Source organism: Leopardus geoffroyi, chromosome C3, assembly GCF_018350155.1.
Source record: "Leopardus geoffroyi isolate Oge1 chromosome C3, O.geoffroyi_Oge1_pat1.0, whole genome shotgun sequence".
NCBI classification, from domain to species: domain Eukaryota; kingdom Metazoa; phylum Chordata; class Mammalia; order Carnivora; family Felidae; genus Leopardus; species Leopardus geoffroyi.
The window spans coordinates 58535403-58596710 of NC_059338.1; the positions used below are offsets into that span (position 1 = coordinate 58535403).

Here is a 61308-nt window from a genome sequence, read left to right on the forward strand (position 1 = left end):
GCAAGGAGGTGCTATAAAATCTCCTGGGTGGCTCAGTCGGTTACGCGTCCGACTTCAGCTCAGGTCATATCTCATGGTTCACGAGTTCAAGCCCTGCGTCGAGCTCTGTGCTGACAGCTCAGAGCCTGGAGTCTGCTTCGGATTCTGTGTGTTCCTCTCTCTCTGCCCTACCCCCGTTCTCACTCTCTCTCTTTCTCTCTCTCTCTCTCTCTCTCTCTCTCAAAAATAATAAACATTTTTAAATATTTATTTTTAAAAAAAGCTCCAAAGTTAGTCTAGGACATCAGAGACTCCATCAGTCATTAAATGACTTAGGCAATCAAGGGTTGTTCTCCCAGGCAGAAATTAGCCCCGAACTATCTGGAGAAAACACCAGAAAGCATATTGTTCTGGCTGCATGGCCCACACCATGCAAATAGAGACCCTCGATGCAGAACCAGCTGTCATTTCGTGTGTTTAAAAAGCATCACAGGTTTGGGGCGCCTGGGTGGACCAATCGGCTAATTGTCTGACCTCAGCTCGGGTCACGTTCTCGGGGTTGTGTGAGTTTGAGCCCCGCGTCGGGCTCTGTGCTGACAGCTCAGAGCCTGGAGCCTGCTTCGGATTCTGTGTCTCCTTCTCTCTCTGCCCCTCCCCCGCTCACGCTTTGTCTCACTCTGTTTCTCAAAACTAAATCAATGTAAAAAAAAAAAAAATTAAAAAAGAAAAAAAGGAAACTCTTATCTGAAACCAGGTTCCTGTAGTACCTATCCCTCGATTTCTCTGGTCTGGGCAAGTAGGTTCCAAACTTGGCTCTGTAGGATCTGTTTGGAAAGGCAGATTCCTGGACTCCAGCCCTAACGATGCTGATCTGGTAGGTACGGAATGTGCCCAGGAACGTGTGTTTCTTTTTTTTTTTTTTTTTTTTAATGTTTATTTATTTATTTTTGAGAGAGAGAGAGAGAGAGAGCGAGCACGAGCAGGGGAGGAGCAGAGAGAGAGGGAGACACAGAATCCAAAACGGGCTCCAGGCTCGAGCCGTCAGCCCAGAGCCCGACGCGGGGCTCGAGCCCACGGACCGCGAGATCGTGACCTGAGCCGAAGCCGGACGCTCAACCCAGGCGCCCCTGGAATGCGTGTTTCTAACAGGTGCCCGTGGTGATCCCGGCACGGGGGGCTCCAAGGACCCGTATTTGGAAGCAACGGCTCTGCCCACACCTTCTCCAGCTCCTCAGTCACTGCCCGTGGGCTGTGCCTCAGACGAGGAGCCCTGGGTAACACAGCGTGTTCCTGGGCTCCCCACGCTGACACGCTACCCCGACCTGGACACGTGTCTCCGAGCTCTGCCGTCCCGCGAGCTCCACGGCTGTCCTCCTAGCACGCACGCACTGCACACCAAGTTGCATTAGGCCAGTGTTTATTGGGCACCTACAATAGGCAAGGCACCGGGTGCTGTGGGGTACAAAGACAAGAAGGCTAGTCCTCACCCTCAAGGGGTTCACAGTCTAGGGGGAGAGAGACACATTCACAGGTGACAAAAACACAAGGCAGGATGGGGCGAGCTCCACAAAACGGAGGCAAAAACCGACGGGGCAGGATCACTCGTGCCCAGGCACCTCAGGGGTATGATGTGGTCAGTGACGCCTCAGCCGGCCCCCGGGGGGGAGGGGCGGGAGTCCCAGAGGCGGGACGGAACCGAGAAGGACAGCTGAGGCGCCGAGAAGGCACAGAGGTGGCAAAGTCCACGGAACGTTGAGACAACAGGCAGAACGTCGACCTCGACAGAAATGGAGGACGCTAATGGGGTCACACAGGGAAGCTTGACGCTCGACAGTCGACGGTGTCCTTCCGGCCAGGAGGTAGGACTTCGTGCTGTAGGCAACGGGGAGCCATGGACGGTTTCTGAGCAAGGGAAGGTCACGGTCTCATCTCCTCCATCCCAGGCACAGAGCTGTGAGTAAACCGTGACTAGCTCTCTGCGCGTTCACGTCACTCTGTGGCCTTATGCCCTCCCTTGGCCTCAGAGCAGAAGCCCGGTGGCCACAGATGCTTCGCAGGGCGGCACGAGGCTGGAAAGCCTCAGGCCAGGTGAGCTCAGACAGAACAGGAAGTGGGGCCTTCTGGAACCATTTGGAAGTGAGGGGCAGGGCCGAGGGAGCTGCTCAGTGAGCTTTGGTTACCTAAGCGGGTCGCAGATGAGCTGCAGAGAGAAACGGGAGCGCAAAGAGACAGCAGGGAGCCTCATCAGACTAAATCATCTCCCGTAAGCCACCCACCCCCCCTCCAGCTCACTGGGCGAGGCGACCCCACAGTCTAACTTCCTGGGGTCCGCAGGTGGGGTTTCTAAAAGCTCTACGCATAGAGGGTTCTCCGCCGACACCCTCCCTAGGATCCTGCCTAACCATCCAGTGAAGAGGGAGAATGGCGCCCTCCCCCACCCGGGCCACCCCAGCCCGAGAAGGGATGCGAGGCCACCGCCGTCCAGGTGGACACGGCGATGCTGGTCAGCGAAGGCTCCCCCAGAACCTCCACGCCGGCTGAAGCGGGTGCCTGGGCAGAGAGGGGCGAAGTCACAGCCGGGCTCCCCAGGAGAAACGTCCCCGGGGAGCTGGCGTGCACGTCTGGGCCCGGCCCGGCGGGGCCCCCGCCGCTGTTACTGATGGTCCACAGGCACGGGTAGGGGCTGCAGAGACAGAGACACAGACGCTTGCTGAGGGCCCGGGCCTCGGGACCGAGCACCCGGCCACGGCTTTCCTTCCAGCTCTGACCCAGAGGGCCCAGCCTGTGAGTGAGACCCCTCCCTGGAAGAGAGGGGACGTGACGGACACAACGATCGGGACACCAGGGGTCGGAAAACCCGGGTTCGCGTCCCAGTCTCCCGCTTACTGCCCCCGAGACCCTGGTCCAGGCGATACCTCTGAGCCTCGGCTTCCTCACCTTCAAGATCTGGAGTGATGACGATGCACACGTTACAGACGCTATCACGAGGGTTAGACAACAACGAGGATACGAGGCCTCGCACGGGGCGCTCACCCAACGGTGGGCGTTATAATGAACTCCTCCATTGCTGGCTCCCAAACCCAATTGCTTGCTGGAACCACTTAGCAAGCTCTGACGCCTGGGTCCCGCCGCCAGAGAGCCTCAGGTTTTTACTAATCTGGCGTGCCGCTTGGGGATCAGGACTTTTTAAAAGCTTTCCGGTCGACAGTAACGCGCAGCAAATTTTGCGCCCGAACGTAGATGAAATGACTGCGGTCGGGACAGGCCGGGTAAATGCCAGCGCCCTAAGCCTTCGGCCATCGCAATGTCCTGACATTTTAGAGCCTCTGTTATCGCCTGATACTGAGCTACGGGAGAACGGGCTCGTTGCGCAGTGACGGGACTGGACGCGTTTGCTGTTCTCCAGCAAAATCGCGACGGGAGTCTGTAACGGGTTAAAGATGCTGCTGGGGAAACTAGAAACAGAAACTAGAAACAGAAACTCCGTGCCATGGTCCAGATACTATAGACCTGGCTGGGCCACACGAAACCTGCCAAAGCCCATGCTCTGGCTGTGTGCTTGTTGTCTGTCTGTTCGTTAGCTCGCTCGGCCTGCTGTGATTTGGGGTCTGACCTCTAGAAGAGGTCTCTTCTACGGCATCGCCCGCGGCAGGGCCCCTTCCTGATGCCTCATGGGCCAGTGGGAGAACCAAGCACTTGGTGACACCACCTACTGGATGACCTTCAGGACGTCTTTAATGTGTCTGAGCTACGGTTTCTCCAACAGTAAAATAGGGACTTTAACGGCAGCCTCGTGGATGTCGCTGAATACCGTAAACAACTAACAAAATATCTAGGACGGAACCTGCCACGTGATCGTTTACCATCTTCAAGGACTCGCTTTCTCACTTCCTGCCACCACAACCCAAACCCGCGCTTTTCCTTTAGGTAATCCAGCCGCGTACCGACCGATAGGAACAAAACGTGAGCCATCACCGCCAGGCTTCGTTTGCTAGCAGCCACACATTTTAAAAAAGAAAAAAGAAGAAAAAAATGCACTTATTGGTAATAATATCTTACGGAACCAAAAACGTGCAAAATATTATTTCAACATGCATTCAAGGTAAAAAAAAAAAAAAAAAAAAAAAAAAAAGAAGAGTTGAGATGTTTAATTCTTTGTTTCCTGCCCAGTCTTCAGACTTCCGTGTACCCACAGTACACGTCCATGGGGACCTGCTGCATTTCAAGGGTTCAGTCTCCGCAGGCGACTGCTGGCTGCTGCATGGGGTAGCCCAGTGCTAGACCCTGATCACCACAGCCACATCAGTATCAAAACCATCAAGATCCTAGCAACCCCAGCAACACCCACGCAAGCTTGTTAAATGCAGAATCTCAGGCTCCAACCCAGACCTGTTCATCAGACTGTGCATTTTTTTAGAGTTCTTACTTATGTTGAGAGAGAGACTCGGTGAGCAGGGGAGGGGCAGAGAGAGGGGGAGATAGAGAGAATCCCAAGCCGGCTCCGCACTGTCGACACAGAGCCCGATGGGCTCAGTCTCACGCACCGTGAGATCATGACCTGAGCCGAAATCAAGAGTCAGACGCTTAACCAACTGAGCCGCCCAGGCATCCAGATTGTGCATTTTAACAGCATCCCAGGTGATTTTTTTTTTTAATGTTTACTTATTTTTGAGAGAGAGAGAGAGACAGAGAGAGAGAGAGAGACAGAGTGCAAGCAGGAAAGGGTCAGAGAGAGAGGGAGACACAGAATCCAAAGCAGGCTCCAGGCTCTGAACTGTCAGCACAGAGCCCGACACGGGGCTTGAACCCACAAACCAGGAGACCACGACCCAAGCAGAAGTCAGACACTTAACTGACCGAGCCCCCGCCTCCCAGGTGAGACTAACACCCATTCAAGTGTGAGCAGCCCTGCTGTAGACCAAAGCACTACGTTCCCCTAACATTTTCTAGACCAGCAAATCACAAGTTATCAGACATCTCCCAAGACCCACCTTTTCATTTTGGGTCCCTTTTAGGACCTTCTCAAAACTCTGCACACGGAACTGAACGCAACAGCGGACATTTACGTGGAACGCTCCTGCTTACAACGCATTTTAATGCGTGTTCTCCTCGTGAGCTCACCATAACCTACCGAGCTGCTCATATCATTTCCATCTTAGCGATAAGAAAGCGGACGCTCGGTGAGGCTCAGGAAACCGCCTGGAGCCACAAAGCCCATACCAGGTAGAACCAGGACTAAAGCCAGTGTCCGTCAAACTCCAAGGTCCCTTCCTGTCCCTTTCCCCACACCGATCTCCAGAAGTTCGAACGACATGCAGGTCTCTGGTGTGTGAGTTCCGCCTCGGGTCCGGCATGCTACATTCTGCCCTATTACCTGGATTGCGGGCCAGGCACCCACCGTCTGTTCCCCTGTTCGGATGGGTGGCTTAGGAGAACAGCGACAATCCAGGGTCTCGGCATACAGTTGAGCAGGTGCTCTCCCCCTCCCTTCTCTCTGAAAGTGAAAAGCCCATCCTGTTTTCATGTTCCCTTCCTAGTGGCTTAGGAGTCAGGACAATGGCTTAGGCCAAGGCACCCGAGGAAGAAGAATGAACTTGAGTCTCCAGTGCTAATGTCAAGACCTCGAGACCACCAATGAGCACGTTGCTGGTGTTGGTCTTACCTAGGCCCTGGATTGATCGGCCCGCTGGTGTGGGGTACAGACAGGATGCTGGCGTGGGGTGTGGAAGATAAGGAAGTCCAGCTGTCGGCTCCGGAGAAGACTTGCAGGTTATTGCTGGAGCTTTCTATCAAATTCACTTTGGGGAAATAACAATAGTTCAGTTGATGGGGTGTGTAGAACACGCAAAGATGGCGGCCAATGATATTATTCGAGGGCGAAACGTGACCGTGGCTCGTGCCACAGGGGCCAATAGTTTGTTAGTGCTTTCCGAGGGAAATGGCAAAGAAGGAAGCCCTCAGGTATACGGAACGTCAACCACATGGCACGTTCCGGTTCTATTTTACTCTGCACAACAGCGACCTGTCCTCTCCCCTTTGTCCATGAGGCTCAGAGAGGAGAGGTGATCCGCGCTTCATGACACAGACCCGTCTGACTCATCACCATGCTCACTCCCCCTGAAGAACGGATCATGTCAGCATCCCCTCAACACAGGCCGAAGGGCCCGCCAGTGCCCCAGACGAGAATTCTAAGGACCCACACCTTATTCTTCTCAGCAACCCCAAGTACATTTAAACACCTCAAGAACAGTGTCTTCTACGTCTTTGGCTCTCCGTGTGCACAAATGGTGTGCATAAATAAGAGAGAGGAGGGAGGCAGGCCGAGGAGAGCGAGGAAGAACATTCCAGTGTGCACACCTGGCTGGCCCAGTCGCTCCTCGTCAGGATGGGGCACCTGCAACTTCTTCAGCCCCAGCTCTGTTTCCTCCACCTTTCCCTCCACGCTCTGTTCCAAATCCGTTCCCGGACACCCTGGGTCCCCTCCCCGCCCCCGGGCCTTTGCTCACCCCACTCCTACCTCAGGGCCCTTCGCCTCTCCTGGGCCCCCTGCCTTCCGCCTTCCGCCTCTGCTCACCCCCACCTCTGTCCACTTCTATTCACCCTGCGAATCTCAACTTAAGGGTTAACCCCTCCGGGGCAGTTACGGCTCCTCGTTTCCCTCCGTTCCCATAGCACCTGGGCTTAAGTGTGTTCTAGAATGTCTCTCAGACTGTAACGTGCAGGAGAATCACCTAGGGATCTCATTAAAATGTAGACTCGTCCAGAAGGAGAGCCCGAGAGTCTACCTTTCTAACGAGTTCCCAGGTGATGCTGTAGGTCCGAGGGCCACACGAGAGCTCTCACTGCCTGGTGTTACGATTCGGTATTCATGTATCCGCATGGGCCTCAGTTTCCTCAGGGAAGAAACTATCCCTTCATCACCTTCCCATCCACTGTCTGGACGAGGGCCTGGCGTGTAGCAGGGGCTCAGAAGCTGTGTTTTACGTGCTGACTGTGGGAAAGGACCGGGAAGCAGAGCGAGAATGCTGCCCACTTTCTGGTGTCATTAAGCTACATTCTATTCCTTCCCAGAAGCAGCTCTCAAGGCTGCTGGGAGTGGCACACGAAGGGACACAGAGACAGGCAGCCGGTGACCCAGAAAGCCCTCTGCAGACAGAGCTCAGGGTGGGATCTTAACCCTCTCCTCCGACTCCCATGCCATGAATCTCACTTATTTCTTTAGACAAAAACAACAAAAAATGTTTAATGTTTCCTCATCTTTATTTCGAATCAGAGAGACAGAGAGAGAGAGAGAATCCCCAGCAGCCTCCGCACCATCACCGCAGACCTCGAGCTCACGAATCGTGAGATCAGGACCTGAGCCAACATCAGGAACAACCCAGAGTCTGGGTCTTTAGGAAGACCCAGACGTCTTCCTAAAAGCTCCCCAGTTCTGGGCCCCGCATCCCCCGGACGTAATACACGTGAAGAAAAGAGCCCCGCGGAGGCCCTTCACCCCCATGAGAAACCAGGAGACGGAGCGTCTTACGAAACAATTATAAAACACGAATAATGTTATAACTACATAACCAACTATTAGTATACAAAATAAAACATTAAAATGATAGGGCGCCTGGGTGGCCCAGTCGGTTAAGCGTCCGACTTTGGCTCGGGTCACGATCTCACAGGTCGCGGGTTCGAGCCCCACGTCGGGCTCTGGGCTGCCAGCTCGGAGCCTGGAGCCTGCTTCGGACTCTGTGTCCCGCTCCCTCCCTGCCCCTCCCCTGCTAACGCTCTCTCTCTCTCTCTCTCTCTCTCTCTGTCTCTCAAAAATAAAGAAACATGAAAAGTTTTTTAAAAAACCATCACAATGATACTACCCAATACTATTACCTATATTCGGATGCTTCTTTTTACTACCCGCTGTGTACCCATTTCTAGGCACCACCGCCCCCCTTACCCACACCCCCAAGGGCTTAATTCGCAAAATCACACACCTGAGGGAGAATGGTTTCTATGCATGTAGGCAGAAGGATAGGGAGCCTGCCGGTGACCGCGGAGGCTGGGATAGTGCTCATAGCCATGGTGGGTGTGGGTTGCGGACAGAGGCAAGGGTGTCGCATACTGGTAACTGGCGTTTCCTGCTGCACACGCTCCGTCAGGATTGGAAAAGATCCAGCCTCCCACTAGAATAGACAAGAGGAAGACACAGAGACCGACTCTGAACTTCCACACCAAAAGGCAGCCGACCAGCCAGTGCACATACTGCGTCTCTGTGCGAACGACGCTGAACATCCACCCGGGGTAGTGACGGGGACCGCGGCCGCCGCCACCCCCCTTCCACAGCAGCACCGAAGCTGGCTTCTTTGGAGAAGGATGACGGTTCCTATCAAAGTTCGGAAAGCCTCTGGAGGAACGCTGGGCCCGAGCGACATAAAAGACCGTTTGAGTGAAAAGTTACAGAAATGCAAAAGTGAAGTTGCTTCTGACTTCACTGAATTAAATTAAAAGTCAGTCTGAGAAGCAATAACCTGTTGAGGTTAGACGCATATGTAATGTCCAGCTGGGGGGGGAATGTTTCATGTGGTTACACAGGCGTGAAGGCCTCTTTCTGCCCAGCGGGAAAGGTGTCTGTGGTTCTCACTCCAAGCAAGACGAGCCAGGATGGCTCACAGAAAGAAACTTGGTTTTCAATGGAAAACAAAAAACATGAAAGAAAGAAAAGGCATCGGAAGAAAGAAAGAGAGAAAGAAAGAGAGAGAGAGGAAGGAAGGAAGGAAGGAAGGAAGGAAGGAGGAAAAAAGAGAAAGAAAGAAAGAAAGAAAGAAAGAAAGAAAGAAAGAAAGAAAGAAAGAAAGAAAGAAAGAAAAGAAAAGAAAAGAAAAGAAAGAAAAGAAAGGAGGGAGGGAGGGAGGAAGGAAGGAAGGAAGAAAAAAGAGAAAGAAAGAAAGAAAGAAAGAAAGAAAGAAAAAAGAAAGAAAGAAAGGAAGAAAGAAAGGAAGGAGGGAGGAAGAAAGAAAGAAAGAGAAAAGAAGGAAGGAAGGAGGGAAGGAAGGAAGGAAGAAAAAAGAGAAAGAAAGAAAGAAAGAAAGAAAATAAAGAAGGGAGAAAGAAAAAAAGAAAAGAAAGAAGGGAGGGAGGAAGGAAGGAAGGAAGGAAGAAAAAAGAGAAAGAAAGAAAGAAAGAAAGAAAAGAAAGAAAGAAAGGAGGGAGGAAGAAAGAAAGAAAGAGAAAAGAAGGAAGGAAGGAGGGAAGGAAGGAAGGAAAAGAAAGAAAGAAAGAAAGAAAGAAAGAGAAGAGAAGAGAAGAGAAGAGAAGAGAAGGAAAGGAAAGGAAAGGAAAGGAAAGGAAAGGAAAGGAAAGGAAAGGAAAGGAAAGGAAAGGAATGGAAAGAAAAGAAAAGTTTGTCTGATGCAGGTGTCCAGTGGGCAAAGCCAGGCATGTGGTCACCCTGAACTGGACTCCTGCCCCTTGGTTTGCCACATTAAGGGACACACCTGAAGAAGCTCGCTGAGAAGACCATAACGTGTGAGCTTGGAAAAGATGCGGTTTAACAAGCAGGTACTATACACAAGGCCTGTTATTCCAGCTCCCTTTAAAAAGTGTTTTTCTGAGAGCTCCTCCCTTTGATGCACGATATTGCTGCTCCACAGTGCGCATGTGCAGAGGCGCAGGGGACGAGCAAGTAGAAGGCCCCCCACCCCAGCTGGACCCGAGCAAACCCCCACAATTCACATTAGAGCGTCTCCGACAGCAGGGTTAACTTTCTGCTCTGACATCACTCACCTGGGATGCTGCTGCAGCTTTAGGGGGCTTCCTCCCCTCCTCCCGTGCCATCCAGACATGGGGAGGCCAGTGCCCTGTTAGGGACGCCCAGCCCCCAGTGGCATATCACTCACCTCGCCCTATGGCTTTCCTGTCAGCCTCCCCAGTCTCCCCCACATATGCAAGGGAAACGCTGCAGTGGTGACCAACACAAAAATGGGCAAACATTAAGAACAGGGGCAATCCAGGCCAGACTGACAAGGGTGTGGGGTGCAGAGTGGAGACGGAGGAGACAGTCCTGAGCCTCTGGGAGGTGAAAACTTGAGTCTGAGAAATCCATCATCCCATGCCTATCTCCTGCCTGAGTTTCAGTCCAGTCCCCCAGGAACACCAGTTCTCTCTGGGAATTCTCGAAAGGGCATACACATGTCTTGAGTGGAAGAAATAACCTGTGGAGTCTTGAAAGAAGCTTTGGAACACAACAGGTAGGGTCCGAGTGCAGTCTGGGTGGGGTGGCTCCAGTGTTCCCCCCCCACCACCCCAGGCATGTCCCACCCACTGTCCACCCAACTCACAGTGAGAATACGCCACGTGCTGGCTCTCAGAGACAGCTTCCGGAATGTCTTTTAGGTGATTCCTGAAAGAGAGGAAAGTACACCATGGCCATCCAGCATATTCTACAAGTCCTGCGGAAAATCTACCCCATATTCTCTCTGCAAAGCACTCTATATCTTTCATCTCGAATCTCTCCCCCCCTTTCTTCCTCCAGGATACTTTATCTAATGTGCAATTCCTCTTTGAATTTCAAGTTCATGTGACTCCAGCTTGCCATATTTATAGCTATCCCTATTTAGTCTGATCTCACTGATTTGGGGTCACTGCTCCCGCCTGGCGAAATTCAAGCAATAGCAACAGCTAGGATTTGCGTAGGACTTCGGGGCACAAACACATCTGTGATATGCTAGAACCACCGATAATCCCGGGGGGGAAATATTCCTATGCCAATTTTACAGATTTAAAAAGTGGACGTCAGCGAGGTAAAGTGACTTATGTAAGGTCACACAGCCAGGAAACGGCAAAGCTAGGACTCCAAGTCAGGACCGCATATTCAAAGTTCTGTTATCTCACACATCAGATTTTTTTTTATTTTTTTAGGCCTTTGGTTTTCTGAAATTGCATTAAATCAAATATTGACAGGACGGACAAAGTCCTTTGATAGAAGTCAATGATAAACACTATTTTTTTTTCTTTTTTTCCCTAGAATGGAAAGGAAAAACACAAAGATGTACGTACAGCCACTGGCCTAAAGTAACCATTCACGATCCCAGAAGTCTCTGAACGTTCTTCTCTCAAAAGCTCTCTCCTTTATGAGCTACCTGTATGAATCACTCACCTCTCCTAGGCTCCATGCAGTTTAAAAAAAAAAAAAATTGAAACCATACTACTCAGAGATAATCGGAGGAGGGGAGGAGTGAATTATTAAAAATCTGAATCACTTAATTATGTTTTCTTAAACGTGCCTGTGCTACTTTCGAGAACTAGTAGTAAAACAGAGCTGACAAAACATTGCCAGTTATGAGGTTCCCCTGGAGCCCTGCTTAAGGGACAGATAATTAGGAACTTTGTTGAATCGTGATGATTTTGTTGAAGATCGAATTGAATGTTGCAAACCTCTTTCTATCAAAGGGAGTGTGTGTCCTTTCAAGATCACCCTGTCATCAATCTCACATTTGCAGAAGCCAACCCACAAGATTTCGCTGCAATTTCTCTACTCACCTTTCCTTGGCATCCAAGAAGGCTTTGGCAAAAGGATTGTACTTGATTTTGAGAGCTGTTATCTTGCGTTTACAAAGACAAGAAGCGTTAGTGAAAGCGAAACACGTTACGAACAGACAGAACCCTGTATCTCCACCTGTGAATTTCTGTCCAATCGGAAGAATTCCCCCTCTCTTCCCTTTTCTCCCTGTCCGCGTTTCTTTGCTTCCTTCTGCACGAAATTACTAGTACACCGTTCCTGACAAAGGATGCTGTATTGTGGCTGCAGCGAAAAAGGCAAACGCAGCAAAAGCGAGCAAGGGAAGGACAAAATTAGAAAGGAGCAAAGCCTGATGTGCTAAACCTGCCATGTCTTCTTTTATTTATTCATCCTTTTTTTTTTTTTATTGAACACCCCCCCCCCAAAAAAAAACATCCCCATGTCAGTTTTCTAGTCCCTGGGAACACAGTCGGAGTGATTCCCCCTCACCCAGAGAGTACAGCCCAATGTCACTCCATAAGTCTTCGGGGATCACTTACTCCTTGGGCCACGTTCATGTTCACACAAACACAGATTCTCACGCCCACCCGTCTTTGCGCCAACCCGCTGGCCTTCGCGGGCGTCCTTTTTCTTCAGAGCCCCCAGACGTACATATACGTGTGTATGACGCATGTGTGCTCTTGTGACCTGAGTGTAAGTGATTTGAGGGCGGTAAACACATCTGTGATGCCCATCACAGTAGTCCCAGCAGGTACTAAGACTCAACAAATATTTTGCTGAATGAATAAGCGTTGGAAAGAATGTTCGCTGCAGCAAGGGCCTGGGGGAAGGAAGAAAAGTGAAATAAAAGCACGCCTCTTTCTGGCCCCGGGAATGCGGAAGCAATCAGAAGAGGGAGGAAAGCCACAGAGTCTGATGCGAGTGACCTGGTCTTTCTCCTGGCCTAAACCCGGGGGGGGGGGGGGGGGGGGGCGTGGGGAGAGAAGGGGGGGTGTTCGGGTGCATAGGGAGACCTAGCATGCACCCCCAGGTGCACGCTCCCCTCTCAGGGTGCATCTACACCCATTTGGCTGGAAAGTGTTGGCGGTAGAGGCAGGCTCTAAGGTGGGGTTTCCTGGGCTTGATTCCCAGGGGGGAAAATCAAGGTTGAAACACAGCATGAGGCTGGGGAGCTTGCCCGAGGGGTGGCCTTAGCCAGGCTGGTGGTCCGGAGGGGACTCTCTAGCACCCACCCAGCAGGCAGCCTGACTAAGGGAGCAGGTGGGAGTAAGTGGGCAGGGGCATCGCCGTGGAGACGGAAGTGGCTTAGTCCCCAACACCCCCTCCCCACTCTCTAGAGTCGCAAAAGCCACACCCTCCCCTCAAAGACCCAGACTCCACGATAGGGAGAGAAGCAGGGCAGGGAAGGCCGTCTAGAACACAAGCCTGTTTTAGCCTACGGTCAGCACCACCGGAGGGCCTGTTTAAATGATCTAATATTTAAATGATCTAGTATTTAACTGCTTGGAGGCACTCGGCCAAGAGGCCAGACGACTTACAGAAACGAAATTACATTTTCTCTGCACGTCTGTGATGGGAGTTAGACCTACAATTCAATTTCACCTCGAGGCGCACTAAGGTAGCCGTTTCCAAATCCGAACGCTCATCCTCAGAATCCTTTAGGGAGACTTTAAAAACTACAGATTCGGGGCACCATCCCTGAAGATTCTGACTCTATTGGCTGGGCGGGGGTCGGGGAGGGGGGAGCTCCAAATCTTTTAAAGCTTCCAAATAAAGATCTACAGCTTAAAGCAGCAATAAGATACTTTGGGGTTGTTCTGTTTTGTTTTGTTTCACCTACCAGATTATCAAAACTGAAAAGGGCGGATCATCACCCGTGTTGGGAACCGTGGGAGGGTGGCAGAGGCGTGGGCTCTCTGGGGGAGGTAATTGGGTGATGTCCCACGATTCTCAACCCACCCCCTCCTTGACAGAGAATTCCATTTCTAGATGTTCATCCATGCAAGCAAACAGCGGGGGCGGAGGTACTGGGATATTCTCTGCAGCATCACGGGTCAGAGCAAATAAAACACCTGTAAACAACCTAATAGCCACCCTGGGGAGCTGATTGCCCGAAAGACCATATATCCTCTGCAGGCACTTCAGAAAAAGAGATATGTCTGAACCTAATCACATAGAAAGATATCCATAATATACGGCTAAATGGGAAATAAAAAGAAATTTTCAAACCAATATTGTACTTCATTAGCCAACTTATGTAAGTCTATATTCTCATATATATTTATATATACAGAGAATACGTGTGGGGGGAAGACACACACTTTAAGCTGTTATTTGTGGCGGCCTTGGGGAGTTGGATTCAAAAGGCAGGAGGGAAAGAATACATTTTTACCTTTTGTTTGTAATTTTCACTGAAGGTAGTTCTGCACTATGTATTTATTGTGGGAAGTTTCTGTAATGAACCTGTATTACTTAAAAAAATGTGCGTTTTTTTTTAAGTTTAGTCAGAAAGGATCTAACCCGCCCCCAGCGCCTCCGATGACACACAGACCTGGAAAGCCCTAGAAGGTGCACACGGACCCAAATGTCCTGCGCCCAAACTAATCCACAGAGGCCAGGTTCTGCCTCCTCGGCTCAAAGCTCCAGCGGCTCCCGTGGGGCAGGAAAGACCTGTGTGCTCAGCACGAGCCAACAGGACAGTGAGCCTAACCCAAGCCGGAGGCGGGCGTGCAGGGATAGGCTCTCACAGACCCGCTCCTGGAGCAGGAGACCACCCAGCTCTGAGCACCAACTCTGGGCCGAACGCCCACCGGGCCCGGAACACAAAGACTCCTGGGTCTGTTGGTTTTAACGCAGTGCACAACCGTGCACCAGGAGAGCAAGGATGGCAGGCCTTTGGCCAACAGGCAAGAGGGAGTGGAGAGTGGCTTCCTCCTGCTTAACTTCATCTCCGCTGGGGTGTTCCGGACTCTAGCTCTGCTAGATTCACCGGTGAATCCCAGAAACCCACCTCTCACCCACGCTTGGTCCCCATCCCCCACCTCCTTCCAGGGGACAGCCGCCCAGGCACGCGCCTGTGCACGCTCACCTCCTCGTTCTGATAGGCGGTCACGGCTATGAACTGGGTTTCTGGGAAGGAGCAGTTCATCACCATTCGATGGGCACCTCCGACGCGCACTATGTGAACCTGAGGTTCGTATTTATGCAGAGAATTCAACATTATCTGTTGAGGGGGGAGAGGAAGAGAAGGAGAAGCCATGCAGAGCCTGGTGTAGCACAGGCAATAGTGACCCCTTTGGTTGGTCCCAGGCTGGGCACCCAAGGCCGGTCAGGGCCACATGTTTCGAATCCGGGTCACCAGAGCTGCCACCACACGATTCCCTTATCTGAAAACTGAATGGCGGGGGGGGGGGGGGGGGGCGCGGGGGGGGGTAGTTATTCAGAAGTTCCCAGGGAGCATGAAATGAGAGCTTATGCTAGGATTGCCAGAAAATTCTAAAGCGTTCAGTTCTCTGCCAACATCATGCCTTCCTTTTCTCTCTCTCTCGCTCTCTCTCGCTCTCTCCCTATTTTCAGAACAACAGTGTAGATTTCGATCCATTAAAACATACTGTTTTTCTCCATATGAGGAATCCTGACATCTCAAAATGCTGACGTGGCTGCCTTTTGCGAGCGACTAGCTAAAGAGTAAGGATGACGGTTACCTAGCACCCACTCTGCGATTCACACAGAAGCCTTCTTAAAAGTCTTAAGTCGTGGGGGCGCCGGGGCGGCTCAGTCGGTTAACCTTCTGACTCACGTTTTTTGGGTTCAGGTCATGATCTCAGGGTTCGTGAGTTCGAGCCCCACTGCGCTGACAGTGCAGAGCCTGTGTGAGATTCCTTCTTCCTTTCTCTCTCTCTCTCTGCCTCTCTCTCAAAATAAACAAAGTTAAAAGAAAAAGAAAGAAAAAGTCTTCGGTTGTGACATGTGGGAGGCAAAATCAGTTCGCTTTTCAATTTCCCGTTTTAATAAAGAACTGAAACCTTCTGACTATTGCCCAGGCTTGGGTGGGTCACCTCCTACTCCTAAAACGTCAACTCCCGTGTCCCGGCTGGTTAAACATGGGGATCAGAGGAGGCCACAGAGATGGAGGGCTGAGAGGCCAACAACAGGAAATAGGGGCGAGGGCCTCGCCTCCCAGCTCCGGCTCTGAACAGTCTACTGAGTTCCCCCACGCTGCCCCCCCAAACGGTCTACATTTTATAACATAAATCACAACCTTACACATTACGCTAGTATCCGCCGTCCTGCCAGAGAAAACAAAGGAGGAAAAAGCCCCAAATTCGTGTTTACTCTAATTGGAGACCTTAAATAAAACCTTCCTTCTTTAAGGGGTGTTTGTTGTTCTGAAAACCCAAAGCGGATTCAATATTCTATTGACAATTATCATCATGCCCGAGCGGAGGTAGCAATTATTTCATTTGGGAGCCGCTTTTTATTAAGGCATTTGTCTATTGCCAACATGCCACTTATACCAAAACAGAGGGGAGAGAACAACAAAACCCTGGTACCCACAACCATCTCCTTCTCCGGGGGGCTGGGTAAAAAGCCCCACACAAGACAAAACTCTGAAAGGGCCCTCGATGATTAAGTAAAGTACCGCGCTCTCTCCCTCTCTCTTAACATCAGGAAGTCCATTAAAAACCGAAAGCACCAATTAAGAGCTGTTTATTCCTGTTCACATTTGGACTCCGGGGAATAATTGGCTTCCATGGGAGAAGAGGCCGGTGAGGACCCCTCTAATTGCCTAAATGCACCCTTGATATTTCTTGATTGGTGGTGTGGGGCGGTCGGGAGGCCAGGCGATCAGGCGACCCGATCTTACCTGCCCTCCTCCATTGAGCTTGTTTGTCAGTTTCACTTTGCTGAAGGAGATGGGAGCTTTCATCCAGTGGGCCCCAAAGTTGGGGGAGTCCGGGTGGATGTAGACGCAGCTGTGGCTGGAGACCTCTGGCTTGCCCGCGGGCACCCATTCCCCGTTGACATACTTCCAGCGGTGACTGTCCGTTGGGACGAAGTCCAGCAGGAGGGAGTACATGGCATTGGGGTCCAGGCCCGTGACACTGATCTTTAGGACGGGGAACATCCGTCTAAAAGAAGAGGCAGAAACTGAGTCACAGGGGGGATGCTGGCGGGGTCGGGCCACCCTTCGCCTGGTCCAGCCGTCTCTCCACTGCGCGGAGACCTTCCGTGGAGAGCCTCGGGGTACAGAGAGTGCCCCAGGACAGCAGCCCCCCATTCCAGAGCCTCTTTTTTTACAAATGCATTTTAGACTGGGGTTTTAGGGGCGCGCCTGGGGAGCTCAGTTCAGTGTTGGACTCTCGATTTTGGCTCAGGTTACGTGATATCGAACCCCGTGTTGGGCTCTATGCTAACAACGGGGAGCCTACTTGGGATTCTCTCTCTCCCTCTCTCTCTGCCCCTTCCCCCATGCATTCTTGCTCTCAAAATAAATAAAGTTAAATGTGTCTATATCTACATAGATATATGGGTTTTACTGAAAACCACTGTGCTCCGTTTTAAAATCTGAAAACCATTAATCTAGTCATTTGACAGAGGACCCTGAAGCCCAAAGCATATCATCACATGCCACGTTCTCATGGAGTCCTTTCTTCAAAGACTTCCTCCGGGCACACATCAGTTCTTCCATTAAGGCCACAAACCAGTCCTTCCCCTGTCACAGAGAACACTAGCTCTGAATGACAGCAATAGCATTTAATGGCAAAAACGTGGTTTCATGGTAAAAATAAGTGAGGGAACGCTTGGCTCTACAGAGCTAGACCAGTTCCTTCCCTGCGTGACTTCTCAGAGCCTTTAATATACGAATGTGCACGATAAACCTCCGAGCAGATGAGGACTATGCACACACGGAACTTATAGGACAGCGGAACCATCCTTTCACTGAGCATTTTGTGCGAATTTGTGTTCAAGGGATGTACTCGGAGACGCACCGATCTGGAGTCCTCGGTCCTTCTTCCACCCTCTAGAACGATGCCAGCAAATGTGCTCTCACATGTGTGGAGAGGCTACCTCGCTTGGCTTCTCCCTCTCTCTGGTTTGTTTTTCCTTCACCGAATGTCCTAAGTCGCTCTAATCTATCCTCAAAAGACCTGGTTTCCGGACATGCCCCCTCCACCACCTGATGGCCCCGGACGTCATCGTATTGTGAACACGTCTTTTGAAATCCGAATCTCCACATTGAGAAGCTAATAACCGAGAGTCTGTACACTTGCTACCCAAAGCGGTCCCCGACCCAGCAGCACCAGGATCACCTGGAAGCTCATCAGAAACGCGGAACCTCCGACCTCACTCCAGACCCACTTTTCCCAAAGCCCCGGATGCGTCACAGAAACATCAATGTTTCATTAACATTAAGCGGTACTTAGCTTCAAAGCATCTTTGGCTTTGAAGACAACAACGAAGGAGGGGCGCCTGGCTGGCCCAGTCAGTTAAGCGTCTGACTCTTAATTTCGGCCCAGGTCATGATCTCACGGTTCGTGAGTTCGAGCCCCGCGTCGGGCCCTGCTTGGGATTCTCTCTCCCTCTCTCTTTGCCCCTCCTCTACTCTCTCTCTCTCTCTCTCTCGAAATAAATAAATAAACTTTAAAAGAAAAGAAAAGAAAAGGGACCTGACAGGCAGATGACAAGGGACGGACCCAGAGACGGACTCAAGCCGTGCAGGCTCCCTGTCTCCTGAGCTGACATTACGAGGGCTTCCTGAGCAATCTGGACATAGATCAGAATTATCTTCCCTCGGCACATCCCACCTCATTGGCATTTCCTTTCCTGGCCCCTCTTTCAACTTGGTCTTCCAGCTGGCGGTGGTGGGGTGTGCTTTCAGACCCCTGCCTCAGAGACCAGTTCCCATCTCCTCGCGGCGGAACACAGAGCCTGGTCCGTGTCTCTGGTCCGGGACTCGGTAAGGATTCGGCAGTCCCTCCAAGAGGCCGGACGGAAGAGCGATCTTGGTTCCGTCTCCCGCCCTTCCTGAAGTTGTTCTCCAAGCACACTCACCCCAGCCTTGTCCACGGGGGGCAAGAACGCCACGAGCTAATTCACCAAAGTGCTCATTCTAAGGCCTGGCGCCTAGTGAGTGCTTTGCAAGCATCGGATGTTCTGTCATTACGTCCAAGCCCTTCAGCTGGCCCAGCTCTGCTTCTGTTCCAGAATCCTTCCCCGGGGCAGTGACTTTGGAAGTTGGAAACGCGGGACACCAAGCTCCACCTCCCTTCTGCCTGGCTGACAGGTGCCAGTTCCCCCCGCCTTTCTCTCTGGAGAGAAGAAGTCTGGGCAGAACAGAGGAGTGACCGCTGATGGCTTTAGGTTCCTTTTTACGGGTGAGAACAATGTTCTGGAATTAGATAGCGGTGATGGCGGACTATTCTAAAAACTATTGAATTGTATACTCTACAAAGGATGAATTCGATAGCAAAGGAATTCTTTCTCCAAAACAACAAAAAAAGAGCAAACTAATAACTTACACCACCAGTTTTTATTCTCCAGCAGGATCACAGTTATTTGCCCAGAGACCCTGGCCTTGGCATCACGAGTGGGAAATGCTAAAGGTTTCCTCCTTCCCCCGGCTCCCAGCAGAACTGTTTCTCCCTTCCCTCTGTCTTGGTGGGCACAAGGAGACAAAATCTAAATAGGAGGTTATGACAAGTATGTGAGTTAAAAGAAGTTTCTAGGAAAAAAATGCATCAGATGATGCACCTCGAATTCAGATCCTGCCTGAACACAGCGTTACTCACCTGTCTCTCCTCTCCATTAATGATGAGACTTTCATGATAAGGAAAATGAGGATTCTCCCCTCGGGAGGCTCCCTGTGTCATCTAAATTCTTCCATTTGCACATTCTTTTCCTTTTTTTTTTTTTTAATGTTTCATTTATATTTTTGAGAGAGAGACAGAGCATGAGAGGAGGAGGGGCAGAGAGAGGGGGAGACAGAATCCGAAGCAGGCTCCAGGTTCTGAGCTGTCAGCACAGAGCCCAACACGGGGCACGAACCCACGAACTGTGATATCATGACCTGAGCCGAAGTGGGCTGCTTAACCGACTGAGCCACCCGGGCGCCCTCCCTTTTGCTTTTTCTCCGACAGAAGGATTTCATCTATTCTCTTCTCTCATATCAGACTGAACTATTCCCTTTCGCAATATATTTTAATGTTTTCCGTTATTTTAATAATCCTGGCCACATATAGAAAACGAAGCCCCGGGGCACCTGGGTGGCTCAGTTGGTTAAGCGTCTAACTCTTGTTTTCACCTCAGGCCACGATCTCGTGGTTTGTGAGTTTGAGCCCCGTGTCAGGCTCTGTGCTGCTGGTACAGAGCCTGCTTGGGATTCTGTCTCTCTCCCTCTCTCTCTGCCCCTCCTGTGCTCACGGTTTGTCTCTCTCTCAAAATAAATGAAAAAGAAAGAAAGAAAGAAAGAAAGAAAGAAAGAAAGAAAGAAAGAAAAAAGAAAGAGAGAGAAAGCAGAAACCTCCTGAAAACACAAATGTCATTTGCAAAGAATCACAAAAGTGGGCATCAGAAATGATCATAGGGGTCAGATTGGGTCACGTTGACAGCCAGGAGCCTGGCTTGTTTGCACGACGTACACAGAGAAGAGATGGTCTGGTTCCTGGTCCTTTGCTTTCTCTGAAATGCTGAAGTTTGGGTTTGGGTTTGGGTTTTTCAAGAAAACTCAGGAATTAAATGTGGATCACTGTCGTTTCACACACAAAGTTAGAAAGCACCGGAAGTTTTCTCAGTAAGGATACGCGGTACGTGTGAAAGCAATAAAAAGAAAAGAAAGCTCACGTAACACATCTTCTCACACTAAAGTGCGAGGAAGGACACGGCTGCTCCAGCACGTGGCCGGGCTGTTCTCTCCATGGTGTGATCGTATAACTCTGCCTTAAGATTTACGAGACGACTTAACGAAAGACAGTTTTTCCAGCGGCAGCAGCTAAACACGGAATTTTACGGCACCCGGGACTTAACGTATGCGCGTCTCACTCACGTCTCATTTTGCCCCACGGAAGTAAATGTTGCCATGCCCATTTCACAGATTGGGCACTTGGGGTTCAGGAGGTACATGTCCATGCTCCTCTGACTCTGCCCCACTGCCTCCTCCTCTGGCACGTTCACCACACCTTTTCTCTCTCCTTTTCTTTTCTTCAATTGAAGTATAGTTTACGCCTATAACGCTAGTTTCAGGTGCACAACAGAGTGTCGTTCCTTTTATTATTTTTTTTTTAATGTTTTCTTTAGATTTTGAGAGAGAGACAGACAGAGGGTGAGCAGGGGAGGGGCAGAGAGAGAGAGGGAGACACAGAATCCGAAGCAGGCTCCAGGCTCCCAGCTGTCAGCACAGAGCCCGACGCGGGGCTCGAGCCCACGCACCGCGAGATCATGACCTGAGCTGAAGTCGGACGCTTAACGGACTGAGCCACCCAGGCGCCCGGGATGAACTGCACTTCTAATCTGGTTGATTTTCCTCCTTCTGTTTCCAAGGTATGGCTCACCACAGAGGAGCCCCAGAGTTGGTGAGGAGCTGAGAAATATGTAAGTCGGTCCCTAATTCGGGAGTTGGGGGGGAAGGAGAGAGACAGAAAGAAGGGGGAAGACAGGGAGAAAGACAGAGGGAAGGAGGGAGAGGGAGAGAGGGAGGGAGGGAGAGAGAGACAGAGAGAGAGAGGAATAGAGAAGCAAACGCAGGAGAGTGAAAAAGCATTCCCCAAAACCATGCTTGAGGGACCACAGGTGGTTGGGCCTTGCCCGTGAACTCTGCTTTGCTAGGAGGTCGGTTCCTCCCTCTGTCTTCTCCTAACGGATCTTGAGGGCCAGTGCTGCGAAGGAGGCTACGAGGAGTGACGTTGGCAGGAAGACAGGGGGCAGCTGTTGGAGGTGGGGAACAGCAGAGATGGTTAAAGGTAATATTCACCTTCCGCTCTCACCGCAGAACTATGATATTCGTCAACTACCCGTCAGGATGTGTGTGTGCGCGCGCGTGCCGAGGCTTGTGCGACAGTAAGCAGCCTTAAGAGCAGCAGGAGGAACCTGGTTAGCAGAAGGCAGCTGGCACCAATACCCACGATCCCCACGAATCCTAACTGTGAACTCTGGGGGGAAACGGTGTGTGAGCTACGGGGCAGGGAAGTGGCTTCGCCTGATGCACAGCCTCCGTTTCCCCGCCTCTCGCACGGTCAGCTCGCTGCCCTTAATCACTGGCAAATTCAACTTAATGATTCCCCACGCTTGTTTGTTTATAACACATGGGCACACCAATTACATCTGAGATGCTTCCAGTTTCTGAAAACGTGTGCAAGGCAAACCGAATCAGAACTGAGTCGAAATGATTTGACTGCGTGGAAATACATGGGAAATACGGCCTTTTCCGCTCAGGTGAAGACAGTATAGTAAAGACAATAAGAGGCGCAGGCGATTTCATATATTTGCCCCGGAAGCCTGGAATAAGGGTGTTGTTGTTGTTGTTGTTGTTTTCTCCGACCTAAAATTGAAGTTCCTGGCTCCAAGGATTGAGATGAAAGAGAATACTCGTCAAGCTGCACACCCTACAGATGATTCAAAGGAGCTCTAGGGGGATGTTATAATTGTTGCTGTTGTAGCTGAAAGACGACTGAAGAGGGAAAACTGAAAGTTGTATTTAGAAAGGGGGAAGGGGGAAAGGGAGGAGGGGAAGAAAAGGAAGGACAGGGAGTGAGGCAGGAGAGACAGAGGGAGGAATGAAACCCATCAGGGTCCCGGTTTCTGGGGATAATCCAGGGGGAAGTCCTTTCTTTCCTACCTCTGATCAATGTCAGAGAGAAGCCTCCTCTGTGTGTGTGTGTGTGTGTGTGTGTGTGTGTGTGTGTGTGTGTGTGTGTACACACACACACACACACACACACATATATATATGCTGAATTCTTTCATCAGCCCACCCTATGTTATTTCAAAATTTGCTATTAACACAGAACAAGGAGACATCAAGTGGACAGGAGCTATCTGATTACCCCCACTGAAGCTTCTAGACCCCCCAAAAGTCTGCCCACGGGGGCAGGCGGGTTATGTGAATGGAAAGGGCTACAGCTGGGTGTTAAATACCAGAAACAGTCTTCCGCACAGAGAAGGGCCACGGGGGCATGCGCCCCGGGCTCAGGAGTTGGTCTGGAAGCAGGGATGAAGCATCTGGAGACAGCGGGTCTGCAGGCAGAGGCCGGGGGTACAGAGGAGATACGCAGGGACAGACGGTTAAGGGAAGACAAGGGGACAGGAACAAGAACGATCTTTTGGTATCGAGAACGTTAAGATGTGGCTAACAATCTAACCTGTGAAAATACGAGACAGGGAGTAATTCCAGGCCACGCTCACTCACGATCCACTGCGTCAGTTTCTTAGACATGTGTCTTCCCTTCTTTATCTGAAGTATAAGGGGAACGGTCTCCTGGAAGAATCTCGATCCTAAGGGGTTCAGAGACCTTTAAGAGAACCTGAGAAATGACTCAGTTCACTGGAGGAAGGAAAAGGACAGCAGGACCTCCACAGATAAGACTAACCGAGTTGGCTGACATGAGACTTTTCTACAAAGGCTATTTTTTCACATAGCTAACATTAAAGGACTTTAAACTTGGGAAGATTTTCCGATTTTACATATGCAGAAAAAGTATTTAGGTGAACAGAGGCACGTGGAAGCCATTCCCAAATTGTAAAATTACGGGGCACCCGCGTGGCAGTGTCGTAATTCTCCCAGGTAGACAAGGAATGGTGCATTTCATTCAAAAAGAGGAAAGCAAGACATCAGGGACGGAGGCATTTTGCACGAGGGCAGAAGCCTGCCAGAGGTCCTGCTGGCCCCAACTTTTCTCTCTTACCAGCATTTCTCCGAAGGGCCACAATTGGAGCTCTGCTGAAACTGAGCATACCGAAAATGCTTTCTGACTTTTGTACTTGGTGACCTTGTGAACCAAGGGTTCTGTGAGCATCGTCTGACTCTCAGGAGCCAGTCTGGCCAAGCTGGGAGCAGAGAGATTTTCTTTCAAAATATTTGCATCTCCTCTGCTTAAGTGAAACCTCCCACTATTACCCTAACAGCCACTTAGCAGGGCTGGATTTAATAGAATCCAAGAAATGCCACCGGAGATCAGTTTCTGTTAATCTCTCATTTGTGGCGATGGGAAAAAAGCGGGTCTCTTCTCTTTTCTCAGACAGTATGTTATGGCTTCAGCAACTATTCCTGCGTTGGTTCTCCTGTCACCACAAACATACACAATCTCAGAGGAACCCTCGCCACAAACACACACGAGGAAGCAGATGTCGCGACAGGCAGCGAGATGAAATTTGCCCTTTGGCTCCCGATCTTCAGCTAAGTCCACAATTCCCTGGCAAGCTTGTTACCCTTAAGATGAAACATCCAGCTTCCAAATAAAGTTGACTTTCACCTTATCCGAACGGAGGTGGAGCTCAGGTCGGCTCCAAGGTACGCAGTCAGTCAAAACATAGTATCACCTCCCGACTAACTTCCCTAAGCCCCCACTTATGGTAATTTCCCAGGATTTCTCCATGGAGAATGCATGCAAGGTGACTTCATCCTCTGCTTCTCTGACCTCGGGAAATTAATCAAGCTGGCTGGGGGAAAGCCGTCTGAGATTGTTCTTCTCGTGAGCATTTTAATCCGACTCGGCTGCCTCTGAGTGAAGAGCGGCAGCCTCTTCCATTTTCGGGGGGTCTCACCTCCCTCGCCAAGCCCCCCCCGCAGCCCAGGCCGGGCCGCAGATCCACTCACCTGCCATTCTTGGTCACGATCATTTCGTTAGTGACTTCCTTGAATCTCTGCCAGAGAGGCGCGTCCTCCAGGATGATCTGAAGCTGCTTCTCCGTAGGGTCACCTTTTTCCCTCCCTGCCTGAAGCTCACTTTCTACCACGTTGAGCAGCCGAGAAACAGTGCCATCACTGGTCTTCTGGGCGCCCAGCTTGCTCATGGCCATAGGCCCCTCTCAAACTTGGCCGCGGAGCGTCGTGACCTACCTCGAGCCTGCTTCCAGCTCCTTCCTCCTCTCACCTCCCTGCTTTTCAAACCCCAGCCCGGCAATGCCTGGGGAGCTGGGGCGAAGATGCTTTGGCTCTCGCCTAAGCTCCTAGCATGACACCCCTTAAGGTCTCCAAATTATACCACCAACCTGTTAAGCTTCAGTGGGGAGGGGGAGGGGGAGGGCGGGGAGAGGTAGGAAGAAAAAGCCCTCTCTTAATTACTCATTGGATCAGGTGGGAGAGAGCCTGGCTTTCCCATTGGCTGCTGTGCATAGAATAGACATTTAAGAAGAGTACTCCATCCAAATTATCAGGCTTTTATCTTGTTGTACCTGAAGAGGTCTAATCACTGTTTTGAGGACCATTTTCCCATTAATTAAAACTGTTCCAGGCCCAGACTGCGACAATCAGGCAAATCATGTTTGTGTATAAATCGTGGCATGTGGTACCTATAGGAAAAGAGCTCCTGGGGAGAATCGCCAAACTTGAGGCCAAAGCAGGCTGTCCTGCCACAGTCAGGAACCCAAATCCCTCCGATATCTACCAGCCCCGGATGGAACAGCAAACACGAAAGGCCAAAGGCACCACGCCAGGGAATATGGCAGCCGTACCCAAGAGTGAGTGAAGATGTTCTGTGTGCCACCCACTCAATGGTCAGAGATCTAGAGAAAGGGGAAAGAGCCAGGGCCGCCTTCCTCCCAGAGCACCCCCTACTGCTCCTCTCCCTCCTCTGGGACCCTGTGCACACACAGGACCCCAGCACCTCCCGCAATCAGATCTCCAAACCTCCGTCCTTCCTCCCTAGAAGTCAAAGCCCCAGTTTTGTTGAGTCCAGCCCCCGCCAGAGGGAGGAAAAAAAACTCACTCAGCATCATATTACCCTCTCCAAGGAAGCACTGCCCTCAGTGAGTGAAAATAAGCTGTTGACATTACTAGGCAGAGCCAACTTGGACCCAGAAGGATCCAGAAGGATCCAGAAGGGCTCCACAAGGGCTCTCGGGCTTTCCTCTTAGACGGCCCATGACCTATCCGGCATTCTGGGGTGAAGCCCCATTTTCCCTGGGAAGATACCGCCAATAGATGCTTCTTTTATCCATGACACACAGTACAAGCCGGGGAGGCGGGGGCAAGGACAGAGCTGGCCAGGGGTAGATCCCGGGGGTTAGGAGTTTCTCTCTCATTACAACCCAAAGAGGATTAAAGGGAAAATAAAAGCAAAAAAAGAGGAGAGAAAGTCAGGGTAAAGATGATACTCAAAATGCATTCAGTGCCTAGTAAGTGCCAAATACTGGTGACACGTCACATCCAGCGACAAATGAGGCCGAGTAGCCTGCGCCTTCGTGGAATTAACAACCTGATGCGGAAAATGAAAAATGCTCAGCGGTGACGAGTCTATGCAGACTGCGTCACGGGTGGGGTAGTGGCACCCAGCAAGGCGGGGAAGATCCTAACTAGAGAGGGTTGTATGGAAAACCTCGGAGGAGCAGACAGTCTTGCCGAAACCAACGAGATGCCAAGGACACAGTCGGGGAAGAGTCGGGGAAGAGTTCCAGGCAGAGGAACCCCAAGCGGTTCCTGGCACGGGTGGGCCAGTCGAAGAACTGTGGGGGGCGGGGCCGGAAGGGGGCTGCAGAGAGAGTAGAGTAAGATTTGCTCCCTCCGAGAGGGGCCTCGTAAACTATGGCAAGGAACCGGATGGTATCCAACGTGAGACAGGAAACCCGCGGACAGAATGAAGCAGGAAGGCAGCATGATTTGCTTTGTACTTTTCAAAGTCTGATTTGTACCGAACAGACTAGTCAAAGGCAAGGGTTGAAGTAAAGAGATTAGGAGGCTGTTAACAGTGGTTCAGGCAAGAGGCAGTGGTGGTTCAGCCTGAGTGGCGGCAGTGGCCGCAAAGATGTGAACGGACTCCAGATACATCTTAGAAGCAGATATGACAGGGGCGCCAGGGTGGCTCAGTCGGTTAAGCGTCTGACTTCAGCTCAGGTCACAATCTCGCGGTCCGTGGGTTTGAGCCCCGCATTGGGCTCTGTGCTGATGGCTCGGAGCCCGGAGCCTGCTTTGGATTCTGTGTCTCCCTCTCTCTCTCTGTTCCTCCCCTGCTCGCACGCACTCTCTCTCTCTCTCTCTCAAAAATAAAGATTAAAAAAAAAAAAAAAAGAAGCAGATAGGACAGAACTCTAGGGACTCCGTGAGGGGCAGAGGGGGAGTGAGGAACCATGTACGTGATGAATAATTAGTAGACGGCACGGCCGTGTGCTGAGATGGGGAAGGCTGGGGGCAGAGGTACAGCTTTGGATAGTGAAATCAAAATGTCATTTTTCTGCGCAACACTGAGACGACTGAGAGACGCATTAATGGCCCTCCCAAAGATGTCCGTGCCCTACACCCTGGCACCTGTGAGTATTATCTCACGGGGTAAAAAGGGATTCTGATGCTCCACGTCATATGACATCAGGGAACGGCAGATGAAACCAACAATGAGATACCACTCCACACCTGTTAGAATGGCCCAAATCCCAAACACTAACAGCACCAAATGCCGCCGAGGACGTGAGATGACAGGAGCTCTCATTCGTTGCTGGCGGGAATCCAAAATGGCACAGCCGCTTGGGAAGACAGTCCGGTGGTTTCTCACAAAACTAAACACCGTACGGTCTGGCAATCTCTTTCCTTGGTATTTACCCAAAGTTGTTGAAAATTTATGTCCACACAAAAAACTTGCACGCAGATTTTTAGCAGCTTTATTCATAATGGCCCAAGGTTGGAAGCAACCCAGATGTCCTTTAGTGGGTGAATGGATACATAGACCGTGGTCCATCCAGACCGTGGGATCCTACTCACCACCAAAAAGAGATGGCCTGTCCACGATGAAAAGACATGGGAGAATGAACCGAAGTGCATTTTGCACAGTGAAAGACGCCCATTTGAAAAGGCTACCTACTGTATGATTCCAACCATAGGACGTTTTAGAAATGGCAAAACTATGCAAAAGCGAAAAGGTCGATGGTTGCCAGGGGTTGGGGAGAAAGAGGAAGAGGGGTGAACAGGACTTTTAGGGCAGTGAAAATACTCCGTAAATTACCGTAATGACGGATACCTGTCATTACACATTTGTCCAAACCCACAGAATGTACAACAGTAAGAAGGAGCCCTCATGAAAAGTATGGAATTGGGGCGCCTGGGTGGCTCGGTCGGTTGGGCGTCCGACTTCGGCTCAGGTCACGATCTCACGGTCCGTGGGTTCGAGCCCCGCGTCGGACTCTGGGCTGACGGCTCAGAGCCTGGAGCCTGCTTCCGATTCTCTGTCTCCCTCTCTCTCTGCTCCTCCCCTGTTCATGCTCTGTCTCTCTCTGTCTCAAAGATAAATAAATGTTCAAAAAAAAAATTAAAAACAGGGGCGCCTGGGTGGCGCAGTCGGTTAAGCGTCCGACTTCAGCCAGGTCATGATCTCGCGGTCCGTGAGTTTGAGCCCCGCGTCGGGCTCTGGGCTGATGGCTCAGAGCCTGGAGCCTGTTTCCGATTCTGTGTCTCCCTCTCTCTCTGCCCCTCCCCCGTTCATGCTCTGTCTCTCTCTGTCCCAAAAATAAATAAACGTTGAAAAAAAAAATTAAAAACAAAAAAAAAGTATGGAATTGGGGTAATGATGGTGTATCGATGCAGTCCATCGACTAACCAATTTACCATTCTGGTGCTGGATGTTGAAGGCAGGGGAGGCTGCGGGTGGGAGGGGGAGGGGCAGAAGGCATATGGGAAATCTGTATACTTTCAGCTCAATATTACTGTAAACTTAAAACTGCTCTAAAAACTAAAACCTATTAAGGGAAGGGGGTGGGGGGCCCTCTAGATGTGACTAAATTAAAGATCCGGAGATGGAGAAAATATCCAGAATTACGGAGGGAGCTCAGTGTAATCGCAAAGGTCTTTATATGAAGGAGCAAACGGATCTGGAGGCCAATAGAGAAGGTAAAATGGACAGAAGCAGAGGTCAGAGAGGAGAGAAGATGCTATATTCCGCTGGCTTTGAAAATGGAGGAGGGAGTCCCAAGCCAAGGAATCTAAGCAGCCTCCAGGGGATACAAAGGCAAGGAAATGGATTCCGCCCCTAGAGCTTCCAGAAGGAGCATCTGCCATCATCCGGATTTTAGCCCAGTGAAACTGATTGGACTTTGGACCTCCAGAACTAGAAGATAAATATGTGCTGTTTTAAAGAAACTGAGTTTGTGGCATTGTGTTACAGCAACAATAAGAGACTAACACGAAGACCATAAGACATGCCCCCAAGTAGAGATTTCTAAAAGGCACTGCTTAGAATCGTGGCACGAGTGTGGCTCTGAGCTTCCTAGCAGCCAATGCAAAAAAAGGGGGGGATGCAATCCGGCATACATTACACCGTGTTCCTAAAATAAAAACGACCCATTTGCCCATGAGAAAATGTTCCCACGAATCTAAAGAATCCTAAAGAAAACAGAGGGCAATATAGTCAACAATGTTTCCTCCAAAGAGTCCATAACACTAGTAAGAAGAGGACTCTTGTTTTCAAGGAATTTAACAAGCTACGAGGGAGAAAAAGACATATGCTCTGGGAACTCTAATACAGAGTGTGCAAGGTGTTTTGGAAGTACCAAAAAAGGGAGAAAAGTAGGAAATAATGATAGAGTTCTTTTCTTGTCAGTTATATCCCAAACCATGTGCTCCTGAAAACTAGGTTAGCTCATGAGTTTCTTCAACCAGCGGGCCCCTGAGAGGATGGCTCTTAGGGAACAGCACACGCAGTGGCCATGGGGCAGCCCCAAGACAGGGTCCCCAAACAATAAAAAACGGTTTACGCTCTCTTGGCTTTATGTCTGGCCTCTTTCCAGCCTATGCCACCTCTGAAATCTGTCTTATATTAGGCATTTTTTAAAATGTTTTTATTTATTTTTGAGACAAAGAGAGACAGAGCATGAGCAGGGGAGGGGCAGAGAGAGAGGGAGACACAGAATCCAAAGCAGGCTCCAGGCTCTGAGCTGTCATCGCAGAGCCCGGTGTGGGGCTCGAACTCATGACCCATGAGATCATGACCTGAGCTGAAGTCAGACGCTTAATGGACTGAGCCACCCAGGCACCCCAATTTTTTAATTTTTTTAATGTTTATTTATTTGTGAGAGAGAAGGAAAGAGAGTGAGAGCACACATGGGGGAGGGGCAGAGAGAGAGGGAGACACAGAATCCGAAGCAGCCTCCAGGCTCTGAGCCATCAGCACAGGGCCCAACGCAGGGCTCGAACTCACAGACTGTGAGATCATGACCTGAGCTGAAGTCGGATGCTTAACCGACTGAGCCACCCAGGTGCCCTGATATATTAGACATTTTAGATGGAACCACACGGAACCGCATGAAACGGCTAATACTCAACATATGTTTTACCTGGAAACAACGGCAATTTCATATGGCTCAATCTAATTATTGGATTTAAGCTAATATAAAATGCCTTGACTATATACTAATACCATCTATATAATAATACCATTTTATTTGGATAATTGGTTTCTAGTTACTAAGTATCTTATTAAAGATGACTTTGAGAAGTATAAGGGAGAAAATAAAAACTTTCCATCATCTCAACACCCAGAGACGCCTGTTAACAAGTCTGCCGTAGATACTTTTTACTTACAAATATATGCACACCTTCTCCTTTAAAAAATAGGATTTGAAAACCACGTGGCAGATTGAACACATGTGTTCGTTCATATCTGCTCCCCACCAAGCCCCCCTAAAATGGCACTAAGGAAATACACAGTGTAAACCCACACAGTTGAAAAGTACAGAAGAGGAAATGGGGGCAGATAAGAGCCGTCAACAAATGCTGGAAACTGACGAAACAAATGGATGCTCAAGGGCTGATGTAGCAGATCAGAGAAAAGTGGAGATCCAGGCTTTCCAGGCAGAAGCCAGTAAGAAGCAAGCCAGCGTGTGCCCGAGAACTCCGAAATACCTCAGGGATCGGATGCATCGCATACCTGTGACACCCAGGGGGGGTGGGTGCTTCTGGCTAGGACCAAACAGGAGGAGGTCTTGAAACTTTATATAAGACACCGGGTGTGTATAGAAACCGATTTGACAATAAATTTCATATTAAAAAAAAGAAAGAAAAGAAAAATAATAAATAAATAAATAGTGCTATACTGAGGTTTGTTTTTGAAATACTGATTATTTTTTTTTTTTAATGTTTATTTATTTTTGAGACAGAGAGAGACAGAGCATGAACGGGGGAGGGTCAGAGAGAGAGAGGGAGACACAGAATCTGAAGCAGGCTCCAGGCTCTGAGCTGTCAGCACAGAGCCCGATGCAGGGCTCGAACCCATGAACCGTGAGATCATGACCTGAGCCGAAGTTGGACGCCCAACCGACTGAGCCACCCAGGCGCCCCTGAAATACTGATGATTAATGGCACGGTGACAAATGGACAGAGACAGGGAGGCTAGCCAGGAGCCTGTTACAAGAGTTCAGGGGAGGGATGGCAAGGTCATGAACCAGTCAATAGCAGTAAGTCATGTGAGGAAAGCGGGGACACTGGCGCATTAGCAGATAAAGTCCACATAACTCTGGCATCAATTAGATGTGGGGATTAAGAGAGAGGAAGGAGTCAGGAAGCCTCAACAACTTTGAGTCTTGAGTGACCGGTCGACACCAATACCATGAATGGCCATAAGGAACACGGGAGAATCGGGGTTGAAAAGACAATGTTGGGAAATGTTTGAGATGACTCTTGGACAACCCACTGGAAATGTTGGAGGGAATTGAAAACAGGAGGCTCAGCAGCGCCTAGGTGGCTGAGTCGGTTAAGCGTCCGACTTCGGCTCCGGTCGTCATCTCGTGGTTTGTGAGTTCAAGCCTGCGCTGGGCTCTGTGCCATCAGCTCGGAGCCCGGAGCCTGCTTCGGATTCTGTGTGTTCCTCTCTCTGCCCCTCCCCTGCTCGCGCTCTGCCTCTCTCTCTCTCTCTCTCTCAAAAGTAAATACAGGTTTAAAAGAAAAAAAAAGAAACTTTGTATAAGAAACAAGTTAACCTTTAGATCCCCGCCCCCGCCCCCCCCCCCCCCCCCCCCCCCAGCCAGGCAATTCTCCTTCCCCTATTGCAACAGAAAACAAGAGACTTGACTTTCAGGAGAGAGAGGGTTTTGAGAGGATTTGTACTCAGAGACAGCAGTCACTGATGGGGGCAGGGGTGAGGACCATACTGAAAACAGAGGATTAAGACACGCTCCTTGCATAATAGATTTGATGAGTCCTCAGTGAGACGACACATCCCCAATCACCACTGACCGTAATCAAATAGGGGAAGCCAACATTTGTAAAGCCCTGCCCATGCGCACTGGCATTCCATAGGGATTGATGTGCCTCGCCCTTAAATACAACCACACAGATCGTCGGGTTTCAGGCACAGAAGTCAGACCAAAGGGGGAAAAAAGGAATTAAAAAAGGAATTCTGAAGACACAGAGACAACTTTGCAATCTCATCGAAGACTTGGGAGTCTTTTTCCAACCTCATTCAGGTCGTTGTCAGAATTCTGTTCCTTCGGCTCAGTCAGTGAACTTCTGACTCTGGCTCAGGTCATGACCTCACAGCTCATGCGTTTTGAGGGTTTTCAGTCAAATGTTACGTGGTTCTTCCTAGATGTGGGGAATGCTGCACTTTCCACAAAGTGGCAAACCCCCCGCTCCCCCCACACACACACACCACAAAGACCCACTACACAACCAAAAAAAGTCAACACAATTAAAAATATATATACGATTCCGATCTATGAAGAAGCTTTGCCCCGGTGACTGAATATTACAAGGGAGAGAAGGAACTGAGATGTCAGGCAAACCCCAAGCACCGAACATCCTGGCCGCTTGCTCCCCCCGCGGAGACCAGAACCACGGCGGTCAGCTCAGCCACACATCAGGTCGCGTCCGCAAATCCACTAGATCAACTGAGGCTCCGCCTTTTCACCAAAGCTTCCCCACGGGCAGGAGTGGGATACAGGTGCTGCCCACGCCCCTCGTGAGGGAGCACTACGTAACTACCCCACCGATGAGCCCAACTCCTCTTCACCTCGCATTTTACGTGTAACGAGGAAATCCGCTATGTAAGCAAACCCATCGTGAATTCTAGAACAAAGCAAAGACCTTGCGCTGTAGAAATCCCCAGCTCGTAAGAATCTTGTGTAGATGTGGACGTTCACTTACGGGCCTGCTTCAAAGAGGGCTGGGTGCTCAGTGTGTGCTCGGCACCACGTCCAACCTCAGGGAACTCAGGGTGCGAGGAGACCGACAAGTTACCTGCCGTGGAAGTTCGGCAGGAAGGTCACCGGAGGAGGCCCAGGAAAGGGAAAGCCAGGGACACCTGCACAGAGCAGAGGACACCTAAGCTGAGTCTTGGTAGTCTTACCTTGGGCTCGGGAGGAGCTGCGTTCCAGGAAGAGAGAATGAATAGTCCCCTAAAAAAGCCAGCGGAAGCAAAACACCGAGCATGTAAATAACACCAAGGAGAGTTGAGCCTGTGGAACGTTAGACTAGACAGGACAGGGCAGCCGGGCTTTGGATGTTCAGTGCTTCCCACGAGTCAACAATTTGAGGTGGCACGAGGGCTAACGCTGGTTATCGTAACAGAGAAGTGTAACCAGCATGTGAAACCCATGCCTTTAAGGACACGATTTCTTAGGACCAAAAAAAGTAAAACTAGGGGCACCTGGGAGGCATCCAACTTCAGCTCAGGGCATGATCTCACAGTTCGTGAGTTCGAGCCCTGCATCGGGGTCTCTGCTGTCGGCCTGGAGCCCACTTCAGATCTTCTATAACCTTCTCTCTCTGCCTCTCCCTCCCTTCCTTTCTCTCTCTCAAAAGTACTTTTTTTTTTTTTAAGTAAAACTAGAAAAGAGATGTGGTTTACATTAAAATGTTAATAAGGCAATGGCGAAGGTAGACCTTGAACCTCACAAAGGCAGGGAGATGACTAGCATTTAGCAAAGTTGCCATGCGTGATGAGTCCTGGGGCGAGCAAGCGGACAAGCCGATGGGAGCAGCATTTTCGGGAGAGTGTTATTTAGGAGGCGTGGAAGCTGGGTGGGAAAGCAACGAGAGGCAGACAGGCAGGGAGCAGCTGCAGCTCGCAAGGGGTGAGGGAGAGCCACGAGGGGCATCGGGGAAGGAGGACACGGCAGGGGTGAGAGCTATTTAGAGGGCAGGGTCCACGGAAGTGGCAGTCCCTGGCGTGGCTGTCAAGGGAGAAGGCACATGCGGTGATGGTCAAGCCTCTGACAGGACGGCCCGGCAGGTGGCTAGACCGCTCTCCAGGACGGAACAGAGAAGAACCGGAGGAGCTGGCTCCATGTTCCCCACGGGCAGGGGCATTAAGGCCCAAGAAGCATCAGCAGTGCACAAGCCGGCTGTGAGCACACCCTGGGACACCACCCGAACATCGGGAGCTGGCAGCCGGGCGGGGTAGATGCCCGGTTCGGTGACCTCTGGCCTCGCACGCTGAAGGGATCAAGAGGGCGACACGTTCCCCTTCGGCCTGACAACTCAGTAAGTTCTATCTCACAGGCCCAGCAGCTGCCCTGCTGTCCCGCTGCCAGGCGAGGGGGTTGGAGAAGGGGGGGGGGGGGCGGTTATTAATTAAGATGTGCCGTCTAGCTGACACCCGATAGCACTGCTGTGTCCTCAGGCACAGAGCGGCCCGTGTCTCGGACTTAAAGGGCAAAAATTGAAAGCCACGCAACCTGAGCTCATGAGCTCGCGCTGCCCTGAACATCCGTGCCCGGATCCCTGAGCACACCGGCAGAAGTCATGTCTGCACATTCAGTCCCTGCAGCCTGCGGAAACCGAACACCTTTCTCCGCCCACCTCCAGTGGCACCGGGAAATTAACACTCACCCAGGTATCGGTCATAATTAAACTGAACAAAGAGACAGCTGCTCCTACCTTTCTTTTTTAATCACCAACATGCAGCCCTAGGGATTACTAGCTTTGGGGTGATTTAGGGAGGATTACTCTTTCATTAGTGTCTGGGGTCAGTTCCAATACAATGTCATTAGAGCCTTTTAAGAGACCCTCCTGGGCCAGCGGCCCATCCCTTTCCATGTCTGAAAGGTTAGATTTTACAAAGCCACGGGCAACCTACTTATCAGGCCCCCCAAATGCCTGTGATTTTTCACCAGAAATATCACCCCAAAATGAATTCTGCCCACGTTCTGCAGACATTCTGCTCTGAGTTTCTAGGTGAGAATGCATGGCATGAGAATGGCATTCTAAATCCCCCGTTAAGACTCCAACAAGGATAAGAAGGAACAGCAGTGAGATAGGAATACGGCTGTCCTTCCATGTTGACAAAGTTGAAAGATCTGTGACATCCCTGTATAGCTACCCACCATACATCTACCAACCACACCCTTCCGCAGCGAAATCAGGGACACACACACAGTGACACTGATTTTTATTCAATCAGCAAACATTCAGGTGTCTATGGTCCTTCAGGAGGTTTGCCGAGGGCTGGGGATACGAGGCAAAAGTAGGCAAAAAGAGACACAGCCCATGCCTTCGCGGAACTGAGTCTGCTAAGGACAATGGCACGAGTCAGGGAGGTGAGGGAAGGCCTCCCAGAGGATACGAGGCTCACTTTGAAATCTGGTGGGCAAGCAAGATGGGCGAAGAGGAGAAATCCGGGCAGATGGAACCGCATGTGCAAGGCCCGCATGGCGTGACGGAAAGAGGCTCACGAAGGCCAAAGGAAGGCGGAAAGGGAGGCAGAGGCTAGACCACGCAAGACCCCGCGGTCTTGTGGGTCAAAGTACGCAACACTGCCTCCTCCTAAAAGTAACCACTCGGGTTACATTGAAGAGGGGTGGACAAATTAGGAGCGTTTCCTTACCTCCAACAGTGACGGTGGTTAAGTTGGACGCATTACCTCTGCTCTGTTTACAATACCTACCTTCCCACCAGTAGCCACAAGGACCTCCAAAGACGTTCACAGCAAGTTGGAGCCCAGGCAGACACACAATTTGGGTGGCTTTTCACTGTGTGCTTAGTCAATCTCCGTTTTTCTGCCCATTCATAAGAATCGCTTGGATTTTCCTGCCCTTTTAGATCAGCTGCCGAATTTTTATTTTCCGGTGAACTCTGCACTTTCTATAAATTTCTCAGTTTCACCTTGTACTTCCTCTTGAAGAATGTTTATGAAAATTTTAAAATAGAAACAATTTCAATTTTGATCCCCAGTGGACTTCACTATTCGACACATTCCCTTCTTTCTTATTTTAATCCCCTCAATCCCATGAGAATTCAAGTTTTACTTGTTTAGAAAATGAGACGTTTCTCTCTAGAAACTTGTTAGTGATTTTTTTTAAGATATTTTCCATTGATTGATTGTTTTATCTACCTTGAATCAAGCTCTATGATAGTCTAACTAGAAGCTAACATTTCCTCCTTCTTCATGAGTTAGCTTACGGATAAACATGACTCCAGAAAACAGAAGCATGACTTCTACGCAACAGTTCAGAAGTAAAGTAAAGTTGAAAGTAGATTTTGGGGAGCGGAGGGATGGGCGAAATAAGTGAAGGAGATTAAGAGGTACAAACTTCTAGTTACAAAACAAGTGAGTTACAGAGATAATGAGTACAACATACAGAACGTAGTCGATAATATCGTATTAACTTTGTATGGTGACAGATGGCAACTGGACTTACCACGTGAGCATTTCCTAATGCATACAATTGTCAAATCATCCTGTTGCATACATGAAACTAATATGATATCTGTCAACTATACTTCAATTTAAATGAATGAAAGAGGGGCGTCTGGTGGCTCAGTCTGGTAAGCATCCAATTTTGGCTGAGGTCATGATCTCGCAGTACTTGAGCTTGAACCCTGGATCAGGCTCTGTGCTGACAGCTCGGAGCCTGCAGCCTGCTTCAGATTCTGTGTCTCCCTCTCTCTCTCTGCCCCTCTCCCGCTTGCACCGTCTCTCAAAAATAAATAAACATTAAAAACGTTTTTTTAAATAAATGAAAATAGAGTGCAGAAAAAAAGACTTTCAATTATCCACTATGTATATGTGTAAGTCTAATGAGAACAGTCTTTTATAATAAAAAACACATATGTGTATATATGAATAACTAAAAGGTTTTTTTAACATACAACTGAAGTATTTTACCTAAGTTACATGTAACGTTATCTTCTAATACTAAAATCTGAAGCAGAAAAATTTGAAGGCACCCAGCAAACTACTCTGGCTATGAGGAAGGTAAGAAGAATGAAATCAAATTTCACCCTGCCCACATAGACATATTCACCATTCTTAACTTTGTTTTGTTTTGTTTTGCATTAGCTTTGATACAACTTGAAAGAAGATGGCAAATAAATGTGAGGGGCTCCTGGGTGGCTCAGTCAGTTGGGCATCTGACTTCAGCTCAGGTCATGATCTCACAGTCCGTGAGTTCGAGCCCCGTGTCAGGCTCTGTGCTGACAGCTCAGAGCCTGGAGCCTCTTTGGACTCTGTGTCTTTCTCTCTCTCTCTCTCTCTCTCTCTCTCTCTCTCTCTCTCTGCCCCTCTCCCGCTCACACTCTCTCAAAAATAAATAAACATTAAAAAAAATTTTTTTTTAAAGGAGAATATGTGAGAGATGAGCGAAAAATGTCAAAACCAAAAAGGCTGAGAAGGGAACTAAAATGGTCATTGCCTTTATTAGTAAAAACTTAAGAATTTTAGGGGCACCTGGGCGGCTCGGTCGGTTAAGATCAGACTCTTGATTTCAGCTCAGGTCACGATCTCACGGTTCGTGGGTTTGAGCCCCACATCTGGCTCTGTGCTGACATCTCAGAACCTGCTTGGGATTCTCTCTTTCCCTCGTTCTGCCCCTCCCCCAGCTCATGCTTGTTCTGTCTCACTCAAAATAAATAAATAAAAACTTAAAAAATTATAAAAAAAAAAACATAGAAAGGTCATTTGTGGCTATGACAGAACCTCAAAAGGTGATAGGAGGGCATTTTTGTTTCCATTAATGGCAAACCAAATAATCTGGAACGAGTCCGTATGCTGAGGACAAACAGATAATCTGAACAAAACATAATCATCTACTTGAAGTCATCAGAGAGCCAACAAGACAGCAAAGAACTGCAAAGTCAGGACAGGGAGAAAGACAGAGGTTAGGGAAGCGATTCGGGTATTTGCAGTGCTTCTCCCGGGAAGGTTTTGCCGATGGCAAAAGAGGAGGCTAACAATCCGAAGCACTTTGAAGGCCTCCTGAGTCTCGAGGGGCGGGGAGACTAGGATACAAAGAGGTCGAACAGCTGATACAGCTTCTTCATCTTTGCATTTGGCCTTGAAGAGCTGTGCCCCAGGAGAGTGAGCCAGGAGTAACTTTGGCTGGTAGTCACCTTGAATTTACCCTGAGTTGCTGGTACCCTCCAACCAGCTGCCAGAACACATGTAAATTGTCTCTGGAAGGTCCCGGGCTTCAAATTATTTCAACTAAGCTCTCTGCAAATGCAGCACTTAGCACATGATAAAAATAGGCAGACAGGGGGAAAAGACAACATAAAGGAAAACCACGAAAACCAGAAAAAGCAAAGGACACTAGAAACAGAACAGCTAAGGCTTTAGATGATGGATTTGACAGACACATGCTGGCCATTATCAGGGAGAAAAAAGACAGTGTAGGGGCTTTTCCGCAGGAAAGTGAAAGCTATTCTTAAAAGAACTACATGGAACTTCTAGAACTAAAAAATACAACCGAAAATAAGAACTCAGGGTGGATAGGTTCAACTATATATTAGACATAGCTGAAGACCACATAAACTGTAAGAGGCCAGAATATCTAGAACTGAAGTATGAAGCAACAAAAGAACTAAAGCACAACAGGAAGGAGGGTAAGAGACCTCATATGAGATTCCCAAAGGAAAAGAGAAATAATTAAGCAGTAGGTGAGGAGAGATAATGGTTAAGATCTTTCCAAAACTAATGAAAGACATTGAGCTAAAGGTTCACGAACCCCTAAAAACCCTAAGGTCATAAAAAGAAACTGACATCCAAGTGCATCACGGTAAAATACTGAAAACTACAAAGATTTGGGGAAAAAGACAGTTTGCCTTCAAAAAAGACGCACCGAGTATCATAAAACTGACTTCTAAACAGAAACAATGAAAGTAGAGAGGCAATGGACTGCTGAGGAGGATTCTAGGAAGATGGCACATGAGAAAGAACCAGAAATCTGTCTTTCCACCTAGACAACAATTGCACTGGCACAATCTAACTATTTTGGAACTCTGGAATCTGTTGAAGCCTTGCAACTTCCAGGGGAAGGCTTCCACAGTAAACTTCAGGGAATTTCAGTGAATTTCAGCTCCTAGCACAGAACAGCCACCCATCCCCCTCCCCCCACGCCCCCACCTCCCAGTCACCCTGCAGGCAGCTGTGCACGCGTTTCCGGGGAAGCTACCCACAGCCTGTGAAAGCTAGGGTAGATGAAAAGGACAGTGACCTCTAAATACTGGAGATCTGTGCTCTGATGGCTGATTGCTACTTACTCCTTATCACAGAGGTAAGCAGCCATTGTTGCTGCCCCGCCTCACTTGCTGTAAGCCCTCCTCCCTCCAGCTGAAGTCACTTCCTGGGGATTTAAAGGGCCAGTACCCTCTCCCCACCCACCGTCATTCTTCTCTTTTCCCCCTTGGGAGCCATACATTATAAGACGAGGACATTCAAAAACAATACGTGAGTGGGGAGGGGTAGAAAGTGCATGTCCAAGGCTCAGGAAAGACTACCCCTCAGGCTGACCTTAGGCATAGAGACAGCCTACAACAATCAAAAAAACCAAAAACTAAAAATGGCAAACCCTGGAGGAGAGATCATTTGATTTCCAGAGTTAACACATTACTATATTCAAATGTCCAGTGCTCAACAAAAAATCATAAGGAATGCAAGGACAGGAAAGTGTGGCCCATGGAAAGGAAATAATTCAACAGCATCTGTCCCTGAAAAAGACTTAATGACAGACAGATAGACAAAAATTTTAAAACTGCCCTAGAGATGCTTAAAGAAGTAAAAGAAGATGTGGAGGAAAATCAAGAAAATGATGTGTGAACAAAATGGAAATATTAATACAGAGAAAGCCTAGGAGCACCTGGGCGTCTCAGTCGGTTAAGTGTCCAACTTGGGCTCAGGACTGATCTCACCTTTCATGAGTTTGAGCCCTCTGTCGGGCTCTGTGCTGACAGCTCAGAGCCTGGAGCCGGCTTCAGATTCTGTGTCTCCCTCTCTCTCTGACCCTCCCCCGCCCACACTCTGTGTGTGTGTGTCTCTCTCTCAAAAATAAATAAACATTAAAAAATATATTTTTTAAGAGAAATCCTAAAAAAAGAAGAAATTCTGACATTGAAAAGTACAATCATTGAAAAATTCGCGATAGAGATCAAAGGCAGATTTGAGCAGGCAGAAGGAAGAGTTAGTAAACTTGAAGACAGAACAAGGGAAATAATCAAGACTGAGAAACAGGAAAGACTGAAGAAAAGTCAACAGAGCCTAAGGGACCGCTAGGAGACCATCAACTGGACCGACAGATGCACTGTGGGTGTCCTAGGAGACAGAAAGGGACAGACAGACTACTTGAATAATGACTGAAAACTTCCCAAATTCGATGAGAAGACATCAATATAAACACCCAAGAAGCTCAACAAATTCCAGGTAAAATGAACTCAAAGACCTACACCAAGTCACATTACAATCAAGCTTTCAAAAGACAAAGAAAAACAAGTGATTCTTGAAAGCGAGAGAAAAGTGAATCATCACATACAAGGGATCCTCAGTAAAATCATCATCAGATTTCTCATCAGAAACTTGGGAGGTTGGAAGACAGGGAGCCAATATGTTCTAATGCTAAAAGAAAAGGAAAACCTGTCAACTGAGAATTCTATATCCAACAAAACTGCCCTTCAAACGTGAGAGCAAAATCAAGACAGTCCCAGATAAAAGCTAGGAGAGTTCATGACCACTAGACCTGCCCCGCAAGAACACCCAAGGGAGCCCTGAGAGGTGACATGAAAGTCCTAGACGGTACCTTGAAAGTACTAGAAGGTACCTTGAAACGAAATGGAGAAATAAGATCTCGATAAATGTAAACACAGGAGCAACTATGAAAGCTGATTTTGTTGTAAGAATGGTTTATAATTACACTTTTGTTTTCTACATTTTAGACACTAATATACTTAAATACATTTAAAGAAAAAAAAAGGATTATCGTAAAAGCTAGCGCTATCGTAACTTTGGTTTGTAACTCCAAGTCCTGTTTCTACGTAATTCAAGAGGCTAATGCAGTTAAAAGAATTATTATTAGTTGCTGTCGTTGTTTTTAAGTTTACTTTTAACCGTGATTTTTAAGTGTACTTTGGACTTTTCCAAAATACGAAATATATGATCCAGTAATTCCACTTCTGAGAATTAAAACCCCAGGAAACAAAAGCCCTGTCAGAGAGATAAATGCACCCCTGCGTTCACTGCAGCATTATTTACAAAAGCCAAGACATGAAAACCACCTAAGTGTCCATGAATGGTTGAAAAGATCAAGAAAACATGGTGGGTACACACACACACACACACACACACACACACACACACACACACACAATAGGATACTATTCAGCCGCTTGCCATTTGTGACAACATGGACAGACCCTGAGGACACTGTGCTAAGTGAAATAAGTCAGAGAAAGACAAATGCTGTCATGTCACACTTATATGTGGAAGCTAAAACCAAACTCATAGAAAGAGATCAGATTTGTGGTTATCAGAGGTAGGGATGGGAGGCGGGAAAATTAGAAGTAGTCATAAGGTAGGACCTTTCAGTTAGAAATAAATATTGAAGGGGCGCCTGGGTGGCTCAGTCAGTTAAGGGTCTGTCTCTTGATTTTGGCTCAAGTCATGATCTCCCAGTTCATGGGGTTAAGCCCTGCGTTGGGCCCTGTGCTGACAGTGAGGAGCCTGCTTGGGATTCTCTCTCTCTCCCTCTCTCTCTGCCCCTCCCTGACCACACTCTCTCTCAAAATAAACATTAAAAAAAAGTACTGAAGATGTAATGTATAAGCATGATGACTATGGTTAACACTACTGGATGGTATATTCGAAAGTTGCCAAGAATAAATCCTAAGAGCTCTTATCACAGGGAAAAAAAATTTTTATCCTTTTTTTTTGTATCTACATGAGATGGTGGATGTCAACTTATTGTGATAGCCATTTTACAATATATCTAAGTCAAATCACGATGCTGTATACCTTAAACTTACACAGTTCTGTGTGTCAACTAAATCTCAATAAAACTGAAAGGAAGAGGGGCGCCTGGGTGACTCAGTTGGTTGAGCATCTGGCTCTTGATTTCAGCTCAGGTCATGATCTCACGGTTCATGAGTTGGAGCCCTGTGTTGGGCTCTGCACTGGGATTCTCTCTGTTCCTCTCTGACCCTCCCCGTTCATGCGCTCCCTCTCTCTCTCTCTCTCTCTCTCAAAATAAACTTTAAAAAAAGTAAAAGGAAAAAACAACACTGAAGAAAACCAAGGAAGGGACACTATAATGCCAAGATAGTCATCTTTGAAGGTGGGATAAAGGAAGTAGTAACTGGCCAGGAGCATAAGGGAAAGTTGAGATGCTGGCAATGTCCTATTTTTTTTTTTTTTTTAATGTTTATTTCTGCGAGAGGGAGAGAGAAGAGTGCAAGCAGGGGAAAGGCAGAGAGAGAGAGAGAGAGAATCCAAAGGAAGCTGGGAGCTGTTAGCACAGGGCCCAACATGGGGTTTGAACCCACAAACCATGAGATCATGACCTGAGCCAAAGTCGGACGCTTAACCGACTGAGCCACCCAGGCGCCCCTACAATATCCTATTTCTTGACCTGGGTGGTGGTTATACCATCACTTTGAAATAATTCGAGCCATACCTTATTGTGTTTTGTATTTTGTTTCTGTGCTTTATTTTTTTGTTGTTAAAATAAACAAGTATTTTAAAACTAATTGAATGGAAAGAATAGTTAAATCCACATTATAATTCACATGTCTCTCTCAACAATTGATAGAAATAGACAAAATCAGTATGGTTAGAATTTGAACAACACTGGAGCACCTGGGTGGCTCAGTCAGTTAAGCATCCGACTTCAGCTCAGGTCATGATCTCACAGCTCGTGGGTTCGAGCCCCGCATCAGGCTCCGTGTTGATGGCTCAGAACCTGGAGCCTGCTTTGGATTCTGTGTCTCCCTCGCTCTCTGCCCCTCCCCCTCTCATGCTCTGTCTCTGTCTCTCTCAAAAATAAACATTAAAAAAATATATTTTTTAAAGAACTTGAACAACACTGCCAACCAACTGGCCTAATTGATATTTATAGAACACTCCACCCAACTGCTGAATATGCATTCTTTTCAAATACACATGGGGCATCCACCAAGATAGACTAAATGCAGAACCTAAAACAAGTCCCAGTACGCGTTAAAGGATGAAAATCATTTAGAATATGTTTGCTGACTACAACAGAATTACAAACCAGTAATAGGTATCTGGAAAATCCCCAAACATCGGAAAATTAAACACACATCTAAGTAACCGATGGGTCAAGGGGCACCTGGGTGGCTCAGTTGGTTAAGCATCTGACTCTTACTTTCAGCTCAGGCAATGATCTCACAGTTCATTCAGTTTGAGCCCCACATGGGGCTCTGCACTAACAGTACAGAGTCTATTTGGGATTCTCTCCCCACCCCATCCCCCCCCTTCCCCTGCTCCTCCTCTCTCTCTCTCAAAATCAGTAAACTTAAAAAAAAAAAGATTTTAAGCAATCATTGTGTAAAAGAAGAAATTATAGGGAAGCAGAATATCTTAAACTGGGCGAGGCCATGTGTGGGAGGGGCAGGGAGTGGAGATATGGTGTGAGGTTGGGGTAGGGAAAGACAGGGAGGGGAGGAGGTGGTGAAGCCAGAAGCAGGGGGAGGGGGAAGGGGAGAAAAGGCGGGGTGGTGAGCTGGGATTGTGGAGGCAGTCCAGAGGTGGATGGTAGTAATAATAAAAAGGCAAAAAAGAAAATATTTTGAACTTTATTAAACTGAAAAACACAACATACCAAAATTTGTGAGATGCAACCAAGGCTGTGCTTCCAAGGAAATTTATGGTATTCAGTTATATTAGAAGCGAAGGAAGATCTAAAACCAATTATTTAAGCTCCCACCTTAAAAAGCTAGAAAAGTTAAACCCAAAGTATAAGGAAAGAAACAAAGGTAAGAAAAGAAACCAATTAAATAAAAAATAGACAACAAAAGTGCACATACACAAAAAACACAAGTGTAATGATTTATCGGAGTGAACACCTTGTAAGTTACCACTTGATCAAGAAATAGGACAACCAGGGCCCAGAGCCCTCCTCCAGTGTCCCTTCCCCAATCACCAACCTCTTCATACTTCAGGTCATCACTATCCTAACTCCATGCAAATGAAGTGTAAAGTCCTATTCTTCATTATAATCTTACCACCGAAGCATGTATTTTTAGCCTAGGTTTGGGTTTTACCTGCTTTAACTTATATAATGATAACACAGTATAAGAGGTGTTGGCTGGCCATTCATATACTTTTGTCAAATGTCTGCTCAAAACTTTTGGGGCACCTGGGTGGCTCAGTCAGTTAAGTATCGACTTCAGCTCAGGTCATGATCTCACGGTCCATGAGCTCGAGGCCCGCGTCGGGCTCTGTGCTGACACCTCAAAGCCTGGAGCCTGCTTCGGATTCTGGGTCTCCCTCTCTCTCTCTGCCCCTCCCCCGCTCACGCTCTGTCTCTGTCTCAAAAAAATAAACATTAAAAAAAATATTTTTTAAATATCTGCTCAAAACTTTTTCACTAGTTTGTCTTTGAAATGATCAATAAAATCATAAATGTTAAGCCCGACTGACCAAGATAAAGCAAGGAGACACAAATTACCAGTATCATCGGCAAAGAGAGAACAACCATAGCTACAAATCCTAGAACACTAAAAGAATAGCGAAATATTATGAACAACTTGATACAAACTAGTTTAGGCAGTGACTAAACCAGCTAGGTGTGTAGGAATACTCCAACAAAACAAAAACGTTTGACATTTCTTACCTTCAAAACTCTTCAAAACTTAGAGCCATGTTATCTCCAAGCCATTGGAGAAAGACGACTACATACCAAGTTAGCTCAAAAACAACTTTAAGTGCTTAATGCATGCTGCGTACTACGAATGCAAAATAAGGGCAGGGTCTTATCTTGCAGTCATACAACCTTCATTTGGCTTAGTGACTGCCGGGAAAACAAACATGAATACGAGACAGTATTAGATTTATTAAAGACCATAATGCAATCATTTATTGGAGAAGGAAACAAAAAACAAGAGAAGAAAAATTAAGAACAGTTTTATAATGTTTTGGGGGAAAAAACAGCTTCATCGTCCGCAAAATTCTTTCCCTTTGAAATGCATTAGCAAAAAAAAAGAAACACTTTTATGAAACAGATTCTCAAGGTAGGAAAAGTAGCAGACAAGAATATATTTTTGGATTTAAAAAACTCAGTTATGCAATCAGCAGCATTCAAAATTAGTTGAATATCTCTATACAACTGCAAAAATCGATTCATGTTTTAACAAAGTGTTTTAAAAGCTCATGGTATTACAACAGGCACAGTGTTCTGAAGGCATGTAAATTATCCACGGGCTTTGAACATCTTTATCCCCAACTTCACAATCAGAATTTACAAAAGCCACAAAAGATCAGAGCTGGGAGGATTTAACATTTTTCCTTTCCTTGTTCAAAGTGGCAAAGTCAAGCAAACATTGAAAAAGGCAAAACAAACACTCTTCACAGCAGAAGGACCACGAAACTGAAAGTCAACCAGACTTCTCCTTTAGGGTGTCCAACAAATGCCAAGATTCACTTGTACTTACAAGTAAAGGCTCACTAGCTGCAGTACGGAAGTTCAACAGACAGAGGACAACACTCTGCCCAGATACGTCTTTATTTGGTCTTCAAGGATACCTCACAAGGATGTTGAGGCCAGGCAGCCCCCTTAATCGGGGAATGTTTGTCCGCGAAGGTTTTTTGGTTACCTTGTGGTAAATACACACATCAGCATCAGCTGTTTACGACAGCGCTGTGGACTGACTTTTCATTTCAAATAGCCGCATCTGGTGCTAGAGGACTACCTATCACCTGCCTAGTGAACTCGCTCTTGCCTGCTTTCAGCTCATCCCGTCCACAGAAAATGTTTTGTGCGCTTCTCAGCCCATCATCAGCCTATCAGCTCCTGCTAGGAAGAATGGAATTGTATTTGGTCGGTGTGCATTGAACAAGGGCCCCGCGGCTCCCGTCTGCCTCACCGGGCTCTGCCCACAAGCTTTAGGGTCAGATCCCTGCCAGCATGAGTTTTTGAGCTTTGTGAGGCCTTTCTGCACAACGAATCCCTGAGCGACCAAGAACAAAGCCTGGTGTAGCAGGGACTCGCAGGGTGGCCTGTGATAGAACTGGAAACGGCCCAGACGGGACTACACAGCCTATCCTGAAGGAACCGGGCTCAGATAAACCACAAAACACTTTTTACTCGACTAAAAATGCTCCAGATCTCAGAATTTCATAAAATTCATGAACTGTGACTTAGAAGGTACGTGATTTAAAGGCACGCGATTTAATCTCCCAAGTTTTTCAATAAGAATTTTCAAAAAGTCAAACATCCTACATTCTTTTGTTAATATCCTATCAAGAGTTTCAGATATAAATCTGTATTTAACTTCAGATGTAGGTCTGTTAGCTTTTTATAAACTGTTATCTGAGAAAAACTACAGGACATCTTAAAACATCCAAAACATTTTTTAGATTTTAAAAATGAAGAAAACTATGCCAAAAATCTACAAACATGGGTTTTCTTCATTGGCTGAAAATGAAAACGAGCATTTCATTTGCTGAAAACGAGGTCCAGGACCGGTTGTAAACTTGTAACTAATGTGTAATCCTGCAGCTGACTCTGGTTGGGTGTTGTCAGAGGGAAGAGGTGAGGCAGCCAGCCCCGGTGTGGGCTGCCCCACGGAAAAGGGAACCCACGGCCACAGGAACCCGAGGGCTGAGTTCAGTTTCCTAACTGAGTCCCCCAAGGGACACACGGCCACGCCTGTCACGCTCTTGGAGCTCTCAAAAGCAGAAGCAGCCAAACCAGTATCTCCCACACCCTGTTCCCAGGGTGTGCCTTACTTCTTCCTCACCTTTTCTAATGGAAGTATCCAAAGTAATTGATTTAGATGCATCTCATGGTTTGATTTCCTGCTCCCTGAGCGCACCCTGATTGGGGTGGGAGGGAGGGGGCCCTCAGAGGGATACCCCACGAAGTCCCCATACAACAATGAGGGAGAGAGGCTCTGAGCACTGAGATCAGCAGCCCAGTGGAAATGCCCAGGTGGGGACGGTGTCCCACTTTCCCAGGGAACAGCCAGCCGGGCCCGGGCAGCAGTGGCTAGGGAGGGGCACGGCCACACACTCGATCTGGCAGCCAGAGCTGCCTGTGAGCACTGTCGGTGGGCAGAAGGGAAACCTCCTAGGTGGTCAGACGGGTGGCAGGGGGTCCAACGGCAGGCTCCGAGGGTGGGGGGACGGCTGTCCAGCCTTGGGGAGCAGAGGGAAGAGCACTGGGGGCACTGCTCCCATGCAGCTGGAGGCACCCCCTTGGGGAGCATACTTCCCAGGCGCAAAAAAAAGTCGCCTCAATGGTTCCCTTTGTTCCAAAAATGCAACGACCTCTTGGGGCGCCTGGGTGGCGCAGTCGGTTAAGCGTCTGACTTCAGCCAGGTCACGATCTCGCGGTCCGTGAGTTCGAGCCCCGCATCAGGCTCTGAGCTGATGGCTCAGAGCCTGGAGCCCGTTTCCGATTCTGTGTCTCCCTCTCTCTCTGCCCCTCCCCCACTCATGCTCTGTCTCTCTCTGTCCCAAAAATAAATAAACGTTGAAAAAAAAAAAAAAAAAATGCAACGACCTCTGCTTCCCCCAGCAGTGAACAGGCAGGACGGCAGGCAGGGAAGCCAAGACGGCCGCCAGCCTGCCGGCCATGGGGTCCGAACTCTAATTCCCCACTCGCCCCCCCCAAAGAGGGTGCTTACAACCAGAACTGTTGCCTGGTTACAGATTTCAGCGTATCTGACATGGATTTCTTCCTCCCACAGTGCAGTGGGCAGAAACAAGTAGGGAAAACCAAAGGGGGGGGTGGCAGAAGGGAAATGCAGGAGTCTGGAAGATTCTGAAAGACGGGATCATCCGAAAGCTGCCAACACTGTCCAAACGGAGCTGTGTGCGTGCCAACCGGTCGCAGGCCACAGGTTAGGGCATAGCAGGTGCTTTAACGCAAGAACTCGCGCCCTCTACTGGTGAGACCTGGAGGGACCACTGCCCTGAGGCTATTCCTTCTCTTCGGTGCCGGAAACAGGGCCACCAGCCTGCAAAGTCACTGCGAACATTACAGGAGACAATGCATGGCCACGTCTACTGTGCTAGACATGATGCTAGATAAATATTTTCTTAGATAAGTTAGCCGTCAGAGACATTCATCCCGTCCCCTTCAAAGGTCACCTGTTATCTCTGGGACTAAGTAATAATACCTTCCTTTCACAGAGATATCCTGTACCTATCCTGGGCCCTGGGCTAAGCACCTGATGCACAGCTCACTGATGTACTACCAAGATCCAGCGGGAAGTGCTATCTCCTTTGTTTCTAAACAGATAAGCAAAGTGAGGAACGGAGCTCAAGTAACTTGTTCAACCTGACACCAGCATGTGACTGAGTCACAACACACACAGACCCGTTGGCCGTTAAAGCCCACATCCGTTACCACCAAGCTACACAGCCCTGGTGACATCTCAAAGGGTGTCTCGACCTCGTGTCCCACAAAGTCCAGTCCAGACATTGAAAAGGGTCACAGGGATCAGCCTTTCGGTTACTCCAGGCTGGTTGGAGCCCATAGAGACAGGCTAGCCTCACATCAGCTCCGAAGAGAGGGAACAATGGACACTCCTGACCTCTTCTGGGCCCCTTCTTGGAGCACTTCTGAGATCTGAGCGACCTCCTGGAGCCGCCTCGGACGTGAAAGAGCTGCACAAAAGCCGGAAGGTAGCACATAACTTCCCTTTCTGGCTGAAGGCAGGTTAGGGACCCCGGGATAAAACAGGGTGCCCTCCACAGCCTAGAGAGGACTGGGTAAGACTGGCTCCCTCACTCTGGCCCTATCGGGCCAGCTCATACCTCGCAGCTCGGAGGAAAACGCTAGCAGCTCCGAGGTCTCAGCTTCTCAGCTGCAACAGGAGAACGAATTTAGCAACTGGCCCCAAGCAAGAAGACCACGAGTGGACATCACAGCCTCTGGTTTGGAGGTCCCGGAGCCAGAACCCGAGTGGACTAGGCAGACCTGGGTAGAGAACAGAAAGGCGACCCCAAAGACACTTCACTTGTGGGCTTGCTTTAGAGGCCCTGCAATGCCAAGAACTCTGGCCATCAAGGCAGGGTATTTATTTATGATGGTCAGGCAGCAAGGAGGAGCTGAAAGGGCACACAAAGGAACAACGGAGATCCTACGGATCCAGAAGGAAGCTTCCCAAAAGGGAGGCTGGGCAGGAGACAGTGCAGTGACGTAAAGAGAACGGGACTGGAAAAGGCACGGGCTTGGCTGGTGAAAACAGGACAGGCAAAACAGTTAGAGGAGGCACCTCCAGAGCCACACTGGGAAACGCGGGGTCGTAGAGGAGACTGGAGCTGGGGCACCCAGGCTCCAGGCCCAGTTCTGCCACGGGCTGTGGCTTTAGGGAAATCTGCTAACCTCGCTGAGCCTGCTTTCCTGGACTGCCCAGTGACAGAACCATCACCTCCTTGTCACCAGGCTCTCGTGAGGACCAGACGAAGCCCAGGGGACAATGCACCCTGTGTGTAGACGGGGCTAGCAACGGAACCACCCGACGGTCCACGGCGTCCCGCCCCGGTGTCTGCGGCTGGGGCTCGAGTGCAAACACTGGCACTTGTTTAAAGGTCACTGGGCAGGCGTGCCTCCTTCCTGCGGGCCCCACAGTGGGGCTCTGTCTTCCCACCCACTCACCCCTGGCCCCATTCCAGGGCAGAATGGAAAATGGGATCAGTTTAAAAGCAACATTTATAGATAATGGAAAAAAAAAAAAAAAAAATACAGTAGGGAGCAGCGAGATTTTTCACCTCCTGTCAGCTCTTGTGCAAAAGCAAACCGTGTGTGTTCTGTCACGGCTCTGTCCCCAGTCTAGTTCTAAGAGGTCATGAGGAAAGATTGGGGGGTGGGGTAAGGGGGAGAAAGGAAACCTCAAGAGAAAAAGAGTGTGCACTGAAATATCATCGTCAGGTGTGGAATCAGAAGACCAAGAAGGCTGACGTTCAGATTTGAAAACAACACGTGTCACCAAAAAGCGCTCCTTTTCCAGGTCACTCCACGACCAGGCCTTCCACGGGTTTGTATACAGAGGTCACCGCAGAGAACCACTGGTTCCCAGACGCCAGACCAGAAGCACGTCCACACTGGGGATGGTCTCCACGCTGAGGGCAAGTCTACCAAGTCCCCGTTGACCCCCAAACTCTGTCCCTTATTGTCGCACCCCTGCCTTCTCTGATGGCGCTGCCTGTCGTCCCCTGGGGATCACTGGCTCCCCAAGGCTTATCTGCTGCTGCTTAACGAGGTTTTTATTTACGAGACTCCAGGGGAACACCGTCCAAAGAGGAAACAGGTGCATGAGGAATATTCTACTCCCTAAGATCCAGAACCCATCTCTCACACTGTGCTATAGACGTTTGGGTCTGCGAAACCAACACTGCTTCCAAAAGCAGCCCTCCAATGTTCGGCTCACAAGCAACACGCGGCTGCGAGAGAAAAGGCACGTGTCTGCAAGAGGTTTAGAAGGTATTTACAAAACCGTCCACCAGCTTCCGGGCATGGTGCCTTCTTCCAAAGCTTTGCAAAAACGGACCGTGGGTTATGCAAGACACACAGCAAAACACTTCTTCACGGCATCCCTAGGAGGAAAAGCACAGAGATAAATGAGAGGTCATCACCCCAAAGGCCCCGTAAGCGGTAAAGCCCCTCCTTTAGATTTCCAGGGTACCCAGAGTAGCACCCTGCGGAGCAGAAAGCACCTGCACTACGGGGTCAATCTACCTGGCACCAAACCTCAGCTCCAAATCAGTGTTACTGTGGGCAAGTTTTTTGTCTTGCTGAGTTTCAGATTCCTCATCCGTAAAAGGGGGTGTCCCTCTCACCCTAAAGACCAGCCGCAGGAACGAATACACCGAACAGAGTAGGTATTTAATAACTGATAGCCATTCATGATAACCAAAGGAGAAGACAGGGGAAAAAGTAGAGATTATCAGAAACCAAGAGTTTAGGACTGTGCGTTTTAATATCAACCAGAATCACTCTACGCGCTGAAAACATTAGATCAAATAGTCACCAGGGCCTTTCTTCGTCCTAAGCAAGCAGCAGAAACCTGCTAAGGGACAGCTGTCAGGAGCTCCCTAGCATAGGGGGCTCTCTGGAGTGACTGAGGGTGTATTAACCTGCTGTATTAGGCCTGCACCAGGTACTTACTCCTCAGAACTCAGTATCCAGCGTGGAAGGAAAGAGTGGGTACCCAATTACTGTCCCAGCCCCACCAAACCCGGCTGTGTGCCAGGGCTCCCACCCCAGTCCCTCTGCTCTCCACTGCACCTACACCAAGGATACTGGGAGTCACGGAGGCAGGCAGAGGTAAGTGCATGCATTTGCATGAGCGGGCGCTGTGTCTTAGTACAAAGATAATTTCTAGAGCTGCATTTCTTAAGATATGTTCTGTCCTGTAGTCCTGGGAGATGCTCTGCACAAGAAAGGGTTTTACAACCCAGTAAGATCCCTCATGGCAGCTGACAACACACACAACATATTAAAGGACCCGGAACGCCCACCTAATTTTGCTTAACCTCTACCCAAAGGTATCTGACCACAGAACCCTTTTCCACCACATAACCACTATTTTTGTGGAACACTGTGGGAGCGCAGGGCCTCTCTCTGTGATTCCTGCCCTACTAGTCAGCACACGAAATTCACTGCTACAAGTAGCTTTCTATCATTTGGTCCATCACTTGTGCCTAAGCTCCAGAAATGCCGATCCAGGTCAAGTCTGCAACCCTTGAAGAACGGCACCACGCAGGCCCAGCTTGGTGAGAGACGTGTAGAGTTGCACCGGGCCGCCTACTTCAAAGGTTCCATGCCTAGGTTAATGCCCCGTGGTTGCCATCGTGAAATCATCCATCATCTTTTTAACAAGGAGCCCACATTTACACTTCACACCGGGCCCTGCAAACTAGGCTACTGGTCCGGGCACGATGACACGTTCACCCTGTTGGCAAAGCTGGTAAATACCCCACTGGAGGCTCAGGCTTATTTCATGCAAACCTAGTTTCCCAAGACAGCCCCCCATCTCCCGGAACCGGCTGGGTCAGCAGGCTGAATTTTCCTGTTATTCCCCTAGAACCCACTCCCAAGCCACACGGCTACCCTTGTGTTGATGGACTTGTGAACCTCTCGTCGGACACCCCCCGGCATCTTCAAATCCCTGTCAGCAGCACATTCAGAATGCGTGAAGACGCAGGGCTGCTCTCCCTCCTTCCCCGCTCCCATGGGATTTTTCTTCTCCACGGTTAAGGAAAAACCTTCTTTTTTTAGTTGACAGGTGGTGACAGAGATGAGTGGAGATCGAATGGTTGCAGGAGAACAGAGTCAGGCAAAGATCACAGTTTTGAGAGGCCCACGGCTGAAGTGCCAATTGAAGGCGGTGTGGAAGCTGGAAGGGGCGGGGGGTGATCTGGTCCAACGCTCTGCTTATCCACGGAGTCCACTAAGGCCAGAGGGGTCCAGCAAGTTGCCTGAGGTCACACTGCTACTTAGGAAACCCTGGTCCTCCGAGAACTGGCCCTGCTTATTTTCCGTCTGTAAACTCTTCTCAGACACTCTCAATGACACCGCGAGAAAACGGGCATGAGCTTAGATGCCTCCCCCTCTTCCTCGGTGATATTAAAGTGACATTCCCCTTGCAAATCTCCGCAAAGCTACAAGTTACAAAGAGTGATCGTGTGCACAAACACACTCTGTATCACAGGAGAATGTTCACGCCACCGGAACTGGTGGTCCTGGGTCAGCGCCTGTTGTCCCTGAAACATGGGGGAGCGGGGTGGAGAGGGCCCTCGGCTTCCTAATCTACAAAACAGGTATATGACATTTACCTGTTTGTCTCAAAGAATTTCAATGAAGGTAATATGTGCTCTCTGAAAGCGCTCTGAACTAAACGCCCTTCGCGAACATACCATCAGCCCCAAGGGACGGAAGTTACAGTCCGAAATACGGTCTGTCTTACCTTGCATACGGAATGAAGGAAAGGCTATACCTGCAACGAAAACAAACACAAGTGGAAATTAGACGGAGGGAGTGGAAGATCGCACACTGGGAGGAACGGGCCCTGAGCTGTGACCCTCTCCCTCCCCAGCGTGCAGGCCGCACACACGCACACGCACGCTCGCACCCACACGTGAACGCGAGCTGTGCCACACGTTCAGGTGGGGAGGGAGGTAGGGTCGTCTGTGGCCAGAGAAGAAGGGCAGAAGACCCACGTGGAAGCAACCCTGTCCCCTCAGCCTCACAAGGTCACTGCTGTAACCAAATGAGCCAGCAGATCCCACATATCCAGGTGGTACAGAGCCCTATTCTGAAACAGTACCAAATAAAACCCTGATCACTTGTCCTCTAATATTTACAAATCCTCGACAGAGTGTAACTGACGGGGATAATTTTCTGCTCTGTTCCTACTAAGCTTGAAAGAAAAGAGAACAGAAAGAAAAAAACCCACGACCAACTGCTCAACGGATAAAAACATAAGCAAGATATGCTATGATTCTTCGAGAGCCCAGTTGGCTCAGCCCCTTCTGAGAGGAGGACCCTGCAGGGAGGAGGCCACAACCCTAACGGACCAGGCCCGTGTGTCAGGCAGGGAGTGAGTTGGTCGGCCCGCAAAGAGCACAACACCGTCGGTCCTGGCAGGGATATGGCCATCTGCCTGAGCCCATATGAATGCTGAGCCTCTGAAAACTGGATTCAAATTCAGTCTATCAGAAAGGCATGTGCGTGTGGGTACCAGTTTCGGCCCCCAGAAGAAACCACAATAAAACATAAGTCATGAAATCTGACCCTTTCGGCACCTACTCCCAGAACGTGTGTCATTAAAAATCAGGCCATCGTTCTTCTCATACTCCCCGTACACGGAAGCTCGTTCACTTGTGGACACAGCAAATCCCAAAAAGCATTTGGGAAGTCTATTTATTCAGAAGACCAAAATCACGAAAGGGAGGGACGGGTGCTCAGCTCGCGGTCTGGCGAGCAGGGGCACAGCCATTCCGCGGCCCTGTCCCCTTTGCCCTAGAGCAAACCCTCTTACTTTCCCAAGTGGATCAGCACACCATAGAAACTGCTGAGGCAGGCATGAATCATCCCCTGACAAACTCCGGAAGTACTACAGAAACGTCTCAGAAGCCATCGATTCCACCACCCTCTCCCTCCGATGTTGGACCCGTCTGAAAGGGCCCGAACCTGCAGCCCCACCACCGGCCCCCAATAACGGGGTCTCCAGCGCCCGATCACCGTGCGTGGCTCTTGAGCGACAGCACCCCGGCCTTGCCAACCGGCTTCCAGTGCACATGCTGGTCCCATCGCCCACAGCCGCGTGGCTTTCCATTTCACCATTCACCTCCTGCTGACAATTCCCTCTTTGTGCTTCCGCTGAATGACTCATTCCATCACAAACGTAACATCATGACTTCCGTACCGCTCTCCTTTCCTTCGATGTCTCCCTGACTCACAAGCCTCCTCCTACCAGCCCTGTAACGCTTCATCGTCCTTGCTCTGACCGGACATAAGTGACTGAGTCACATTTATTACATCTCAAAATCAACCGTGAGCCCCGCACAAAAATGCCGCACCGGGCAAACGATCGGCCTCCCCTGGCCACCCAAGACCACTAATGCCACCTGTTGGCTCCGGGGCCTGACTTTACTCACACCATGGAGAATCCTTAAGTTGAAAAGTGTCTATGTCTTTCTCTCCTCCTACCCACACCACATGGAGTTTAATCTCCTTCAGCTGCACTAGTCAGAGATGGAGGTGGGAGGGGGCTACATAAAACAGCACTTACCACGTCAGGGCCAAGGACTGCAAAATGCAGAAGATGAGAGCGAGCCCCTTGTTATGCCACTGAAAGAAAACAACGGTTACCGCACGGTGCATGACGAGGGGCATAAACCAGAAAGGGCAAGGGAAATTAAAATGCACACTCACCCAGAAGGCAGAACACAGGGTGAGTGTAAAACACAGCTAGAGAGAGAGGGAAAACACGAATTAATACAGCAACAACACGGAGAAAAATACTATTAAGACTTCACCATCTCGCGGTCCGTGAGTTCGAGCCCCGCGTCAGGCTCCGGGCTGATGGCTCGGAGCCTGGAGCCTGTTTCCGATTCTGTGTCTCCCTCTCTCTCTGCCCCTCCCCCGTTCATGCTGTCTCTCTCTGTCCCAAAAATAAATAAACGTTGAAAAAAAAAAAATTAAAAAAAAAAAAAAAAAAGGGGGCGCCTGGGTGGCACAGTCGGTTAAGCGTCCGACTTCAGCCAGGTCACGATCTCGCGGTCCGTGAGTTCGAGCCCCGTGTCAGGCTCCGGGCTGATGGCTCAGAGCCTGGAGCCTGTTTCCGATTCTGTGTCTCCCTCTCTCTCTGCCCCTCCCCCGTTCATGCTCTGTCTCTCTCTGTCCCAAAAATAAATAAACGTTGAAAAAAAAAAAAATTTTTAAAAAAAGACTTCACCGTTGGCAAACGTTAACGATGCTTCTCCCACTGCAGTGACCCGATTCCGTGATAATCATGGCAACTGAAGGCACCCTTCATTGCAAAGCACTGGACCCACGTGGAGGCTTGCGAGTTACCCACGTTTGGCAGAAGAGTTAAAATCCCCAGGAAACGAAACCAGCCAGTAAGAACTGATGTGGATTAAAAAGAACTGGATTGGGGCGCCTGGGTGGCTCAGTCGGTTGAGCATCCGACTTTGGCTCAGGTCGTGATCTCGCGGTCCGTGAGTTCGGGCCCCGTGTCGGGCTCTGTGCGGACAGCTCAGAGCCTGGTTCGGATTCTGGGTCTCCCTCTCTCTCTGCCCCTGCCCTGCTGTGCTGTCGCTCTCTCTCTCAAAAATAAATAAACATTAAAAAAAATTTAAGGGGAGTCTGGGTGGCTCAGTCAGTTAAGTGTCCGACTTCGGCTCAGGTCGTGATCTCACGGTCCGTGAGTTCGGGCCCCGCGTCGGGCTCTGTGCTGACAGCTCAGAGCCTGGAGCCTGCTTTGAATTCTGTGTCTCCCTCTCTCTGACCCTCCCCCGTTCATACTCTGTCTCTCTGTCTCAAAAATAAACATTAAAAAAATTTTTTTTTTTTTAAAAAAGAAAGAAAGAAAGAAAGCAGACCCGTGTCAGAAAAACAGATGAATGGGGCCACTGGGCAGCTCAGGCAGTTAAGCGTCCGACTCTTGATTTCCTAATTAACGCTCAGGTCACGATCTCATCATTCGCGAGATCGAAACCCACATGGGGCTCTGTGCTGACAACCCGGGGCCTGCTTGGGATTCTCTCTCTGCCCTTGCTCCCGCCCCCACACTCCCTCTCTCTTTCCGGGTTCTTCCCGCTAAGCTCTGCCTGCGCGTGGCTTCCCCCCGTCCCCAAGAAGGTGTCCCAGCTCTCTTACTACCACATCAGTATGGCCAATTTCACAATCCCTCTGGGGTGCAGAGCCGGCTAGGACCCTAACACAAACTGCCACAGCAAGGGGGTAATTATCAGACACCGAATTCTCCCTGTGTGATGGTGGCTACCAGCATCAGGCAGTGAGTCAAGACGAAAGGAAAATGAAAAGCGGTCTTTAGGTTTAAGACAAGAAAAATCCCATACGGCGGAAATAAAAACGGGCATCTGACAAGCGCAGCTAAAAGGCAGACCTTACCAGCACCATGACAGTCGCAATCAGGCGCGTCGGCTCGAACATTCGCTTCAGCTGTTTCATGGGCCCCATGAGGAAGACGGTGCTAAGAGGGAAACGTACACACGCCTTCAGCCCAGAACAGAACCCCAAGCTGCCCCCCATCCCCTCCCCCAAGGTGACTGGCGGTAATCACAGCAGTCAGAGCAGCCGACGTGTGGGGGCACCTGGGGGGCTTGGTCGGCTAAGCGTCTGACTTCAGCTCGGGTCATGATCTCGCGGTCCATGAGTTCGAACCCCGGGTCGGGCTCTGTGCTGACACCTCTCTCCGCCCCTCCCTCACCTGCACTCTGTCTGTCTCTCACATGCCATCATGTGAAAAGTTCTCACTACATGCCAAGTGCTGTGCTTAAGGGCCTCGGGTGCATCACTGTCACGGAATCCTTCGCCAACTGTGGGGCTGACGACAGGAAAGCATCGTACTTACTTGGCAGATGACAAAACTGAATGGCGGAAGGATCTGTTACCTATCCAGGCTCCCCCCGACCCCAACCCCGGCGCATCAGGCAGTAAGTGCATGGAGGTCTGTCGCAGCCACCAGGTCAGAGGACCCCTCTAAGGGGTGCTGCCTTGCCTCCTTACTGTCCTACCCGTGGAAACAAATGAACAAACCAAACACTCGGGTACTTTTAAAAAGAAAAACCACAGGGACGCCTCGGTGGCTCAGTCCGTTGAGCGGCCGACTCTTAATTTGGGTTCAGGTCATGATCTCAGGGTTGGGAGGTCGGGCTCTGCACTGAACATGGAGCCTGCTTGGGATATTCTCTCTCTCTCTCCCTCTGCCCCTCTCCCCTGCTTGCTCTCTCTAAAAGAAAAAAGAAAAAAAAAAGGAAAGCCACATCTGACAGGTGGAGGTTGTTTAGGTTAAAAAGTAGTGCCTTTTGGGGCGCATGGGTGGCGCAGTCGGTTAAGCGTCCGACTTCAGCCAGGTCACGATCTCGCGGTCCGTGAGTTCGAGCCCCGCGTCAGGCTCTGGGCTGATGGCTCAGAGCCTGGAGCCTGTTTCCGATTCTGTGTCTCCCTCTCTCTCTGCCCTTCCCCCGTTCATGTTCTGTCTCTCTCTGTCCCAAAAATAAATAAACGTTGAAAAAAAAATTTTTTTTTTAAATTCTTTAAAAAAAAAAGTAGTGCCTTTCATTTTCTTTCATAATCTGCAGAGGATGATTCTACAGGTGGTATCATCTATTATTTGTTCAATGTTTGCTAAATGCCAGATAGGACATCCCCGACCTCATGCTGCCCCCCATGCCTCATTCCATCCCTCAGCAACTATGTGAGTTAGGTGTTATAACACTTATTTTCAGAGATGAGAAAACGAAGCTTAGAAAGGCTAACTTATTTACCCACAATCTCACAGTTAGGAACTTCAAGAGCTGGCATTCAAACCCCCATCTATTGGATCCAAAGCTCCAAAAGAAATCCCTAGTGTGCTTTCAGGAGGAGTGGAACTTGAGAGGTGGCCTGTGAGAGGAACCACAAGCAGCCCCTCATGCCTAGCCCCTGAGGGTCATATCTGTCATGTGTCTGGGTTCCTGGCAGAAATGCCCCACATGGCGTCACCCTGGGAAGTAACTGGTATTAACCAGTGTTTAACAAGCCAACCGGCAGATAACATTAGCTACTGGGTGATGGTAAAACAACAAATTTAAAACATAGGTCTATGTCTCTGTAAACTGCCAGTAACTTTCAACCTGAATTCATAGCTGTGCTCTTTTTTTTTTTAATGTTTTATTTATTTTTGAGAGAGAGAGAAAGCGGGAGGGACGGAGAGGGAGACACAGAATCCGAAGACAGGCTCCAGGCTCTGAGCTAGCTGTCAGCACAGAGCCCGATGCGGGGCTCGAACCCACGAACCGCGAGATCATGACCTGAGCCAAAGTCGGACGCTCAACCGACTGGGCCACCCAGGCGCCCCACATAGTTTCACTCTTAAGTCAGGTATTTTAGCCAACACTGAACAAGGAGAGCCAAGGCTGGCATTCAAAATTAAGTGCAGCATACCTACAAAAATATAACACATTATAGGCAAAGCCATAAACTCCTAGCCACACCCCAGAAATAATCATCGGCTCCCTTTGCTACTTCCGCAGGCAGTGAAGAGCTGACCCCATTAGGGTTTGCTAAATAGTTCTGGACTAACAACACACTCCTTCCTGTATTTATGGTCAATCTGTAGACTACATTACAACCGACGCTGTCTGCCCAGAGCAAAACCCTCCAAAAGTTAGTATGTGAGAGAGCTTTAGAGACGAGATTAGACACCTCGGCGAGCCAGTGTTTTACTATCTTAGGCCTTCATAAAGTAAGCTCTTAGAAGGTAACCAGAGTCAAAGACTCACTCATTTGGTTAACATTTCTGGCTAAAACCAAAACTAGGTCTGGGAACAATTAGGGACGGACAGTTAAGACAGAGGCAGCCCTTGTCAAGTGGCTTAGAGACTTTTAACAAGCCAGTGTAATAAAATGCTATCCGTGCTGTTGTGTCAATATACCTGGGGTACACAGAACCCCATATGAAAGAAGAGGTCATTGATTCCGGGTGGGGTGGGGAGAGGTCACAAGGAGAAAGAAGTTTCGAAGGAGGGGAGACTTTTGAGCAAAGTCTTGACAAGCGAGCAAAAGGATGGGGGTGGGGCACAGAGAGGGAGAGACAGACGGGGCAGCACTCCAGACAGAGAAATTAGCCCCAGAATGGGCACAAAGAAGTTTGGGGAAATTGCAAGAAGGTCAGCCTGGCTGGGGAGTGGAAGTGGGTGAAGACACATCTCGAAGGGCCCCTCCTGCATGCACACACCTGTGTCAGAAATGAGGCACCACTACAGACAGTTAGGCAGGGAGGTCACTGAATGGCTCTACAGCTCTGTGGAAAATGGCCTGGGGAGGGACAATAAAGGAGGCAGAGAAGCCAGCAGAGGAATCCTGTAGGAGTTCAGACAGGAAGTGACACATGCCAGAGCTAAGAGCAGCACAAGGGTCACCACGTCCAAGAAGCCTTACCTGGCTCCCTGGGTCAGATGGTGGCAGCTGCCCCTCCCTGAGCACCCCCTTTCTCCACGCCCTATTATGTTACCAGTTCATGTCCGCCTGGCTGGCCAGTGAGCTCCACTGCAGGAGGACCCAATCCACACTTGTCTGCGAGAGCTCAGAGCCCAGCCCAGGGTGTGATCAGGGCTTACTCACTGAGCATGTGAGTCGATCAGTCAGGGACAACAGCCACGGAGACCAAGAAGCAGCCAATAAGAGGTCGGCACCAAGCCACGGTGATTAATAACAGGGGCCGCGGCTTGGACACCTGGGACTCTGAGACCATTCACTGAGACGCAGGGGAAGGAGGAGGAAGAGGAAAGGTCACGGAGTTCAGGCTCCAGGAGGACCATATAGTCAGGCCCACACTCCCAGCTCAGAGCAGGACTGTTGCTGTCAGCACGAAGGTGTGGCTGAAGCGTGAACTGCACTTGACCTGGGGTATCTGGGCACCTGCCGCGTGCAGAATGGGCTTCCCTGACCTCAGGCGCCAAGAGCCAGGTGCAAGATGGTGTTCAGCGGGCAGAATAGTAATACAGCTCATCTGCAGCCTCGGGCCCGCTGGGCCCTTGTCACCCAAATCACCACTCAAGTCCTGGCCGAAACAGGCCAGGATGCCAAGAGGGCTGTGCGGTCAACCCCGAAGAAACCATTCAACGGCTCCGTGTGCAGTTCCCTCAGACACAAAATCACAACAGTAACTATATCCCAGGGACTGCAAAAATAAACTAACACACTGGGTGCTGTACGGAAACCAATTTGACGATAAATTATATTTAAAACACAAAAACAAAAAAAAAGCAAAAATAAACTACGATACAAAAGTATTCTGAAGGGACAGGATATGGGCGTGATGTATATATATATATTTTTTTGGACGTGATGTATTTTAACAACCTCTTTTCCCACCAAATCCTTAGAACTACGAAAGCATCCTCCTCCTCCCTCGAGCACAATCCACACTCATTTTCCCATCCCGTGACCGGCTACGCTTAGATTAGGAAAAAGAAACAAAAAAACTGTTACCTCCCAATCGATGCGATGTTACCAAAGGTGTAAAACACCGCGAAGAGGTACAGTCCCTTTCTGGGGACCCAGAGCAGAAGAGTTCCCTAGAAGATAAAGCACAGAAGATAAAGCACATCTTCTCTAGAAGATAAAGAGTTCCCTAGAAGATAAAGGACCCCCTCCTGCCACGGCCACACAAGCAAGAGCCCACGGAGAAACACGCGCTCCTCCCCGCCTTCCTCAGCACCTCCCAACCTCTCTCTCTTATCCACGCATCTCATGAAGCGCCAGAGAGAAAAGGCAGGGCACAGAAAGGAAGACGACAGAGGGAAGGAGGGCCGGGGTGGAGAAAAACCAAGCGAGGAGAGGGACATCTCACCAGCAGTGAGCAGACAATTCCTGCAGCAAAACACGCAATGAAGCCTTTTATTCTGGTGCTCCAGCTTAACGAAGATGCCTCGACGACCTGAAATTTTCAAAACAACTGATTACATACACATATATGCATATTATAGCACCAAAACCAAGGTGCATATAATTATTTTTTTGATGAGAGAGCGCAGGGGAGGGATACAGAGAGCATCCCAAGAAGGCTCTGC

At 49.3% G+C, this 61308-nt stretch overlaps 2 protein-coding genes across 2 annotated transcripts in view; both read right to left on the minus strand.

Moving 5' to 3' along the window:
- Positions 1–1379: 1379 nt before the first annotated feature.
- On the minus strand, positions 1380–26540 carry TBX19 (T-box transcription factor 19). The gene is made up of 8 exons (XM_045453019.1): positions 24291–26540; positions 16347–16611; positions 14568–14702; positions 11500–11561; positions 10299–10360; positions 7956–8144; positions 5642–5777; positions 1380–2662 (listed from the first exon to the last, which is right to left on the minus strand). Exons 1-8 carry the CDS (start codon positions 24491–24493, stop codon positions 2377–2379), a joined length of 1338 nt encoding a protein of 445 aa, XP_045308975.1. The 5' UTR covers positions 24494–26540; the 3' UTR covers positions 1380–2376.
- Positions 26541–44876: 18336 nt separating this feature from the next.
- The window catches only part of SFT2D2 (SFT2 domain containing 2), a 19396-nt gene continuing 2964 nt past the window's right edge, over positions 44877–61308 (minus strand). Inside the window, exons 2-9 of the mRNA XM_045453020.1 lie at positions 61089–61175; positions 60728–60813; positions 56642–56723; positions 54938–54973; positions 54795–54853; positions 52968–52997; positions 47555–50595; positions 44877–47319 (exon numbers count right to left, since the gene is read on the minus strand). Of these exons, the coding sequence (XP_045308976.1) occupies positions 50556–50595; positions 52968–52997; positions 54795–54853; positions 54938–54973; positions 56642–56723; positions 60728–60813; positions 61089–61175 (420 nt within the window). The 3' untranslated portion in view covers positions 44877–47319; positions 47555–50555. The remainder of the gene's footprint in view (positions 47320–47554; positions 50596–52967; positions 52998–54794; positions 54854–54937; positions 54974–56641; positions 56724–60727; positions 60814–61088; positions 61176–61308) is intronic.

Coding starts and splice junctions, on each gene's coding strand:
- TBX19 (XM_045453019.1), bottom strand. CDS start 24,493: ATGGCCATGAGCAAGCTGGGCGCCCAGAAGACCAGTGATGGCACTGTT. Junction 10,361..11,499: donor TTCTTGGATGCCAAGGAAAG/GTGAGTAGAGAA, acceptor CCTCTCTTTCAG/GAATCACCTAAAAGACATTC. Junction 5,778..7,955: donor TAGAAACCATTCTCCCTCAG/GTGTGTGATTTT, acceptor ATTTCCCCAAAG/TGAATTTGATAGAAAGCTCC.